The sequence below is a fragment of the Chenopodium album genome, chromosome 22 (assembly GCF_948465745.1).
Source record: "Chenopodium album chromosome 22, dcCheAlbu1.1, whole genome shotgun sequence".
NCBI lineage: Eukaryota > Viridiplantae > Streptophyta > Magnoliopsida > Caryophyllales > Amaranthaceae > Chenopodium > Chenopodium album.
Window position 1 is genome coordinate 31035073 of NC_137855.1, and position 72089 is coordinate 31107161.

General features: G+C 36.4%; 4 protein-coding genes, 1 long non-coding RNA gene and 2 pseudogenes across 6 annotated transcripts; 3 read left to right on the forward strand and 4 right to left on the reverse strand.

Moving 5' to 3' along the window:
- The first annotated feature begins 7096 nt into the window (after positions 1-7096).
- Positions 7097-8215, forward strand: LOC145604179 (uncharacterized). Its single transcript, XM_081660125.1, has one exon. It carries the CDS (start codon positions 7097-7099, stop codon positions 8213-8215), a length of 1119 nt encoding a protein of 372 aa, XP_081516251.1.
- A 9229-nt stretch (positions 8216-17444) lies between these two features.
- On the reverse strand, positions 17445-18792 carry LOC145603571 (uncharacterized). The gene is made up of 3 exons (XR_014104877.1): positions 18428-18792; positions 18041-18204; positions 17445-17783 (listed from the first exon to the last, which is right to left on the reverse strand). It is a non-coding gene; the product is annotated as an uncharacterized LOC145603571 (long non-coding RNA).
- A 9629-nt stretch (positions 18793-28421) lies between these two features.
- On the forward strand, positions 28422-29792 carry LOC145604180 (uncharacterized). Its single transcript, XM_081660126.1, has 2 exons — positions 28422-28931; positions 29739-29792. Exons 1-2 carry the CDS (start codon positions 28422-28424, stop codon positions 29790-29792), a joined length of 564 nt encoding a protein of 187 aa, XP_081516252.1.
- Positions 29793-31462: 1670 nt separating this feature from the next.
- LOC145604582 (bidirectional sugar transporter SWEET2-like) lies at positions 31463-34314 on the forward strand. Its single transcript, XM_081660467.1, has 7 exons — positions 31463-31742; positions 32614-32650; positions 32761-32977; positions 33074-33232; positions 33510-33629; positions 33738-33871; positions 33969-34314. Exons 1-6 carry the CDS (start codon positions 31682-31684, stop codon positions 33846-33848), a joined length of 705 nt encoding a protein of 234 aa, XP_081516593.1. The 5' UTR covers positions 31463-31681; the 3' UTR covers positions 33849-33871; positions 33969-34314.
- Positions 34315-37784: 3470 nt separating this feature from the next.
- LOC145605122 (3-isopropylmalate dehydratase large subunit, chloroplastic-like) lies at positions 37785-49121 on the reverse strand. 2 transcript variants are annotated; one of them, XM_081661144.1, is made up of 15 exons: positions 48971-49121; positions 48581-48736; positions 47719-47889; positions 43336-43488; positions 43194-43262; positions 42948-43064; positions 41742-41816; positions 41574-41651; positions 41341-41436; positions 40889-40938; positions 40596-40650; positions 40351-40482; positions 39610-39657; positions 39349-39507; positions 37785-38100 (listed from the first exon to the last, which is right to left on the reverse strand). In XM_081661144.1, the coding sequence occupies exons 2-15, from the start codon at positions 48725-48727 to the stop codon at positions 37963-37965; spliced, it is 1488 nt and encodes a 495-aa protein (XP_081517270.1). In that variant the 5' UTR covers positions 48728-48736; positions 48971-49121; the 3' UTR covers positions 37785-37962. The 2 variants fall into 2 exon arrangements, with proteins under 2 accessions (XP_081517270.1, XP_081517271.1); XM_081661145.1 differs by lacking the exon at positions 48971-49121 and adding an exon at positions 48887-48960.
- Positions 49122-49829: 708 nt separating this feature from the next.
- Positions 49830-50800, reverse strand: LOC145604182 (uncharacterized; annotated as a pseudogene).
- Positions 50801-62484: 11684 nt separating this feature from the next.
- On the reverse strand, positions 62485-62583 carry LOC145606373 (small nucleolar RNA R71; annotated as a pseudogene).
- Positions 62584-72089: the final 9506 nt, after the last annotated feature.

The window sequence follows — 72089 nt, forward strand, 5'->3', positions numbered from 1 at the left end:
CTTGTACTCTAGGATACACCTCCCACTGAACCGGTTATCTGTCAAGCCGATCCAAATAAAATATCTGCAACAACAATACATGTCATTGTACAAGTAACACTCTCGTATCCACTGCCTGGCAAATTTAAATTTGATAAGGATCTTACCACAGAAAAAAACGAACAGCCACCACAACCGTTAGCAAACCCACTAGCATAAAACCTCTTACCAAAATTTGCTACGCCATCCATTAATTTGTCAAGGACTAGAGCAAACTAATCATAGGAAGCACAATCCATAGCACAGCTCAATGCCGGGAGTAAATCAGATGCAAGTCTAGGTGATTGCGTAGGACACAACACCATTTGCAATGCAACTAGAAGGAAAAGGGACTTGAACTCTTCTTCCTCATCGGCTCCAATATGCATTCCAACCGCTCAAGCAACTCGGATGTCACTGGAATCCCAACAGAAGAATACACACGGCCAGATCTTCTCCAAGATTTCGTTAGCCAAGTACGCCCATATTTTAACAACATTTTCTCCACTTTTGATCACACTTCAGGAGTCATAGTTTTATTTGAAGGCACACTCCTTGACCCATTGGGAAGTCCAAATATCCACCTCACTTGGTTCTTTGAAAACCACAACACGCGACCATCCACACCAACAAAGCTTTTATTTAAAGGGTCAATCCTTGTCATTAACCAGTACGCAAGCTGCCTTGGTAGATGCATGTCACATGCTAAATGTAGAAGTCCATCGAATCCCATGTCCGTCAACCGACTCCTCCTTCTCTCATCAAATTTTTGGCAAATACGGCCAAAAGTCTCTATTCTACAACTCATGTTGGGGGGCTGCAAGGGATTAATTTAGTTCATACTCAAACACAACAACTGCTCCATCAATAAATTTTTACAGGAACACCACACTACATAACAAATACTCAAACACACTTGTATTTAAACTTGTTCACTAACACTCACCCGACCACACAACAACGCCTGTTGTTTAATTACTTCACCACTAGCCTTCACCATGCCACCTTCGCTTATGCTATCGTCCTACATCCACAATCATTATCTATATTATTCCAGATTTAGTTCATAAACCACAAACATTATAGATATTCATAACATCTACAAAATCAAATTATGGCTGCAAGATTTACTAAGATTCGGTACCAAATTCACTGTCATATTTGTCCCTACTCACTGCAGCATTTATATTGAAATTTTACCTTGAACAATGCTGGCTGTAAAGCAATTAGAGTCCGGGAACCCACTCCCATGGCAGCCTGCAAAGACTATTATAACTTAGTTCACAACAATTTTTAATATGTCAAATACATATTAACTACCTAAATTACCTGACTGTTGTTTGATTCGCACGCACCCTGTACTTCCTCCCCACTCTGCACAGTGTTTATTTCTAATCACTCCCAAATCACATATTATATTAATCAACCTTTCAAATCATATCCAATTACACTAATTGTTTACCTTCACATTGTCCGACTTTGTCCCTTTAACCATTACTCCCTCCATATGCACCAACCCTGTTACCATACAATGTTGAGGCCATCAATGTGTTTGACAATGACCATATTAATTTACTATATCCGTGCAATTAACTAATTAACCCATTCTGTCACATCTATACAATTATCTAATTCAGCAACCCATGTTCTACTTTAGCAAACTCACCAATTCACATGAAACCTACTTAGAAGTGACAGAGCATGTTAAAGATTCAGATTACCTGGAAGACGAAATCCTTCCTGGCCTCTTTGATTCGCGAAGTCGGAACACAAAGCCCTATGACAAAACCCGCACTGCCCTCTTCAATTCATGAAGCTGGAAGCTCGTTCTTCACTTCTAATTGCCCAAATTTCTAATTGCCCTAATTTATAATTGCCCCAATTTGTTTATTTTGAATGCCCTAACGTCGTCTACTTCTCCGTTATTTCGTCAAACATGTTGCCTTTATCTACGTAACGACCCCAGAACACCTCACTTAACAAACGTGTCTCACATTTCTGACACGTATCTGTTTTTTCCAACTCAGGCTGTCTGCTTTTACACATCTACCCCCACATTACTAATGGAAAGGACATAAACACCCCTATATAAACGCCAACCTCGTTTATCAACTATATAAACTTGTATTTTGCGTATTCATGACATCTAGTGCCACATTGAATGCAAAAACATCATCGACGTCGACTTGGTTTCGGTTCCATGTAATTCTAGACATGATATAATTTGTTGAAATTTCTTCATTGTCAGGCACCTGAATATCTTTTTCCATCAAGTCTAAGGTCTCTTTTGGAGATCCTTCAAAATTAATAGCTTCCTCAGTCTGGCTATTGTCAATTGTTCCTCATTTTCTCTTTCGAGGATTTTTATCGTTGGAACCGATGGGTCTACCACGCTTCAGGCGTGCTTTACAATCATTTGCAACTTGGGTTGTCCTTCAGGGACATCCATTTAAATCAGAGCATTTTCAGCTGGTATATGTGACTTTGTCACTTTCTTTGGGTCAGTAATTGAGTCTGGCAATTGGTTTGCTAAGTTTTGTAAATGAATTATCTTTTGGACTTCCCATTCACATTTGTTTAGTATGAGGATCTAGATGAGATCGATAATGATAATTCATTCCAACTAATTTCCTTTTCCAGATGTTTATTTTCTCCCTTTAATGTTGGAAAAACTGATTCATCAAAATGACAATCAGCATAACAAGCCGTAAAAAAATCTCCTGTAGTAGGCTCTAAGTGAAGGAATTGTGTCTTCGATAAGTGCAATTATATTACTAGATATATCAAGGATCACTGTTATGAAGATATTAAGTTTGTCCTTTTGGGTCGTAATCAGTTGCTAGACTATGAGCAATGATCTTTGGACTAGTCAAATAGTCCAAAGCCCACTAGAATGGATCCTATGAGGTCACACACAAGGGTATTGGGTTAAGCAAGTTAGAGGCCCATTAATGGGCCTCATGAGCAATTAACTAATCATGAAATGGATTGGGCTAGCATAGTTAGATTGGAATTAGGTTTTGGGCTTTTGAGATGGGCTCTTATTTAGGGACGAGATCTATAAATAAGATCCATGCCTATGGTTGCATGAAGAAGTCATAATAATTAACTTACAATGAATTTGACATCATTGAAACCAATCCTAAAAACCCTAATCTTCTCTTTTCTCGCTCACTACATTCTCTCTCCTCCCCTCATCCGTACGGCCAGCCATTCCTAGTGACGTGTGTGGTGGTTCGTGGTGGTTCATGGTTGGTTTGTTGCTCGCTCTTCTCCGTAGAAGGTCAACTGAAGGCTTCAATTGCAAGTAACTAGTATTAGTGGAGGTCTTAATCTGTGCCCGTGGAATAAGTAGAGGAATCACACTTGAGGTTCTTTATCTCCCATTCTTCTTGCTCGATCGCACGTGGAATCACGCTTCAAAGGTACAATTATATGTTCTTTATGTGTTATGCAATGTTCCTTGGGATTAGGTACTTTATGAATGTGATTATGTTTTTTCGCATTATAGTACCTATAAACTCCTACAGTGGTATTAGTTAGCCTATTGCATTTACGCATATTGACAATAAATCTTAGATGTCCACAAATATTAATTCAATTAGGAGGGAGAATAATTTAATTAAGGTTCAATCTTTATAAAGATTTAATTTTTCGAATTGTTTAAATATGATTTAAATTTCTCAATTGTTCTAGCGAAAATCTGAATAAGCCCTAGCTTTTCGAAAGTTTTCATTGAGACAAAGCCCTAAATTTTGATTTTAAGCTTAATTTTGACGATTTTCGAATATTTATGCTTCATAAATTTAATTGGATTGATTTGATACATAAAATATGATTTTTTGTATAATCAATAATTTGATTTAAGAGTTAGATTAAATTTGAATTAAATTTGTGAAGAACCTTACAATTGAGATTGAATTATGAATTTGATTTCAAAAATTGAATTATGCATAAATGTTATGTTTTAATTCAAAAGACCTAATTGAATTTAATTTTACAAAAGTTGTTTGCTTAAATTAAATCTCTCTCAAAAAAAAAGTAAAAGATTTGATTTTGGGAGGGGCAGCTGTGGCTGGGTGGACGAACCACCGTTAGGTGGCCACGGCAGCTGCCTAGGTGGTCAAAGGGAAGGGTGGGAGGGCGCAGATGGCGGCGGGATAGGGGCGCAACTATTGCGGCACTGTCACTGCACCCTACCGTTTTGCCACCAGAAGGGAGGGCAACACATGTGGCTGGGCTTTGCCTAGCCACAGCGGCGCGAAAACCTTCCAGATGAGGGAGATTACGGGAGGTCAGCTGAGCAGAGGAAACCGTCTTAGGTCTAATGGTGCTCTGGCAGTTCCGCGGTGGTTTCCTCGGCTGCGATCTTTGCGGGTGGGCTGAAATGCCTCCTGCAAACTGCTAAGTTAGCTGGGTTTTCCCCTTGCTGACGTGGCAGTTGGTGTTTCATCCAAAAAAAAATGTTTTTAATTAAAATTATTTTATTTTAAAGATTTTCAAAATAAAATCTGATTTCATTTTGGGGATAAAATCAAATTTCAAAAGTTGGTTTTTGATAATTATCCTTAATTAAAGTTGTTAATTTTGGATAGGATTTGTTAGAATATTTTGAGCATATTCCAAAAAGATAAAGATTGATTTAAATAATGTGATTATCCCATAATTATTTTAGGATATAATTGATTTAAAATTTTGTGATTGGCTAGTAATTAGGATAGAATTTCCTAATTTGTTAGGATAATCTTTTAGAATAAATATGATTTATCTTTTAAGATTAAAATAAGATTTGATTCTATCTCATGACTAATTTAAAATATATAATATTATATCAATGGTCATGAATAATATATGATGTTATCTAATTGCTTTAATTAAAATATGAGATATTTTGGTGCCATGTTTTCTTAATTGTGATCATTCGATGTTGTAGTTTAGGAAAGCATGATGAGTGATTTATTATATGACATTTATATATAATATATGATGTTATTTTTGCTATATAATGACTAGTATGACCTAGTAGATTGCTAAATACGATATGCGCATCGTGATGTATTTTTGTAATCTAAGTACGGTCTACGTATAAGCAAAAATGCTCTCTAAGGAAAATCAAGCGAATGCTCGTGCGACTGGAAATGGCAACTCTCAATCACCATAGGAGAGAGACCAATTGATTCGATCTAACAAGAAACCTAAAAGAAAAATTACTCATGAAATCTTTGGAACTAGGAATCCACAAAATCCTGCAATGGAGGATACAAATATGGTGGAAGCTGATAGAGATCATCAAATTCAAGGGGCTACTGCTACCATCAATAAGCCTGTCCAACTAGGTCCTGGACAATCCTTTAGAGACATGCTTAGAGGGTTATCGAATGGAAATGTGAATTCCCAATCGACAATCCCAATTGAGGAGGAGGAAGATGAGGATGTATCTGATGATGAGGAAATCCCTGAGGAAATTCTGATAGATGAGAGATGCTCTGTTATCCAATTGACCAAAGAAGAGAAAATATTGTTAAGGAAACCATGGAAGGATTCTTTAATAATTAAGATGTTCAGTGGTAAGTTGGGTTATATGGGTTTGATGAGGCGATTGAAGAAAAAATGGAACATCAAAGGGGATCTTGCTCTTACTGACATTGGATGTGATTTCTACATTGCTAGATTCACAAACTCAGCTGATTACAATTATGTTCTGACTCAAGGACCTTGGCTCCTTGATGATAATTATCTCACAATTAGGAAATGGGTTCCTAATTTCGTCCCAGACGAGCCTCCAATCAAAGTCCTAACAACCTGGATTCGCATACCAAATTTACCAGTTGAGTATTTTGATATCAAATTCCTGAATAAAATTGGTTCCAAGATAGGTAGAGTGCTAAGAGTTGACAGAACAACTGCTCAAGCAGAGAGAGGTCAGTTTACTCGACTTAGTGTTGAAATTGACTTATCGAAGCCTCTGTTATCCAAGTTCTGGCTCAAGGGACGCATATGGAGAATTCAGTATGAAGGCATCCGAATGGTATGCTTTAAGTGTGGAAAATTGGGGCATGTAGAAGATGACTGTCCTGTGTCATCTTTAGCAGGGGAAAATTCTACAATGATTGTCCATAACAACCCTTTACATGGTGCTACCAATAAGCCAGAAGAGACAGAAGATTTTGGCTCTTGGATGCTTGTCAAGAAACCAGTGAGAAAAAGAAACACCAAGTCTGATAAGGTGGCGACAGAGGTGGTCAAAGACAAATTGGGTGGTGCTAAGGTGGTTCAACAGCCAGCTACAGTGATGGCAGGGGCGGACTTTTTGGAAAAAATAAATCTCCCGTAACTAACGGAGATAATCAAGGAGGAGGGTCAAGATTCAATATTCTGCAAAATCAGGAAGAGGAAAACGTGGCTGAAGAAAAGGATAAGAATGATGAACTGGAAGATTGTGCGGAAATCTCTAAGGATAGTTTTGGAAATTTTTCGAATGCTATCAATTTAGGTGATATTTCACAAAAAGATATGCAAGGGGAGGATATTCCATTTATTTTTAATATCAATAATCCCACTCCAAAGCAACAGAATATTCACTCAAAAAATTTTCCCAAAAAAATCCACCAAGAGAAAAAGAAAGTAGCTGCTCAAGGAATTAATATTCCACTACTAGATAGCACCAACATAGCAAGCCCAAAATTTCCTATTGTGACCACACAAAAAAACCCCAGTGTGCAAGGAAAAGAAAATTTGGAGTCCAACTTCGAAACCCCAAAAAGCAACCCAGAAGCCACAGAAGACATCCCTATGCAAATTGAGGAAACAGAGAAGCAATTTCGAAGCCAACTTCAAGAGTCTCTAGCTAATTCTCATGTCTCGAACTCCCTCTCCAATCACACTAACAATACCTCCGGAGAAGGTATTATGTGTGGGTATGCCAATGGATCAACCGTACCTTGTCACTATGTGTCCAATACTCCATACATTGGAGATGCAAATGCAATCGATGTTACCACCAATCTCGAACCCCCCGGAGTTGGTGATAACAGCAAAGATTCCAGTTGAATTTCAGCGATTGCTGAATCTAATAAGGATGGCATATGTGTCAACTCTACCCTCTATACCTGTTGATATGGAAGATAGTATTCCCAATTTGAATCCGAATTCTTTACCAATAACTTGTATGGTGTGGAATGTGCAAGGAGCGGGGAGCAAAGATTTCATTGCTACTCTGAAAGATTTAATTAAAATTAACCAACCAAATGTGCTTACCTTATTTGAGACACATATGGGTGGGGATCAAGCAATAAAGATTGCGAACATTCTGGGCTATGATGGCCATACTAGAGTGGACGCAGCTGGTTTCAGTGGGGGAATTTGGGTTTATTGGAGAACTAATGTGGTCACTGTAAGCCCGATCTCGAAGCATCATCAACACATAACCATGGAATTCTCTCGTCCTGGAGCTATCCCTTGGTACTTTTTGGTTGTATACGCAAGCCCAGATCCCACCAAAAGAAAGGAGTTGTGGAGTGAATTGCAAAATTTTGCTACACTTCATAATAAACCGTGGTTGCTCGCGGGTGATTTTAATGATACGAGGTTTCCTTCTGAAAGAAATAAATCATGCCATGAAACCAATAGAAGATCTGCTCTTTTCAACGAATGGGTGGAGGATATGGATCTCCTGGAAGTTGAGTTTTCAAGAGCTTCTCACACTTGCTCTCGAGGGAAAAGCATCGAAACAAGACAAAGTGCAAGGTTAGATCGTGCCTTATGCAATGACCAATGGGCGGTGAGATTTGATAAGGCCTCGATGAGAAACTTAGCAGCAGTCCATTCAGACCATAGCCCTATTTTCATATCTCCTAATGGATTTTCACCTCTCCAGTTAGTACATCGCCCCTTTAGATTCCAAGCTACCTGGTTGACCCACGAAAATTTCAAAGATTTTGTTGCTGAAAAGTGGGATAACCAAGGTAATCTTATGGATTCTCTATCGAAGCTCTCTTCGGAGCTGCAATTATGGAATCGAGATGTGTTTGGGAATACTTTCAAGCAAAAGCGAAGACTGCTAGGTCGAATTGCGGGTGTGCAAGCAAAATTAGCAATCAAAGTGGATCGAGGGCTTATAAAACTTGAGGCTAAACTGAGGCGTGATCTGGATGAAATTCTTGAAAGAGAAGAACTCTTATGGTATCAAAAGTCTTGAATCGAATGGTTGAAAGATGGTGATCGCAACACAAGTTTTTTCCATCTAAGTACAATTGTCAAAAGATGAAAAAACAAAATTGATACCTTGAAGGGGGAGAATAATCAATGGCTGCAAGACAAAATTGAGATCAGAGATCATGTTGTAAAATATTTCTCGAAATTGTTTGAGGAAGAAGGTGAACCTGACCAAATCAATCTTCCACAAGACATCTTTCCTGAGCTTTCAACACAAGACTGGACAGCTCTTACTGCCCCGTACACTAAGCTTGAAATTGAAAGGGTAGTAAAGGAAATGGGAGCTTTAAATAAAAAGCTCTAGGAATCGACGGCTTTCAAGCCTTGTTTTATCAAAAAAACTGGGACGTTATTGCTGATACAGTTTATGGGTCGATCATGCCCATGCTAGAGGGAAAGGGGCTACCAGAGCAACTAAATAGCACTTTCATCACTTTGATTTCAAAGGTTGAAAACCCGGAGTCAGCCTCTCAATTCCGTCCAATTGGGCTATGTAATGTAGCTTACAAGATAATCACTAAGGTGATTGTGAACCGACTAAAACTTGTTCTTCCTCATGTAATCTCGAACACACAAGCTAGCTTTGTTACGGGGAGGCAAATAACAAACAACATTGTAATTGTTCAAGAAGTCATCCACACTATGAGAAAGAAGCAAGGTGATAAAGGTTATATGGCAATCAAAATCGACTTTGAGAAAGCATATGATCGATTACGTTGGTCCTTTATTCGAGATACAATGTTGCAGATGAACCTCCCCATATTCATGATTGAATTAATTATGGAGTGTATATCATCGGCTTCCCTACAAGTTCTATGGAATGGTGAGCCATCGCAAAGCTTCAAACCTTCAAGAGGAGTGAGACAAGGTGATCCCTTATCACCTTACCTTTTCGTAATGTGTATGGAAAGGTTTTACCGAACAATCGAGGAAGCTATTATTCTCAAAAAGTGGAAACCAATAAGAGCTAGCAGAGATGGTCCTTTGTTGTCTAACCTCTTCTTCGCGGATGACATCATTCTTTTTGCGGAGGCAAGTGTTGAGTAAGCGGAAGTAATTCATGATTTCCTAAGGAGATTCTATGAAGCATCGGGACAGAAAGTAAGTTTAGCTAAATCTAGAGTTTATTTTTCGAGAAATGTCGAGGCAGCAGCACAGTCAAACATTAGCAATGCCTTGCAAATGGAGCACACGGATGATCTTGGGATGTACTTGGTGATGCCAACCCTTACAAGCAGGGTCACGAAACAAACCTTTCAACATCTTTGTGAGAAGATTGATAGGCGATTATCTGGCTGGAAATCAAAATATTTATCCCTCGCTGGAAGAATAACTCTTGCTAATTCCACACTCTCGACAATGGCAATGTACTCAATGCAAACAACTAAAATTCCTAAATCGATTTGTGAGTCTATTGACAAAAAGACTCGACAATTTATTTGGGGTAGGAATGATGAACAAAGGAAGGTGCATTTGATAGCTTGGGAAACTCTTCAAAGGTCGAAAGATCAAGGAGGAATTGGCATCTATTCAGCTAAGCAAGCGAATGCTGCTTTCCTCACAAAATTAGGATGGCGTGTTCTATCCGAACCAAATGCGCTTTGGGCTAGAGTACTCCGTGCTAAATATTGCAAAGGGCGTTGTGATGTTGAGATGTTAAAGCCAAAGGTTGGAATGTCTAATGTTTGGAGCGGCATAACTGAAAATGCCAAGTTCATTGAAGAAGGGGTTCGAACTGCAATTGGGACTGGTATTAATACGCTGTTCTGGGAGCACATATGGTGTACTGACCAGCCATTAAAAGAGCTAGCCACGCAGCCAATTCCTGAAGAAATTGCCAAAGTCTCTGTTTGTGAAATGTGGGAAGAAGAAGTTGGATGGAGGTGGAGTATTTTATGCCCTTACCTTGATGATATCACTCTCAAAAAAACTCAGAATCATGAGGTAAGAAAAGACTCTAGTTTGGGTGATTTGGTGTATTAGAAAGATGGGAATAAGGGCAAATTCACCATTCGATCTGTTATGAGCATTATGCGCCACCAAACTGATGTTATTGATGATGAATGTTGGGATATTGTTTGGAAAGCACCTGTCCAACAACGCATCCGTGCATTCTTATGGCTAGCATGTCATGACAGGTTGCTTGGGAATTTGAATAGGTTCAAAAGAAAATTAACTGATGATCCTAAATGTTTTATCTGTGGTGCTCAAGAAGAAAGTACTCTCCACATCCTTAGAGATTGCCCAGCCGCAAAAGTTGTTTGGAGGAAGACACTCACCCCTGCAATAAGTGATAAATTCTATCGAGGGAATATCAAAGATTGGATTGTTCAAAATATGAAAAATCCATATCACGATGATGAAGAGAGCTGGGTCACATATTTTGGTGTAGCCCTTTGGTGGATTTGGAGGTGGAGGAACTGTTTCACCTTCAATAGAAGAAATGAGTTGCCTATCGATTTTGTTGCTTTCTTACAGGTTCGATATGAAGAAGCAAGAAGGGCATTAAGAGGTGTGATTGGGAAGCTCAAGGAGCTGCTATTAGAAAAGAGCAAGTCTTTGTGAATTGGCAAGCACCAGATTATGGATGGTACACACTAAACTGCGATGGAGCTGTTAAAGGATGCCCTGGACCAGCAGGAGGGGGAGCAATAATTCGAGATTACAATGGCACTTTTTACAGCCTTTCACTCGAATTTTGGTTATAGTACAGCATTTCGGGCTGAGATTATGGCCCTGACGAGAGGTCTGGAACTAGCACGAAACCTTCAGATTGAGAAGCTCGAAGTGCAGATGGATAATATTGCTTGCATCCAAGCCTTAAGCAAAAAAGAAGTGCCAAGAGGAGAGAACATCCATGACATCATCTATTGTCAGCAGCTACTTAATGATTCGAGATGGTCCGTGAAGGTGGCTCATGTGTTTAGAGAAGGAAATAGAGCGGCGGATTGGTTGGCCAACCGCGGAGTTATTCATGACTCTCCCTTAGAATACATTTTTAATATTCCGTTAGAACTTAGTAGAATTTTAGAGGAGGATTCTAGAGGCGTGGCCTTTCCACGTCTAGTACCTCCTTAGGTAGTTTTTTTTTTCTGTTTTTTAGTTTGTTTGCTTTGTTCTGTTTTCTTTGCTTTTGGCTTGTTCCTCCATTGAATCAAAAAAAAAAAGTACGGTCTACGTACCGATAAAGTATTTTTGTAATTTTAATTTATTTTATTTAAGTAGTATGAATAGAGTAGAATTACAGGTTGCAGTTTAGAAGCAAGGTGGATGAGATCCATGATGATTCAAGTGGGAGCATTTACTTTATTAGTTTTCTTAGGATTAGGGGTCATGTTAGTAGAAAAATTCAAAGAAGCACCGCTCTATGGCCACCGGTTTTCGAAAACCGGTAGCTTAAAAAATGGGCGGGATAGGCTAATTTAAATTGCCACCGGTTCAAACCGAACCCGTGGCAAAAATGGTAAAGGCCACCGGTTTGAACCCATGGCAATAATCAATTAAAAAAAAAACTGCCCCCCTTATAAACCCCAAACCCTACTCTCATTCCTCACATCAGCCGCTGCTCTCCCCTCTCCTCTTTCTCTCTCCTGCTCTCCCCTCTCTTCTTTCTCTTTCAATTCGTCCTCCTTTCTTTTTCAATCCGTCCTTCGTCCTCCGTCCTTCGAGCTCCTTCTTCTACCTCCTCCTTCTTCTATCTCCTCCTTCTCTTTCTCTTTCTTATCTCCTTCTTCGATCTCCTCCTTCTCTTGCTCGAAATCTTGAGAAAAAGAGTCTGAAAATCACCACCACCGCATCAACGAACTGATGTTTCTCGCTCATCTCGACCACCACCGCAACAATACACCACGAAGACATGCACGAGGTTTGTGTTTAATTAATCGATTTTTTGGGTTAATTAATCGGATTTTGTTGGGTTTAATTGATTGATTTTTAATTTCTGGGTTTAATTAATCATTTTTGGAATTGTTTGAGTTTCTTAATCAATTTTAATTTGATTTTAAATCAATTATAATCAATTTTAGTTCTGGGTTTTTGGGATTTTGTTTATTTTTTTTTTCTGGGTTTTTTCTGAGTTATTTTTCTGGGTTTCGATTTAATATTTGGGTTTTGTTTTAATTTTTGAGTATTTTTTTCTGGGTTTAAAATCGATTTTAATCGATTTGTTTAAATCTATTTTGGGATTTTCTGGGATGGTTTTAATCGATTTGAAGTCGAATTTGTTTATTTTAATCGATTTGATTTCGATTTAAAATCTGGTTTTTTTATCAGTTTTTGGTCATCAATTTCTGTTTTTTTTCTGGGTTTTTAACTTATATGTGGGTTTGATTTTATTGGATTAAAGGGTAGATGCAAATCATTCTTGTTTTTTTTTTGTTTTTATTTTTTTTTTTGTTTTTATTTTTTTTGCAGTTTATCAAGCTGATGAATCATGACAACAAACTTCTTGATGAATCTTCTTGGTTTTTATTAATTTTTTGCAGTTTATTAATTTTAAATCTTCTATTTTTTTTTTGCAGGGTAGATTTATTTTAATCAGAATCAAGCTGATGAATCAAGATGAAAGAAGTTTGATTTTGATGTTGTAAATTTTTTTTTTTTTATATTGTAAATTTTTTGACTAATATGTTGTAATTGTTCGATTTTTTTTGGTAGGAAATACTTTGGATTTCATTGATCTGTATATTGTAATTTTTTTTTATTATATATTATAAATTTTCAATCATATTTATCGTTATTGAGTTATTTGGATTTTGATGTTCTAATTTTTTTTTTGATTTAATTATTCTATTATTATGTTTCTTTTTGAAAAAGGAAAAAAAAAAAAAAAAAAAAAAAAAAAAAAAAACAGGTACATTGCCACCGGTTAACCGGTGGCATTTATCTTTAATACAAAAAAAAAATTAAAGCGCCAACTGTTTTTGCCACCGGTTAACCGATGGCAATACTTAATTTTGCCACCGGTTTTGAACCGGTGGCCTTTTGTTCTAGGATTTGCCACCCCCCCACTGGCCACCGGTTCAAAACCGGTGGCAAAGGGGGGTTTTGAACCGGTGGCCAATTAGGTTTTTCGCCTAGTGGTAAATGCCAACACATCTTCATTTTGAAAAGTGTTTCAAGGGATATAATGAAATAGGAGGAATAAATCCTCCAAAAGACAAGTATATAAGTCCAATAAAATCTCTTATCTTCACTATGATTGAATATAAAAGTCCAATAAAGTCTGGAAGCAAAACTTGCAACTTTACAAGTAGAACATGTATTTCACCATACCTTGTTATTGGCTAGAATTAAATAAGTGTTATTCATTCTTGCCATTATCAAAACACCATTCAATGTTAGTAATGACTTAGAATCGAAGGTTCAAAAACGTGGAATAAATGTTATTATATGCTTCATTGAGTCATAATGTGTTTTGAATTGCTAAATAGGTCTAAAGTTCTATATGATAGAAATAATTAAATTAATTCTATATATATAAATTTTCTCTAAAATGTTTGTTGCTCAAGTATGTGCCCTTATGGAAATTGTTCCAAAAGGTCAAGTGGGAGTAGTATAAATCTCGAAAGAGTTCGAGAAAAGCAACAAACAAACATGGCTCAAACCATGATAGGTTCACCCTATGCTAAATGTATCTCCTCAAAAGGCAAATGGGAGTATAAGAATCTTGAAAAGTTCGAGAGCCTTGAAAGAGTTCAAGAAAAGTGAATTCGAAAATCTTGAAGAAATTCGAGAAATAATGGAACAAAAGCAATAATATGAGCATGATTCACCTCATGTTACAAATGACAACGCGTGGTCTCGTTAAGTGTAATGGGAATAATAACCATGTATCGAAGGTAGTACATTCCAAGTGCAAATCCTCTATTGTCGTTTCTCATTAAAAACTAAACAAAGTTGTTGTATGAGTTTCAATTGTTGTATAAAAACCCACAATGATGACTAGCATACGTAACACTTAGCCAAAGAAATATGATTTCATATTGACTAAAAGTTCTAAAATATTCATTTTGGAACATGATGATTATGCAAGTAATGAAGGTGATTTGACAAGTTATGACTCCAAGTGGTTTAAAACCAGGAAATCTGAAATAGATTCTAAGTCTGTAAGCAAGCGTATGACACTTGAATAATTTGCCTAAATTGGGTGAAACCCATTATAAGCAAAACAGACAAGAAAGGAAAATGTTTTCTAACTAAAGCCAAGACTTGTTAAAGGATTCAACTAATTTATAGTATGACTATGATTACAATGAAACCTTTACATTAGTCATGTTGCAAAAATCTATTAAGATATTTTAGTAATTTCTACCTTATAAGATTTGGTAGATGGATTTCAAAACACTTTCTTGAAAATGTTCATGAAAGAAGATTTGTATGCGATGCAATCAGAATGGTTTTGAAAAACAATAATCCTAGGGATGCATAAAAGATCCTCAATGGATTGAAGTTAGCATCAGGGAGTTATTGTTCTTAATTTTGTGAGTTAATCAAATCGTTTGATGTTCTCGTAAAATGAGGAAAAGGTCTTGTATGTACAAGATGTTTAGTAGGAGCTATACAGTCTTCTTGGTCTAGTATAAAGAGCAAAATATTCATTGCTTGAAGGGTCAAGTGGTGGGTAATGCATTTTGTATGAAAAACCTTGAAGAGGATGATGAGTACATTTAGGATTCAAGATCTATATAGATAGGTCTCGAAGGATGTTTGAGTTTGGTTAAGAAACCTATATTGATAAGATTCTTACAAGGTTCAACATTATATTTAAAGGAGTTTCAATCTCATATAACATGACACATTGATTAATGATTCAATGCTTTGAGAAAGGCTAATGAAATTAAGGTTTTGAGTGATGCTCCTTATGCATTTTGCAAAGGATGCATCATGCATGTCATGGACTATACTCGTCTATTTGATTCACGTGTTTTAAAGAACAAGTGATGATAGATTACAATCAAAAGCCAATGTAACGTTTCAATCTTAAGTTGTGTATGTTTTAAGAAAACAAATTACATAAGTAATACATTAACTTGCAGAATTATATTTATCAATTGAAACAAAGTTTCAATCTTATTTAATTATGGTTTTTGAAATTAAACAAAATGTCCAAAATAATTATGAATTGATGGGCTCATTAGGTTGATGACCTGGTGAATGAAACCCCACAGGTGAACAAAATTCATATATTATTTAAATTCCTAGTTCAGAATCATTAAAATGGACATAAATGATTTCAATTAATGGACTAGCATGTTAAGATTGATTGGATAGCGCAGTTTCATGGGCTATAGGAGCGTAGTGATGCTCGGTGAATCACATGGATATGCATGAATGATGCATGATCGAACTATAGACCTAATTTGAAGTTCAAGTATAGACCTAATGATTACATGAGTGGAACATTGATTTCATTTAATGGATGTTATGACTGTGGTGCATTCAAAGGTCTACCCGTAACTGGAGATTATAAAGGGTGTTACTTGATTATTTCAGAAGTTGAGTGGGAGCTTTGACAAGATTGGATTGAGTCTACCTATTGATTAGGAATGTGTCTTGGCCTTTTGAAGAAGGAGAATTCAGAAAATGCATGGTCGTGCTCAAGTGGATTACATAATAATAATTTGTTTTGTAATTGTAACTCAGATTTTAAGAAAAGATTTGTAGATTAATATGATCATGACATGAGATGCAATCATATTATCAAATCGACACACATTGACTTAAGGAATTTGAATATGCGCACTTGTCTCAGACAAATGGGAGATTGAAGGAATTGTGTCTTCAATAAGTGCAATTACTAGATATATCAAGGATCACTGTTATAAACATGCATCTGGCAGCTTCCCTAAGATAGCAAGGGGCGTGCCAACTTTCCATGATAGCCTGTACACATTATCTTGTGTGTATCCGAACGCCCAATTAGCAAAATAGTTTGCCTTTTGTGGTGATAGGAAATTTTGTGCCCTGTTGTAACATTTTATGACTGCTACTTTCTGCAGCGCTGTTTCTACAGTAATCACTCTCTGGATGTGCAAGAGGCATAAATTTGGGTTAGCAAAGTATTGGAATTTCAAATCAGGGTGGTATAGGACCTCCATTTTCTATCATGATGAAATTAGTGTTCTCTTTGGACTTTGGTTATTGATTGTGTTTATGTTTGTTGATGTTCAGGTTTCATCATATCTGGTTACCGTAATTCCCAGCAATAATAAGCATCGCAAGTGGATTATGACATAAGTTTTTTTTTCGTGGTATAAATTTGACATTTCTACAATACAAGGGCTCTTTTCAATGCTTGGTTTAGTTTGGTTGTAAAGGAAAATCAGCAGGGAAGGATTTCAAAAACCATAATTTCCTATGCAATCAAATTTTTTAATCATATTGACAATACAGTATTGATTAAAAGGTATCCTTTTCCATCAATGGCCTGGTAATGAATGTAAGGTGAACAGTGACATCGGAAACAAATGTAAGTTTCATTTTACCAAATAATTGGGGTGTATACACATAGTCCATTGCCTTAGACAAAAGAAACCTGAAGCGAACAAAGATTAAACATCCAGGCCTAATAAGAAATTTTACTTGAATATCTATGTACATAATGTTCACAATGTAGTCATTTGAAGTCCCAGCTCCTTACTGCCTTCCCAGCAATGTCGCCTTCATGATATGTCTGCAATAGCCTCAAAGAACTATACCACCCCCATAGGAAGACAAAAAACGCTTCATCATGTAGCACCCGATTCCTGTCTAACATGATAGAACAAGCTAACACGATACAAACTAACCCACGATTTCCCTAATTGCTACTGTATGAAGTCCTGTATTAGTTGGTTGTACTCTACTGCAATGTATCCAGGAAAAATGTTTTGCCTTAAGACTAGTACCTGTCATAATTTCTCTAACAATAAGCTGATCGACGAGTCAGAAGAACTTCCCTTCAACCAGGAAGAATTTGTTAGAGCAATTGCTCTCTTGTGAGAGACAACACAACAAACAGCTGTTTTATTCAAGAAATCCTACATACTTCCATTTAGCTGCTCAGGCAAACAGTGAAACAGAAATAGCAATGGATCTAAAATTTTACAGATTTGCATACAAAATTCCAATTACAATTAAATTTCAGTAGAACTACAATATACTATTCCTGCAAATTGACTATATTTTGAACAAAGAATACAAGTAATTCTTACAATGAACTGACCTAAATGACTAAATATATGCAGCTGACTGTAAATGCTACAATATTATTTGCAATCTAAAATGAACTCGTAACAATGAACCAACCTAAATCTATGACTGAACAACTATCCAAAACCGAATATTCGTATATAATTTCTGAGGTACACGTAACTGGAAAGAACGATCCTCGAATAGTCCTCAGAGAATTTGGAAATTCAGACAAGCTTGTAACATTTACTGTCAGCTGCACAGAACAGAAATTGGAAATCAGAACCACATCCACATTTCAGCTTGATCATTGTCCAATCTCCTGATAACTTCTCTGTCTTCACCAATTGTTCTTGCTTTTTCTCCTTCTCATTATTTCCCTGAAACAATTTGATCATCTCACTTCAATGCAGTTTTATCATAGAAACAAAACAGCATACAAACTTGAAAAAAATGATTAAAAAGAACCCAAAAACAGAAAATTCATCATAAATCAGATAATTGAAAGATACTCAAAAACAGAAAACACAAAATAAATCAGATAATTGAAAAGTGCCTAACAACAGAAAATGTACAAGAATCAACAATATTGGATTTTTTTTTAAATTCAGAACAGAAAAATTATAACTGAGTAAACCTTTGAATTGGAGGAACCAGGGGAGAGTGTAACAGGGTCAGAAACAGTCCTTCTGAGAACGGAGACGGAGGCGGCGGAAGAGGCGGCAGCAATAAACCCATTGCATTCCGATGCACCGGCTGAGACGGCGAACCACCCAATTCTTGAAGTATCTTCTTCACTCTCTGCATTCAAAAAAATCACCATTAAACCAAATTCAATCACCCAATAAAAAAATGCAAGAAAACCCCCCGAAATCTACCTTATTACTGGAACTATCCTCATTGCAAGAAAACCCCAATAAAAAGAATGCAAGAAAACCAAATTCAATCACCCAATAAAAAATCATCATGAAACCAAATTCAACCACCCAATAAAAAAAAATGCAAGAAAACCCCAGAAAACTACCTTATTACTGGAACTCTCCTCATTGCTTGAATCAGAGCTGTAAATTGGTGGGTCAGAAACAGTTCTTCTCAAAAACAGAGGCTGATTATTCGCTTTCGTGTTCGTGTTCGTGCTGGTGCAGCGGAGAAGGGAGAATTGCGAAGACGGCGAAGGCGACGAAAGAGAGGAAGGAGAAATAGGCGGAGAAGAGGAAGAACAAGTGCCGTAAGTTGAAGAACTGAAACTAGCAGAAGATGAAGAACAGCAGTAGCCTCGTTTCTTGATTAAATGAGGTGGGGTTACTGTATTTTGATCGAATTTGAGTGAATTTGAGTTGGGATTTGTTGTTTGATGGAAAAGATGAAGGTGATTTGATGAAGGTTGGATTGTAGTGTTGGCCATTTTGAAACCCAGGAGAAGGTTTTCTGCAGATTTTTGGTTCTGTTTTTGAGGGATTTTTCTGCGTCTTCTTGTTTTTCTGTCAGTGATTTTTGGGGGTGCTTTCACCATTGTTGAAGATGAAGATGAAGATGATGATTTTCTTGGGTTTGTTGTTGTTGTTGTTGTTGTTGTTGTTGATTTAGTTTATGAGAGAGAAAGAGGATTTATCTCTTTTCTTGGGTAATTAATTGCTGATTTTGGCATTATAATTGTTCCCGCCTTTATAGAGGTGTCATCAGTCAAGGGTTAACCGCCTAAACGACTGCCCAAAAACGAGGACTGTAGTGTACTATACTTGAGGAGTTGTGGTTGGTAAAATGTAACCAATTCGAAATGTCGGGTTTGAGTTTGAACCCGAGTGGTTTTATTTGAAGTATCGTGTCTTGGTTTTTAATTCAAGCTAATATTTATACTCTATGTTATTTGGAGTTGGATACTTATGTTTAAGACGAGTACATGTTTAAGTGTTCAATTCTGTTATTGAGAAAATTTTAATTGACTTTGAGCTAAAATGAAGTGCCTAAGTGTCTTCTGCATGTCCGAGTGTTGAGAGTTCGACATGGGTATTTGAGGTGAAATGAGTAACATAGTCTATATTACTCGAGTAACTTGATAAGGAAAATTCGTCTGAAAGGTACTTTTAAATGGTGGACTTTGTAACAAGGGTCCTTATATATATATATATATATATATATATATATATATATATATATATATATATATATATATATATATATGTATATAAAGGTGGTAAAAAAAAGTCCTTGTACGTGATGTGAATCAAGTGGCTAATTCTTTTGAAGGATCTAAAACACTTTTAGAAGGTCTTAATAACTCCAATATAGGTTGCCCAAACAAGGAAAGAAACAAAGAAATTAAGGAAGATGAAATTAATAACTCCAATATAGCTTAATTGGGAAAGAAAATAGCTTGATTTCCAAGGAAGATGAAATGACTCATCTAGCTTCCGGCGGCGTTTGCAATGGCCATGCTCCACTCCAAGGGCCACATGCCACCCCCTTTGAACCACCTTGAAATTGGCAACACCATGGGCCGGCGCGTGTTACTAGTCTCGGCGCGTGTGATTAGTCTCGGCTCCCGAATGATATGGATGATTTCACCACCTTGAAATTGGCAACACCATGGGCTGGCGCGTGTGACTAGTCTCGGCTCCCGAATGATATGGATGATTTCTTGTTTTACTTAGTTTTTTCTAGATTTTTTGCTTGTGAGTTTTTACATTTCACTTGAAACGGTTTTTCTTGGTTTAAGCAATTAGGATGAGTTTTTATTATTTTCTGTTATTTAGTTGCCATAAACTTCCTAAGGTTGTTAAATTAGAATAGTTTTTAAAATAGAGTTTGTTTAGGATTTTCCTATTTTGATTAGAAGTGGGTATGCTATTCTAATTAGGATGCTTGGAGCATAATGCAAGGCTAGAGGTTAAGTTTGTCCTAAACCTTGTAGGGGTAGATTTACTTGCCTCTTATGCCTATAAATGGGGGGAAATTTCGTGGCTTTTAGAGACATGAAATTGAGATTAATAAAAACTTTTGGTTTAACATTGTTTAAACTCTTTCTTTGCTAGTTTTTTCAAGGAATTAATTAGAACGTTCAATTCTTAGTTCTCTGAGGTAGTCTAAGATTTGTTCATCAAAATACTTAGTTACAGGAGGTGGTATAGGTAGTTTGAGTAGACATTGAATTCGTTCCAGGAGGTCGTTGTTTTCAAAGTCATATCCGGTTACTTTATGTGTTTCGTTCGAATTTCTTATCAAGAACGGGGTGTTTATTCCACTTGTGTGATTTAGATTCTTTATTATAAGTTAAGGGCTGGGGTTTAAATCCACATTAATATGTTATATCCCATTTAGGTTGTAAGGATTAAGGAGGGGCCTTTGCACATATTACGGCGATTGACTTTATTTTCCGACCCTTGACCATCACGTGACATTTAAAACCACTTTTTTTTTCTTTCCTTTAAAACAAAAACCGTTGTTAGTGGTTTTACGGTGAACCAAAATAAAACCTCACATCAATCCTATGTGAACGGTACTTGGGGAATTTATTTTTTAAAAATCGATGTATAAAGGGAATTTGTTTTCGTTTTTACATTATTGTGGGAAATCAAGCCCTAAATTAAGTATAACAAAATTACAAAATTTTATTATAATAGAAATGGAGACAAATTTAACAGTATTTCATAGGAAAAATTGTTGGGAATAATATCACCTTTTGAGCTTCTGCGATGAATAATCCCACCTTTGTGATTTTTTTTTAAAATAATCCTACGACCTTTATACCCATGCCGCTCAAAATGGTTCCAACCGGTCAAATAACCTGTTATAAAAGTTACTTGACACGTGGTGACCTGTGATTAATAAAAATAAAACAAAATAAAATTATTTGAAAAGTTAAATTTTTTGATTAAGATATAAGTAAAATTTCAAAAAACAACCCACCTACCCCATCTCCCCGCCACCGTCGTCACCACACCGCTCCAACTAGCCAACCCTAACCCCATCTCTAGCACCAACATCGCGACCTACCCCCCCCCCCCGAACCAGATGGCGATGCAAGCTGCTTCCTCGATCTCGTCCTGATTTGGTTGGTTTTCTATTTGTCGAAGGTGGTTTTGGGTTTGGTGGGTTTTTTATTTTTCAAAGGTGGTTTTGGGGTTGGTTTGGTTGGGGTGGAATCCTGGTTGGTTCCACTAGTAGAATAAACTAAATGGGAAGCCCCAAATGGCAAGCGGTTTTTAAATTCCGCTTCTAAAAACCCATTTTTTTAAAAAAAAAAAAAAACTTCTGATATAGATTGGCAAGCGGTTTTGGGTTGAACCGCTTGCCATTATATGTAATGGCAAGCGGTTTGGGGTTGAACCGCCTGCCATTAGTTATAATGACAAGCGGTTCAACCCCAAACCGCTTGCCATTTAAAATAAACCCTAAAATTTTTACGGGCCTTCACTCCTCATTTACTTTCTCTCGCCTCCACCCCACTCTCATTCTCCCTTCACGCATTCCCTTTCTCTCTCCTCTACTCCTTCTCACGCATCACTTCTCCTTTCTCTCTCCTCCTCTCCATTCTCATCTCCTTCATCTCACCGACATCAAACCACCAAGCAACCCCCAGCAAAATCGACCAAAACTGACAAACTGAGCAACACCCACCATAACCGACTTACCGAGCAACCCCGCCACAGCAATCTACCGTGCAACACCGATTCACCGAGCAATTACCTTTTTTGGGTTTCCATTTTGTAGGTTTTGATTTTTGGGTTCAGATATTTGGGGTTTTGATAGGTTTCAATTTTTGGGGTTTTGATGGATTTCGATTTTGTGGGTTTCGAATTTTGGTGTTTTGATGCAGTTTTTTGGAGTTCAATTTTGTCGGTTAAGATTTTGGGTTTTGTGGTAGATTTTTTGAGTTCGATTTCATGGGTTTAGGTTCAAATTTCATGCATGAGGTTTTGGTTTTTGGAGCACCACCAACACCGAGCACCACCAACAACAACACCAACGAGCACCGACAACAACAACATTTTTAATTTTATTGAGATGTATTATAGTAATTTAGATCTAATTTTTTTTTTTAATCAAATATAATTGTAATTTTTAATTATATTGAGATGTATAATTTTTGCTGTTAGTTTTTTGTGCTTGTGATGCACTTGCAGATTTTTTTGTTAATTATTATTATTATTATTTTTTTATGAAAATGTAATATTATAAAAATTAATTAATGATAATAATTATGTTATTATGTATGTTAAGTGTTTATATTTCAATTTAAGTGAAAAAGCAAAAAAAAAAAAAAAAAAAATTATTTATAGCCATAATGGGCAGCGGTTTGGCGCCAAAACCGCTGCCCATTCACTACAAATGGCAAGCGGTTCAGAACCGTTTGCCATTTAAAAGGCTAATGGCAAGCCCCCTAAGAGCATGCGGTTCAAAACCGCTTGCCATTAGGGGGTTTGAACCGCTTGTCATTTAGTATTTTCTACTAGTGTTCTCTGGGTGATAGTGGGATCTCAATCAGTTGTTTTCTAGGTGGCGGTAGGATCTCGGTTTGTTTCTAGGTGGGATGGTGGTGGCTGTGGTGTGGCTTAGGTACGGTGGTGGTGGTTTTGTTTGGTTTCTTTTTACCTTTTTTTTTTATTTTAGGCAAGTCAAGTTGTGACACATGTAAATTAAATTTAATAAAAAAAAAAATTACCTTTTCAACCGGTTATTGGTCACTCAAGACCATTTTGAGCAAAATTGGTATAAAGGTGAGATTATTTAAAAAAATGCCAAATATGGGATTATTTATCATGGATGCTCAAAAGGTGGGATTATTTCCATCAGTTTTTCCTTTTTCACATGACTATATATATTCATGTAAACTTTTTGGCATGAGTGTGTGGAACAATATATGAAAGTATGTTAAAAATAAAAGAGTAATTTATATTTATGTAATATCTTGTTGGATTTGTCACGAGATATATTTTTATTTGTTATATATATACATATACAAGTATATATATTTAATTTTACAAATGTACAAATCTAGTCAAACTGCTTCACAAATCTAACAAAATTTTGCAATACTATATTGCTATATGTATTTTTCTCCATAAAATAGTGAGAATTTATGGTCAAATACTAGTGTTTATATTTTAACCCACAAAAATGCATAAGAGCAACTATAATGGTTGGGTAATTTATTTAATAGCTTGGCATGCCACAACATCTTCTTAAGCTACAACAATTCAAGCTATTTGTTGCTCCAATGGTTAAGCTAGTTATTAATTAATTTTTTTTAAATTAATAATATTCTTTATCTAATAAATATTTGCCAAGCTAATTTGTTTTCCAAAGCTAATCAACAAGATGTGCAACAATGGTGTAGCTACTAGCTTAAGATTTTTAATATTTGCAAGCTAGTCCCTTTAGTAATCTTCAATTGATTAAGCAAATATTTATGAGAAATAGTTATTTAGACGAAAAAAAATATATATTTGAAATTGGTTAGGTAAAGTTTGAGACGAAAAGTGGGGTTAAGTTAGGTTAAGCTAAGGATTTCTTGTTACATTTTATAAAAAATAAAAAATAAAAATAAAAAAATATAGGGAAATAATATAAGAAATCGATCTACAAATTTAAGGTACACAAACATATAATGGTCAATAAATGTGTATATGTACATAAAACGTATATGTGTATTATTGATGTGGATTAAGAGGTTAATTCTTTTGAAGGGTTTAATACGCTTTTAGAAGGTCCAAACAACTCCATTATTGGCTACCCAAACAAGGAAATAGACAAGGAAAGGTTCAATACCTTAAAAGGAAAAGAAGGAAGCATGCTAATTTGCAAGGAAGGCAAAATGACACATCTTACTTCCGACGAGGATTCCGGCTGCCCACGTGCCGGCTTCCTAGCTCCGTCTTGGACCCACCTTGACGGTGGTCAGGCACGTGCCCCTCCTTGATGGCGCGTGCAACGAGCTTCGGGTCTGGGAAGAAAATAATGATTTTTCATATACTTAGTTTTTTTCTAGAGTTTTTATCTTTCACTTGAAAGGGTTTTTCTTGGTTTAAGCACTTAGGATTCCTTTTAATTTCTGTTATTTTAGCTTAATAAGTTTCCTTAGTTGGTTAAGATTTGTTTTTTGGGAATTATAGACTAAGTTAAATTTGTCTTACTACTAGGTTCCTAATCTAAGTAGAACTAGTTTTCCTATTCTATTTAGGTTACTTGGAGCTAAAGACTAGGAGCTTGTCCTAGCTCTATTAAATTTAGAATAAGTTAGTTTTAGTCTGATCTATAAATAGGGGATTTTCATGGCTTTATAAGACACAAGACAACAAATACACAAAAATTTCAGTTGAATAAAAGTTTATTATTTAGGGTTTGTTTGGCATCATTTTTTGTTTTCAGTTTTCTATTTTTTCGAAAACTAAAAACCAAAAACATGAAACTAGAAAAATGTGTTTTTACTTTTCTGTTGTCAGTTTTCAAAATTATCATAATTTTAATAAGTCTAAATAATTTTTGATTCATTATGTGACATATATAATATACTATTTAAAAACCAAAAATCAAAAAATAGAAAATCATAGCGATGCCAAACGAACCCTTAGCTTTTTGCTTAATCTTTTTGCTAGTTTTCAATTCAAGGAATTGGTTGAAGATTAGAACATTAAATACTTAAATTAGTGTTTAGGAGTAGGCTAAAAGTTTAATCTCAAAATAATTAGTGTCCAGGAGTGGGTTAATTAATTTGGGGATTCAAATCATAAGTTTAAGGAGTGATCTTGTGAAGAGAAATATCGGTTCATTTATATTAATCTTATAGAAATCCTTCAAGATTGGATCTTCATTTCAAGATTGTGGGTTTTCTTAAAACTTGACTAAACAAGGGGTTAGAATCCACATCAATTATGTTAGTGTATGAAACATATATGTAATATACATGTGCAATATATGTACATAAATTATATTAAATATAAATACATACTATACAATAATGTAGTATTATTTTGGAATAAAGCGTAAGGTTATTAATTCATATTGATTTGTAAATAAAAATGCTTGTAAAATTTCTTTTTTTTTTTTTTTTAAAAAAAAAAAAAAAAAAAAAAAAAAAAAAAAAAAAAACCCTTGTAAATTTGGGTTTTATTGATTTTCGTTTCTCCATAAATTGGAGCTAAATGTATCTAAGAGTTGTAACTTTCTAAGTTGCATCATATCAGGTTTTTTGTTACAATTGCGTTAAACCCTACCATTATTGCTGCTCCTACGCCCCCTTCTCTAGTATCTCCTCCTCCTCTCCGCCCCCCCTCCATCCGATTTTGTGCTTTACTTTCTACAATAGCCTAAGATTTGTGACTGACAATGCAATGTGTAAATGCCCCGAGCACTAACCAAGGGTTCTCCTTACATAGAGGGTGGCCCATGGATGCCACTTGGAACATGAAGCCTCCGGCAGTAGGAAATAGCTCATCACAAATCTTCAATGCAAGTTTATTATCCCAGGTATTTAGATATGTTACATTTATTTTATGTGTTCTAAAATGCATGTATGATAATATTATATTCATTCTCATCTACTCCATCTCATCTATTAATTAGCTGAATTAGAGTGTGCCTGTGTTAATGCATGGTTATAATTAAGGATGATAAGATTAAAAAAAAAATACGTAATCTATATATATGTAGATAGTGTTTAATAAAACCAAAAAAGTACAACACAAAAAAAAAAAAAAAAAAAAAAAAAAAAAAAAAAGATTGATTACAAATAATAAATTAAGTCTTGATTCCAAAATAGCACTAAAAGAATTAAGTCTTTAATTTGATTGTCCCCGCATCTCTCGTCTGAAGTAGTAGATTTCTTCCTCTCATATCACTTGTAAACAAATGCAACTATGATATCATCATTTTCTATTTCAGTAACATGTAGTATGAAAGTGAATAAAAAGAGAGAAATACATATAATTTGAATATTGGGGATTTGGAAAATTGTGGTGAAGTGTTGCAAAATTAACTCTACAATTATAGCCCCTTTGATTCTTTTCCCCGTTTTTCTCCTTCTCGAAATCATATAATAACACTACAAGATATTATATCAAAGAGGGCAATTTAAATCGCCCTCTTTTTAGGTTCAAATTTCGCCCTATTAGGCAAAGAGGGCGATTTTAAAATCGCCCTCAAGTCGCCCTATTACCTTCGTCCTATTAGCTTCAAAGGGCATACAAATTTTTCGCCCTCTTTGCTAAATATCAAAGAAGGCAAAAAATTTCGCCCTCTTTGATCAAAATCAAATATGGCAAAATTTTCGCCCTCTTTGATTGAATCAAGCAAGACGAAATTTGTTTTTGCCCTCTATAAACAACTCAAACAAGTCAATTCATATTACCCTCCTTGCTCAAAATTCGCCCTGTTTGATCAAATTTTAAAGGGCAAAATCAAAATCGCCCTCTTTGTTCAATTTTTTATTTTATTTTTAAAAAAATAAATTCTAGGACATTGGAAAAAAAAAAGTTTTAATAGGCGTAAATTCTAATTTTGTCATTATATATACAAAAGTATTAATAAAGTTATCCTAAATAGCAAATATTTAATAATGTTTTTTCTAGGACATTATCAAGCAATCTTCTCATCCTTGCACCTTCTAGCATCCCCTTTTACCAAAATATGCCAAAATTTTGAGCCAAAATTTACCAAAATTTTGAGACACCTGAACGACTTACAATCTGACCGACTTCGAGCAATGATTTGGAGCGAAATCTGACTTGCAATCTGACCGATTTCGAGCAATGAATCAGAGCGAAGAATCTGAACATCTATTAGGAGTGAAGAATTATAGCAAAGAATTAGGTCGAAGAACTAGAGCGAAGAATCTGAACGAAGATTTAGGGTTATACATTTTTGGGGGAAAATGTTCAGAGAAAAAACGTTTAATTTTTTATGTCCTTTTGTTTTGATAGAGAAAACCTTTGTTTTATTTTATTAAAATGTTTATTGACCAACGAGGGCAAAAAAGGAATTCGCCCTTTTTACTATTGACCAACGACGGTGAAAATGGAATTCGCCCTGTTTGTTTCTTTTTTGTTTTGTAAAATAGAAAAAACGTTTACTCTGTAATGTTTACCTTTGATTTATTTTATTGAACAACGAGGGCGAAAATGGAATTCACCCTCTTTGCTCTATAGAGGACGATTTTGTAAACTCGCTCTCTCTGCTCTATTATAGAGGACGAAAAATAAATTCGCCCTGTTTGCTTTGAAGTACAAAGACGAAAGTAATATTCGCCCTCTTTGCTCTGTAATAAAAGGGCAATTATAATTTCGCACTCCTTGATAGAAACTAACAAGGCAAAATCAAACTCGCCCTCCTTGATCAATGTATATCGCCCTCTTTGATCTATTTTCTTGTAGTGTAATAGGAGAAGCATAATTGTATGTAAAGTATTTCTCTTTTACTTGTAAGCTCCCTTTAATTTAATTTGTTATGTAATGTACATATCATAAACTACAATGGAGTACAATGTAATTTTCGCAATCACTTTCTAGCTTGTTATTTTTAAAATCTCTAACAAACCCTTTTTTTTTTTTTTTTTTTTAACTTTTACAAAACAAACCTCATTTTAAAAATAGGAGTGTTCTTTATAACTATTTCGTAGCTTTTTTAAAGGTTCATACAAACACTGAAACACACTTTGCCGCTTAAAAAAACAAAGGGAGTACATAATTATCGTGGGATGGAAGTCGGAAATAATTATAATGTATCAATGTGTTTTCAATACTTGTACATCCTCCATAGAGCTCAACATTTTTTCCCTTTTGATTCCGTGGGTTACCCGTGAACTACATTTAAAACATTTAACATTTATACACATTGCGGTAGCTCTGATTAAATTGCCAAATGTTTCATGTGAAACTCCACCGTTGTACGTCAGCCCCTTATACTTTAATTACTAACCAATTTTCCACTTTCATGCAATTCATTTCATAGCTAGCTAAATTCAATCACTTCATTACCCACCAAAAAAAAAATTAAAAAAAAAAGAAGAAAGGATTACGTAATACATGGATGCGTTGTGGAAATTAGAGGATAAATTGAAGATATCAACACAAAAAGCCATAGTACTACTTATTTGTACGTCAATTTTAGTGATACTTGTTTGCTTAACCATAATATTTGTAGTCCTTAAGAAGAAGGCCGCTCAAAGGAACAAGGTCGTGTGCTATGATGACTCCGATGAAGAGACCGAGTCTATGATAGTGTACGAAAGATCTCGTTCCAAGTGTGGATTGATGGACGTAAGGAAGGCATTGTTGGGGTCGGCGTGTTGGAGCTTGGCACACAAGTGGAACGACGAGAGTGTTGTGCTAGGGAAACAAAGGATGAACGTTGTGTCGAGTTGTTTAAAGTGTGTAGGTTGTGTTGGCCGGTCGAAGATGCCGGTTTGGCAAAGGCCAATTCTAATGGGTGAGAGGTGTGAACTTCCTAGATTTAGTGGTTTGATTTTGTATGATGAAAGAGGTAGGCCGATTCCTCATCACTATGATCATCATCACCATCAATATTACCAACAGGTGAGCAATACAATTACCTCCTTCTATTCGTTTCAGTTTGATTGTCTCATTTGAAATATTTGAATATTCAATTGTAAATGATATATATACTCTCCAAAAGTAATATAAGAAAAAATTAAATTATATAGAATCTTATTTGATTTGGCGTGTAGTTTATTATTATATTTTTCTTTTCATAATTTTTTTTATACTTTTTAATTCAAGATATTTATTTTTGAAATAGGAAAGTAACAAAAGAAAGAAGGGCACTTCGTTTCTTTTTTGTGATTTTCAAGTTTTGCAAAGATATCAATATTAATTTGTTGGGTAGATAAACCATTAAGGTCTTGATTTAGTGATCAAGACTTAGGACTTGTGTGCGTTAAGAATTTAAGATACATGTTCAAATCCCCCTTGTCGATAAATTTGTAGTTTTTAGTTTTACTAGGGCAGCTAATGCGCGCGATGCGCGCGCATAGCTAGTCATATCTAATTACTCTTTCGGCTTAATCTTAAAAACACAAATTTTTAGTGACAAAAAAATATGTACACAACTATGTTTATGAGTATAAATACCCAAGACAACTAACATTAATGCATGAAAGCAAATAAGTACGTAATTAAATATTTTAGAGGGTATAATTGTCCAAACACTATTCATTAAAAAAACTTGTACATATTAATGAGGGTATATATGTAAATGCACATTTTAAAGGGTATAATTGGCATTACACTATTCATAAGAGTAAGTTTCTACTTTTTATAAGGTAGGAAAGTGCTAGGCTAAGGCAAAAGTTATGTGACTTAGTGTTACCATGATTCACACAGGAAGAAGCAGAGTTTGCTGGAACAACGGCGGGTATGCTTATGGACTTACTATGATTGTTCAAGATCTCACGAGAGTGTTATTCATTCACCATGCATGCATGCTTCCTTTTGTATTTCACCATATGCAATATCAAAAAAGAGATGTACATAAATTACATCAGTTTGCTCTCAGCCTCTCTTTTCTTATTGTAATGTAATACAAGCATTGTATAAATTAATTAAAGATCAGCTTCTCTTCATATGAAAGAAAAAGAAAGATAAAATGATCAAATTTTGATTCTACAAATGGCCTATTCTCTTCAGCTTAATTTCATTTCAATTCAGTTCAGTTCGATTCAATAATTCAGTTCAGTTTAGATTGGTTTAGTTTAGTTCAGTTTAGTTCAATTCATCTCAGTTCAATAAATGAGAACAGACCCAAACCTGTGAATGTCTAGTGCATTGCTCCGGATTGTTCCTCGTAAATTTTTATCAATAATCATATATGTAAGAACCTTGTGCATCATGAGGATCGAGGGAGAATTAATCACATCGGGATAGATGTGCATTTGCTCGAGATAATGAGGTGTTAAGAGGGGTTCTTTTAAGCTCTCAATTCCCCTAGTTATTGTGCAAGCAAAGAATGATTGTACTAAAAATAAACTTTGTATTGTAGCAAAATCTTTGAAATTCTTATTCTTTCATTTTTCTCCCTTTATGAGCTCAAATGCTCTCCCATGGATTCTTGAAAAGATATGTTAATTTTTCAGTAATTCTAGTGTGTAAAAGTCATTACACTACTATAAAGATTGTTACTCCGTTTGTTCCTTTTTATTCTGTACGTGATGACACTTGTAGTTTTTATCAAATGTATAAAAGGATATGATGGGTATTTGGTTGTGTAAATATGATAAAAGTTTATGGAAACATACCATAAAGGGATATGGTGTAATTAATACTTTGTATGCAACTTCTCAAAAAGAAAAATAGTGCAATTAAATGAAAAACAGGGAAAGTATGTGAGATTAAAAAGAGACAATTCTTCTATTGGTAAACGTCTTTGTCAAATGCTGACACCTATATAAAAAAATAATAATAAAAAAATATATGAAAACTGTACAATTTTCCACAACGACCATAAATTTTCTGCAAAAAAAAATCAGCATATTTTGTGTGCGATTGGCCACATCATGTAGTCATTTGTAAAAGGTCAAAATAACCAATATAACACTAAGCAAGTAACCTCTGTAATACAAATCGAGTAACTCAAATAACACCGACAAAGTAACCCTTGTAACATGGACCGAGCAACCCATATAACAGTAATAACGCTAATAAAGTAACCCTTCTAACACTAACGAATTAATCCCTATAACCCTAACCGAGTAATCTCTATAACAATAATTGAATAACCCATGACGAGGTGAGCGTATAATGTGACCTTTTAATTTTCAAGTCGAATCACCATCGATTCAATTTTATTAGGGCCGGTTATGTTTGAATTATTGGTCAACATTCTATCCTCGGGCCCAATCAAGCATATTGTTGGGTTGTTTCACCTAGTCATCATAATATCCAACGTGATACTGTTATCCTTGAATGGATATTATTGGATAATGACCAAAACCAGCAATTGCAATTGCAATTGCAATATTAAGGAATAAGACTACCATTACCTCCGTATCCGTATAAAACTCTGAAGAATCATTTCTCGACCATAACAATTGTTTTCAAACAACAACGTGACAATTTTCCCCTTATAAAAATGTCACATCTTTTTTGACAGACTGTAATACAATACCTCATTGATGAGCTTACATACAAAAAATACAAATATAACAATTCAACAATTTAGATTTTAGAGGAGAGAGAAAAGTTAGTCTGAAAACACCACACACAAAAAAAAAAAAAAAAAAAAAAAAAAAAGGAATTTTATTTTTATTTTTCATATCCAAATTAAATTCATGGTTTCTTCTCTTTCAGTTGTTGCATATTCTGTTCTCAAAGATGCAGCTGGGGTTGCTGGTAATTTCCCATTTCTCTCTCTCTTTTTTTTTTTTTTTTTTTTTTTTTGAATTATTGGAAAAAATGGGGATTTTATATTGCAATTTTTATTCTTTTTAATAGTTGAATGCAATTGATGATTAGTTCAGATGTTATTCTCTCTTTTTGTGTTAGTTTTTATGATTTGACTTTTTTTTTTTTTCTCGATTAAAATTGATCTTTGTTTGAGGTCAATCATTGAAGTTTGTTGACTATATTGTTGGAATACATCAAGAAGATTTTGTGATTTCTGGGAATTTATGATTTGAGCAAATGAGCTAAACATTTAAATGCAGATATTAAATTGTGTTATTTAAATGTAATTGGTTTCAAGATTGCATAATTTAGTAATTATTTCATATAGTCTTTGTCTCTTTGATTACTTGCTGTGATCAGTCATCCTAGAAGTTGTAGAAAAGGATAATATTAACAATCTACTCCCTCCGGCTCTAAAAGTTTTTCCTGATAGGATGTGTAGTCGCGATATAGAAGTCAAAGCAGGAAGAATTTTTAAAACAATGGGAGTAATGTAGTTCTGAATAACAGTATGGAAGTTAACAGTTGTTCATTTTGCTGATGTTGGTCTATTGGAAGCACTTCATGGGGGCCTGTTTGTTATTGTTGCGAGTTTTGAATATTTTCGGTTTATTTGAAAACTAAGTACACAAATTTGAGATGGGAAAAGTACTTTTCAGCTGTTTGTTGTCAAATTTGAAATTGAACATTCGAAAGCTATCAGTGATACTGATTTAATGACCAAAGTACGGAGTAGTTGTTATCATAGATATTATTTGTAGGATTCTATTATGTCATGAGTTTTGACTCACAAACTTTCATCTGCATTGTATTACAGGGAACATCTTTGCTTTTGGGCTGTTTGTGTCACCAATGTGAGTTTTACCACTCGATTTCGTGTGAATTTTGCAAATTTCATTGATCTATGTTCAAGTTTTTCTGAGTATTTTATCTCTAAATATCCTGTAACTTGTGCAATAAACAGACCGACATTTAGGAGGATTATCAGAAATGGGTCAACAGAAGAATTCTCAGGATTGCCGTATATATACACCCTCCTGAACTGTATGATATGCGCCTGGTATGGGTCACCCTTCGTATCAGTTGATAATATATTGATTACAACAGTCAATTCGACAGGGGCTATCTTCCAATTAGTCTACATATCCCTCTTCATAGCATATGCTGAGCGAGTGAGAAAGGTATTATATCATTTCTGATTTACCTCTGGCTACTGATTTAGAAAATCTTTTGAATGGTTTATTAGTTGATTGCTTTCCTTTTATGTTATATAACAGATGAAGATGCTTGGTTTGCTATCTGCCGTGGTTGTCTCGTTTGCCATTTTGGTCACTTTGAGCTTAAGAGTCTTTGACTTTAATTCAAGGCAGATTTTTGTTGGGTTCTTGAGCTGCGCGTCTCTAATTTCAATGTTTGCTTCACCACTCTTTATAATCGTATGTTTGTCCAAGTTTGCAATGCTAATATTTTATTTCTTGCACTATATTGAATCCTTCTTGGGCCATGACCATGACATATTTTGATAAGACAGACTAATTGCATAATTTTTAGGCAATTAACCAAGGACGACATAAATGGTGCCCTTATCTGACTACAGTTTGCTCAATAAGGGTGCTGAAGACATGTCGTCCATAATAGTTGCTTAACTAATTATGCAAATACAGAGTACAGACTATGCCTTCTCATTTCTGACAGACCGTATTGACTTTGCAGAGATTGGTTATAAGGACAAAAAGTGTTGAATACATGCCTTTCTACCTTTCACTCTCTTCTTTCTTGATGAGCATGTCTTTCTTTACGTACGGGATGCTTAACTGGGATGCATTTATCTACGTAAGCAGTCTTATATCTTCGTTTATCAAGTATATAGCTTTTTGTTTTTTTTTTTTTTTCCCTTCATATACTGAATACAGTTTTTATGCTTTCGTTATTGAACTCCAGGTTCCAAATGGGATAGGAGGCCTTCTCGCAATCATACAACTGGGATTGTATGCCTATTATAATAACAAAGCTAATGAGGAGCAAGAACCCTTGATTGTTTCCTACTCATGATATTCTTTGCTGAAATTCACAAGGTAAAGCTTCATTGAAGCTTCTCATTTTGACCTTCGTAAATATATTTCAACATCATGGAATGAACGAATTCACGTGCATCTATTTGCACCCTTGCAGGAGAGCTGATAAAATGGTTGTTCAGAAGTGCAACGCTGCTGTTCTTCCGCATTGGAAGAATCCTATAAGATCTGTGTTCTTTCTTCTCCAGCTATTTCTTCCAGTCACATTGGCTGGTGCCTTTTTCATGGGAATTCTTTGTCATTTTGCATCGAGCAATTCTTTGTCACAGGTGATGTCCACCTGATACATATTCCGATTGATTCATCCATTCATGAATGGAATATTTCCTTCTTCCTGCTTGAGGAATGTTTCCATTCTTTGCTTTGTATTTGGAAAAATTCTTCATCAAATTTTGTAATTTTTTGGGTGCAAATGTTATAAAGTATGATTTATTTGGTTACTACCTGCAAAAATTATCACAATGGAAAACTTGAAGGGTTGCTTTTTCTTACAAGTTAAAGTTTCAGTATTATGGTCTTTGTCGAACCTGTAGTTGGAAACAGATAACCTCAAGTGGAATCCATAACACCAACTCACCAAGCACAAGTTGGTGTTTGTCCCACATTTCTACCAAGATGGAGGAAGAAAAGGTTATCTATGTGTTCTCTTATTTTCTATAATTTTAGTTTAATGCGGATACTCAACTTTAATGATCATATTGGTATTTTATTAGTTATAGACTACGGAGTACATTAGTAAGATAACTTTGATGATTAATGTTTTACAAGTAGAAAAATTTTAATTTTATGTACTATATGAGATTCTGGGTCAACTTGTCAATTATGGATCCTTAGGTCATGTTCGAGTTAGGCCACGTGGGTCATACTTCATACTTGGATTGGTTCCTATCAGGTTAATATGGCCTCTAGGTTGGGTTCGGGTTTGGTTCAAGTCAGGTTTGGTTTAGGTTGTGTTGGACTGTTGATTCATTTCATTTATCCTTTCGTGAGTAGTTTAGGTTCAGTTTGAGTCGGGTTTAATTTTGGATTCGGGTAATTGGGTATGATTAGGTTAGGTTTGGGGCAGTTTATGGAAAATGAACTCAAGTCTCGATCCTGTCAGGCTTATTGTTAACAGGTCAATAAACTATTAACAATGGTGGGTTGGAAACGCACACATCAGCAAAGGAGAAAGAAATTGTGGAATTGCTAGCATTTGAGGCGATTTTCTGGTTTGCATTAACAAAGAAAAGGAGTATGCACTGTTACCAGAGAGTTCAGTGTGGAGACCATCGATGAACTGAAATACAGAAGAAAGAAGGAATTCAACCTTTCATGCAAGGAAATTCGAAATTTTCAACTTAATTTAACACTTCATTTCATGCAACATAATTTCAGTACAACAAAATTAAGGTTAAGATAACAAGGTCTTAGTAAAGAAAAGAGGAAAGAGGAAAGAAAAAGGGGATGGAAGGTGAAATTAATCGAACCCTATGTTTTAAGTAACGGTTTAGACTTAATAAGGTTACGGTTGCAACTTTTAAAAAAGTAGAAGGCTACCATTGAGAATGCAAAAAAAAAAAAAAAAAAAAAAAAAAAAAAAAAAAAAATTGGCTACCATTGGAAAAAAGCAAAAGTAGAAGGCTACCATTGAGAATTTCCCTATTTTTTCCAATACATTACTTTCTTTTGTGGGCATCTTTTATTTTTAAATTAAACCCCCCCCACTCCAACTTTTTATTACTTATTTTTTAATCTCACATCCTTTTTTTAATACACTTAAGGGAACGTTCTCATTGACTGAACTCAGCTCAGCTGAATTGAACTTACTGAACTGAAATGAATATTTTATAAGAGAAGGAAATTAGGAACTGAACTAAACTGAACTGAACTTAATTGAATTTGAACGTATGAGAACAGACCCTTAGTGTCATAATTTTTTTTTTTTTTCTAATACTATGGAATGAAAAATTTGACATCATAACGTGATACGTAATTGTGAGCTTTTTAAAAGTTTTGGAATAAAAAATAATTTATATTAATATCATTTCTGTAATGAATTGAGTTATAGAATTGTTTATTAGAAAGAATTTAGTGTTATAACAACAAAAACATCGAAGATATAACTTTTCATTTAACACTTTTAAAGAAATTAGGGATGGTTAATGTATGCCATCGCTAATCACGTCTAGAGAGCTCTTTTAGTTTGACCTTATGTCACAATTTTGGTCGTTGACAACATTAATGAAGGAAAATATGTATAAATAAAATTAACATTAATTTAACAGTTTACAATATAAAAATCCATGTATAGAATCTCTCATAACTAGCACTGTCAAAACGGTTTGACAGTTCGGTTTCGGTTCGGTTTGAAATCGGTTCGGTATTTAATCGGGTCGGTTTGGAATCGGTTTAATTGTCTCACGGGTCGGTTTTGGTTCGGTTTAAATAGTTATCGGTTCGATTCGGTTTCGGTTTATTCTTAAGCGGTTTTAATTCGGTTCGGGTTGTAAACAGTCCGGGTTATAAACGGTTCGGTGCAGACGGGTTGCGGTTTGTTAACGGTGCGGTGTAAACGGTTTTTATCCCGGTTCAAACAGTTTCGGGTTCGAAACGATTTTGGGTTAGAAACAATTCGGTTCTTTTTTGGCTCAGTTTATAACTGGTTCGGTTCTTTTCGATTCAGCTTTTAACTGGTTCGGTTCTTTTTCGGTTCAGTTTATAACTGGTTCGGTTCTTCAATGGTTTAACCACTTTAACGTTATTCATATCGGTTCCATTTCAAGTTTACTAAATTACGGTTCGGGTCGGTTTTCGGTTTCATAAAATAAATTGTTTATCGAGTTGTTTGGATTCGGGCAGTTAAATGGTTTTGGTTTGAAATTTGATAGTACTTGCTAACCTTTTGCGTTCACAAGTTTTATATAAAGTCGCGAATCATTTCATATTTAGGCATCATATTATAAACAAATTCTCATTGATTTTATAAATACATATTATGTTCTGTTTCAAGTTTAGTCATACTGATCTACTAGTTATATTCCCGTCAAAACAAAAAAGTTTGTAAACAGTTCGATTTAATTATATTCCCGTAAAAAAAAAACATCCATTTAATTATATAAAAAAGTTTGTAGACGGTTCGATTTAGAAGCGGTTTGGTTCATAAACGGTTTGGTTTATAACCAGTTCGGTTTACAATCAGTTCGGTTTTTAAATGGTTCGGTGCAAACGGGTAGCACTTTGCTAACAGTTCGGTGTAAGCGGTTTTTTTGCCAGTTTAAACGGTTTCGGGCTGGAACCGGTTTCGGGTTAGATACGGTTCGGTTCTTTTTCGATTCGGTTTTCTTTCAGTTCGGTTTATATTTGGTTCGGTTTGTTAACGGGTTCGGTTCTTATACGGTTTAACATTATTCGGGTCGATTCGGTTTCGGGTTTACTATAATACGGTTCGGGTCGGTTTTCGGTTTCAAAAAATTCGGTTTTTAATCGGTTCAGTTCTCATTTGGGTCGGTCGGTTTCAGACAGTTAAACGGTTTCGGTTTGAAATTTGACAGCACTACTCATAACAAATAAAAGGCCAACTTTCTCCTCCTAATAGAAGGTGGTTTAGAGGGGAAAGTAATATTAAAAGCAAGTACAAATAATAATGTAAAGGAATGGACAAATAACTAAAAAGCTTCACAAATCTTGCTATTATGGGTAGTTGTTCAACGGATTTGAACTTAATCAACCTTTTGACAATTAATATTGCAGCTTTGGGAAGGAATTTAAAGAGTTTCTTATTACGAAGTATTTACCATTTTACAGAGTTTCTTATTGCTTATATTATAATGAAAATGGCACCAAATTGGTCAATTTGCTCCTTCATGGTAGTCCAAAGGAAATAAAAGAATAACCCATAACCTATAAGATGATTAATAACACACTACCAACATAACTAACCTCCAAAATAATTTTTAGGAGTGCAAAATTTTAACATAATATTAATGTCATTAGTAATGCATAGCGGTACATGACACTTATTACATTAGGGGTACATAACGATGCATATTATAGATTTTTCGACAAATAAAATCAACATAAGGTGTAGGAATGATGAAACAAAAGACACACTACAGGAACTCTCTTGGATCAGTAACAAAACCAGTCAATGCAGATGCAGCTGCAGTGTAAGGAGACGCTAGATAAATTTGCCCTTCTTTGTTTCCCATTCGCCCAGGGAAGTTCCTATTTGTTGTTGACACGCACACCTGCATTCAATATACTTTTAGTCAAAGGTAGGTCGAATGGGGAAACATCTGTTCTATCTCATAGATATGCATATCATTCACTTAAATTTACTCAAACTTCCTAAAATACCTTTAACAATACAACAGGATCCCGTGAATTATTGAGTAATATGCACATAATGAATTAATAAGATCCCCAAATGTAGGAGAATAGTATGCAGCTGTGACGTGCGATGATAGGTTAGCACGTAGGAGAATTGTCTATCATGCAGTAATGAATAAAGAAAACAGGTCAAAATCAGACAAGGACAGTGGTTTTTGTCAAATAAGCACATGATTAATGGCAATTACAGTTGTCTTTATCAGCTAAAATTATGATTATAGCTATAAAGCATGTGGTGATGATAATACAAGTTGCTTAATTAGTGACCTACCGGTTCATCACATTGTATATAAACCACGACTGAATAAAACATGTTTATTGATATCATCTCGAACTTTGAAGTTTGAACCATATTCACACAATATTCCATATCTATTTAGGGAATTTTTTACGTAGTAAAACGACCTACGCCTCAAGGTTAATTAAATAATCACCTATACAGTGGAATCTTTAATGTAGAAACCCACCCCTATTATGTGATAATTAAATAAAAATTAATAAAAAATTAATGAATATTGGTGGTTGACTGGATGTGTATCTAAGAGTTTTGGCCGGTTTTAATCAAATATATAGTTACATGTGGCTTTTAAAATAATGCCAAGGATGGTTTTGCATTAGTTTTTAGTTTTTCTGCACTTAATTTCTAATTTCAAAAAGCACTGACAGTGGTATGAACGAGCTAAATGGAAAGCTATTTTTGGAGGCCGAAAAGTAGATTCAAGACTGGTAAGTGGTATCTGAAAAGAGATAGATGACACAAAATGAATGTAGGAGTATAACTCAATCCCATAATCCATGTACATAGGCTTGTTTCAGCTTATTTTTGCATAGATCAAGTTATTTGTGCTAGCTTAATTTAATTTTGCAGACTTTTAAAATAAACTGAGAACAGAGTCTTAAGCAAGCAAGATGCAAGTATTTCCCTAGCGTATTTCCCTTGTTCACCTGCATGCCTCTCATTTTCTAGTTCCTTGTCTTACCTCCAATTTCAGCTCATGTTATTTTAAAGATCCTATACAATGATCTCTTCTTAATTGCACTCAACTACTAGTATTCAACCTGAAGTGAACAAGGATACAAGAATTGGACAGCATTGATTAAGTTACCTGCGCCTCATTCATTCGTGCATAAGTGTCTCTAGGGCCACCAAGGCAAGCTCCACAACCTGGACTGCCTGGTGTATCACACCCAGCTTCTTCAAATATCTGAGCACAGGTCTTACCACCGGAACCAGGCACAGGAAGAGTGTATACATCAACCCAGACCTGAATGAGTTATCAAAGAGAAAGATCACTAGTCTATAAAATTTCACCTTTAAAACATTCAAATCCCTATGTGCACATAGTAAATAGAGGACAGAAACAAACCTTCTGGGTGGCAGGTACCAGGAAAGTCGGGACTTTGACCTTCTTACCCTGTAGAAAAATCATAACACAGACACAAAAATGAACTTTAGAATACAATTGACTGAAAAAGCAGCCACACTCCAGATCCAAACCTTTACAACCTGATCTTATCACCCCAAGGAACAAAAACGTACACAAACAATTATATAGCACAGGTAACTCTCTATCTTCAGGTCAAGAGACACAGAAGATAGAAATTAGAATGCTAGTCCTACTGGCCAAGTTCTTATGCAACATAAATTCCAAGAGGATAGAAATTTGGGTGTTAGTCCAAGTGATCAAGTGCTATGTACTCGTCTTTCTTTAGAAAATTGTTACTAAATTCTTATTAAAATCAGACCATTTAGCCCTGATCGGAATAATTCAAACCAGAACAGATTAGACTTCTTTGTTCTGTTATCTCAATTTGAAGTCTCTAATTCCATATTAATAAAAATTATGAAAATTAGATATTCGAAATTTGTACATTAAGATGAATCTAATAAGATCACACTATGAGATCAGATCAGATCAGACCAGAAAAATTCAGACCAGACCTTGGGAATTGAGATCATAACACTTTATTTCAAGTGAACAAAACATGAGCGACTGAGACGAAGATCCATATGAGCTCAGGGAAATGAGATCCCACAAAATAAGTCATTAAAACAAGGATATCAGAGTTTCAAATTAATCAGCAAATCAGAATCCATGAAGACTTACAGAGGCCATAAAGACTTTGGCTGCAGCTAGAAAATCTTCTGTCTTTCCACCGGTACAAGAACCAATGTATACTCTGTCAATTTTGACATCTTTACACTCTCTTGCTAAAGCACGGTTGTCTGGAGAGTGAGGCTGCAAATAATTAATAAGGATGTCAGTTGACATTAATTCAACCCCTTAACAAAGACTGGTCAACAAATCAGACAGACAAAACATCTTAAATTATCATTCAATATATTATTTACCTTCGCAACAAGAGGTTCTAGCTTTGAGACGTCAAACCGGTACTCAGACATAAATCTAAAATCCAAAGAAATAGAAAACATCAGAACGCTTAAGGTAAACATAGGCATGCATCAGTAATACTCATTGATCAGTTGCATAAGAAAGCTGCAATAGCATTTTTAAATTTTAAATAAGTAAATAAAGAAGTTAAAAAATAAAATAAATTAAAAAAATAATAAAAAAAAACCAACTTAAGGCATGATCTTATTAAGTACAAAGCTAAATTGCTAAAATGTAAAAGCAATAAAAGTACCTTGCTTGATCATCACTATAAAGAGGGTCGTAAGGAATAGAAGTCTTGCCCTGTACAAAATCCAAACACTCATATGTAAGCAAGCAACTCTGTCCAAATAGTTTGATGTAGAAACATTACCTAATTCTCTCTAGCTTACTATTGACAGTTTTAGATCTATCATGATACCAACATATGTCAATTCAAAGCAAATGCTTAAATGATCACTCTGAGAAAGAACAGTCAAAGATATAGCATACTACAGGAGATGGAAAAAAAATGTGTTATAATCTATATGGCTAATTTAACAGCATGCAGAACAGGTTGCCGGGCAATGGAGGATAGAAAAGAGTAAATGAGCATATAAGACTTCTCAATATGCACCAAGCCATAGTTAAGGTCCATAAAATTCCTTGAAAACAGGGTGAAAAACTAGGTTTTCGGGAAGACCAAAAACCAAATAATGCACAAACCTCAAGATATTTGCGAGTAGTATCATCAAAAGGAACAACCCCATTCTTTCCTCCTGCTTCAACAACCATATTGCAAAGGGTCATTCTTTCCTCCATCTGGGAGCACACAGATACAAATGCGATATCAGGAAGTATAAAACATCAAACAAAAAATACATACAAGATTACAAAATAATTAGTCAACATTTTTTTAAAAATAAACTAATTTTAAAGAGTAACAACAGATAGCTTACACTCAAACTTTCAACAGTGGATCCAACAAATTCCATTGATTTGTAAGTTGCACCAGCCACTGATATTTCACCAATAATCTGCAAAATCAATCAAAAGTGGGAAAGAGGAATCAATATGCGATTATGGGGCTGAAATTACAGAGTCAATCAAGAACATGCTACACTTACTTGCAGGATCAAATCCTTTGCAAGCAGATAATCAGGCATTTCTCCATCCATTACAAATCTAAGAGTTGGTGGAACCTGCAACAATTATAAGAACAAAAGATATTTAATCCGTAAAGTGGTGATGTATGAGGATGATAACTGAACTTGAATTTTAGAGTTTAATTCAACTTTATACACAGCGTCCAAAAAATTAATTTGTTACTTGCATATAGATAAAATATCAGAACTTGGAAAAAAAAAAACAAATGAACAAAGCAAGAATAAGTGTCCTAATAGAACAGACATTTATGAAAAGAAAATAAAACTTAAAAAGAAATCCCAATTCTACTGAATTAAAAATAGACCCAGGAAAGCCACAGATACTCTAACCCAAATCAAATATCAACTAGTAATTTCATCCAAAGCCTGTCAAATGAAAGAGCAGCTTCAGGAAGGTGAGTAAACCAATTCTCAATTAATACAACACAGCATTTAGCAGCACACGGCAGTAATTTTTCTACTTGGTCACCCAAACCCCCACAACAGGCAGTTGCAACAACGTTGCATTAAGAAGAAAAAAGAAAAAAAAAAAAAAAGCTTGTGAATCTCCAGCAAGGAAAACAACTCACCCAAATATATTAAGCAACTAGGCAATTGTAAAGGCATGGGCACAAGCCACACAACATTCAATAAAGGCATGGCAGAATTCTAACCTCAAGTATGATTTTAGAGCCTAAAGTATCAAAGTCTGAAGCAAGAAAAACATGTGGCTAGAAATTTCAGGTAATTATAGGATATTGACATCAGATTCAATCATAGCAATATAAGACAACTGACCAGCTTTATTTATATGGATGTATTAATGATAGTATAACAAAGACTCTGGTAGCAAAGTGCATAGAAACTAGAAACTCCAAATATAGGAAATAATTAATGCTCCTTCACTGCATTTGCGGTCAAATTAGTTATGACAAACTTTATAATGACAAATCGAGCATGAGATGAGACTATTTCCTGAAACAGAAAAATTGAGACGGAATATTTTCACAGTCCAGGATTCCAAGCATGGCAAGCGAAGGTAAACCAAACATAAAGCAATTCAAAAGAGAGTTCAAGGTAAACCAAATATAAATCAATTCAAGAATTAACAACCAGATTAAGTTGTGAATACATCAATGAACAGATATACTTGCTTAAGGACCTACAGTAAGGACGCGAGTTTCAAACCTTTAATAGTATTTTACCAGTGCCCAAAACAAAACCTGCATCAGTATTGCCTATTCCAGTGGCAAATTGACCAAATGCTCCAGCATTACATGTATGAGAGTCGGTCCCTAACAAGACCTAAATTAATAAGTATATGAGATGTTGCACCAAAAAACATATATATAAATAAATAAACTATGTGAGACTTGTGGCCTCGGAGCAATTAATTGGAAAATAGCTAGTAGCAAAGTTGCCAGGGCTAAATACCTCTCCAGGTCTGCAATGACCCTCTTGTGCAAGAGCCACATGGCATACACCTTTGTAGTCAGGATTAACCTGTACAGGTGACAGAATCATTAAAAATATAATCATGATTAGGAACCATTAATACTATCAGCATACAACGTACCTTAAAGTCTGAAAGATCAGTTATATCATAAAAATATTTGATATTTTGCTCCTTCACAAAGTCTCTCAAGATATCAACATTCCGGTTGGCCCGTTCATCGCTTGTAAAAATATAGTGGTCGGGAATAATTACAACCTTTTCACGGTCCCATACCTTCAAATAACAAAGTACACGGAACAATTTAAGGCTTGAGAGGAGAATAAAAGAAGCCATAGGTACATGCAGACATATGCAAACAACAATAGAAAAAAATTCACTCAAATAAAATTTTGAACTAGCAAAGGACTGTAGTCCGATTCAACGTGCATTGTATAGTATAATACTTCCTCCGTTTTCTTTTAGATGCAACGCACCCTTTAGTGCGGTAACTAAGAAAGGTGGGGTTTACATGATATAATAAACTTTAAAATAGGATGAGTGGTTGTTAGGAGTGTAATTTAGTGGGCCATGTGCTTTAAATAAGGGATATAGTATAGTTTTTCCCTAAAGTAACTTTCCTTTTATAGTGTGTTGCAAGTATTATGACATTTCCTTTTTAGGGAAGTGTTGCAAGTATAAGAAAACGAAGTATCTTTCATTACCCCCCCCCCCCCCATTCTCCTCTTTTCTAAATATTTACTTAATGATTATTTTTTAAATGCATAGAGATCAAAGAGAGAAACTTGAAACTAACGACATCAAGATGATTATAATTTAGGCAGAAAACAGTGCATTTGGTGTACTGAAAGGAGCATGCATGAACTCAAAATCACTTCTAACTCAAGGCATACGCAAGTGCTAGTACATATAAAGAAATATTAAAAGTACAGGTGACCATTGACTTAGGCTGGCTCAGGCAAAAATTTGTGCTACTAAAAATAACCCAGGGATGCCTAATTGTGGATCAATCTCAAAAAACTAACCAGAAATATCTGACCATTCTAATCCAAAGTTTTTTTCCAACAAAACAAAATATAGTATGGATTGGCCCATAAATCGGCCCATAGCTAATCCTCCCCAAATTCTTGAGCACTTCATTCGTGTTTCTTTAAATCTTATCTCAGCTTGGTCAGGCCTGCTAGCCAGCACATTAGAAAAAATTTGTCACAGATATTAATCTCCTTCAGTGTTTTCTCAACTTATCACCCTTTGGCATGCAGAAAATAATAAAACAAATCCCTCCTCTTTACCTCCATCATTCGAATGTCCAGAAAAACCTCTAACTAGAATGCTATATTCAAGAAACTAATTCATTTCTACAAAAAATATTCAGAAATATTAGCACTAAAATTGATAGGCATAATCCGCTGCATTGACTCAATAAAAGCATTGGAACATGGTGATTTTGTGGTAGGTTAAAGCATTTTAGGATGACATTGGTGATAGTGTGCATTACCCTGCTACACCAACCAAGAGAGACAAGGAAAGAGTTGGTTGAACACTTTAGAGTATTTGAACTTGGGAAGTACAATGGAGAACAGAATCAACAAGTCTCAGAACAAATTAGGTACATAGCCAAGGGTTTAAACTTAATGGGAATTAATAACATGAAATAGTATATATCCTAGGATAAATGATAGCATATGGATTGTTTCTATTTGTTGTGGTTGTAAGTGTACAGAGGTGTCAAGCGTTCACAAGGTAAGAGAAAGATTAGAAACTTATTCAGCTTTCATAGGAATGAATGATGACACATATAAAACAATCAAACAGGAGATTTTGATGATCAACTTGCTTTGCATTGGATAAGCCTTTTACCATGTTCAAGAGGAAAATTAAAGAGAATTTTTAAGTCATGCACCTCCAAATAGGAGTTAGATAGTGTTGATGAGAGAATGCTGCAGTTGATAGCAATCTGAGCATTGATCAACAAAAATTATACAATAATAGTGAAGAGATTGCAATCAACAATTAAACTACAGAAACTGTGTGAAGTCTTAGCTAATGATGTACTCAACATACACAGCCTAATCATTGTCATAATTCAGACACCTGGTCTTGATCTCACGGTAGGTAATTCTTGTTGCTTCTCCCTACTAAAAATCATAATAAAATACTAGACAGCAGTGCATCGGAGCACAAATCACCTTATTCACATCAAATGCCTTGCACAACTACCATTGCAAGTTACATCAAGGTATCGATGCCTCAATGGAGCATACAGACACTGCAAGGTTTACACCTGCCATTCTTCTATATGCTTCTGCGCCATAATTAGTGTGTGTCGCCTAAGTACCATAATGAGCAGTTAGCAAAATCCTACTTCCTCCTCCCGAATTAATCGAGTCACTATAATTATAAAGCCGTCGAAAATTACTTCAGACTCTTTTATAAAATTAATAAACCCTCAATTTCTTTCATGTTTCTCACTCACTTTAGGACCACTTTACTTGCTATATAAAACATTAAAAATCGGTGTATAAAAAGGCGCTCCTACGCGCTTAGGGTAGAGCGCCTTTTTTTCTCTAGGCAAGGCACATTCAAAAAGGAGCACTTGAGGCGCACATAGGCAAACTTCTTTAACTACTTTATGTTGTGTGCCTCACTTCAAAGATGTGCACTGAGGCAGCAGGTGCAGCAGACTTTCATCACCTCAGTGCACCTTGAGCCTTTTTATATATATATTGACTAAGCATTGGGTTTAATTAGGGACAAAGCGAGTATAACAATTTGTAAGAAGCAATGAATTCCACTAGTAAATCAGCACTAATGACTATCCAAAAGCATCTTGGAAGCTTTTGTTGCCTCACAATACGCACACTGCATTAGTCTATTTTGAAGCCATTTGTTGCTTCATGGGGAACCTCATTCAAATTCATATTATATTGTAAGTTTTAATAACAAAGATGAGTTTTCCGATCTGCTACCAAAAAAATCAATGATAAAATGAAAACCCATCAAATGTCTGAGTATATAACAGAAAATTCTCGGCCAAATGTTGTTACAGGAAATTAGAAGAAACGGCGATAAGCATACTACAAGCTTATATGTCAATTCATAATTAGGAAAATTTGGTTTTAATTGCTATACCTTCATATGAACAATACTTTGCTCCTGCCTTTAAAAGAAACGTGTTTAAAATTCAAGAAAGATATTTCTTGAGTTAGGGTTAGTAACATTTGTCAAATATATAAAGTGATAAGCTGCCAATTACTGGAAGCTTTGTTAATGAGTAACTATCATACAAAATTTTCTAACTTCCACAATTGCATGCAATTAATGCCTATAAGTTGCAAAGCCATTAATAGACTATAATATTTCCAAAGGCTGAGAAAATTTATTTAGTAAGGTTCAATACAGGCTGAATATAAGGGAGTTTAGGGTATGCAGTTCAATATCTTAAAGCAGGCAGTCTTACCTTTGTGCCACAGATTAATAATTAGCACTGCACAAATCTTAGTGACTTGGTGCAAAGGATGAAATGTGAATGCTGTGTTGAAGCATCTGCTATCAAGCCTCTGATCAGTTTCTCCTTACGATGCTCAAACTCTTCATTTCAGCTCAACTATCCGTGTCAGATAACACCCTAAATGGGTTATGGGCATATGGGTATGGACATTTAGAGACACAGTTTTGGCCCAAACAGGAAATTTGATACTACTACTTTTCTCTGAATATACGAAATTACCAAAGGAAAATTTTCTTTTACATGTGTCCCAATCATAACTTTAGAAACTTGTAATCACAGACATGCACGTTCTAGCTTCAGAAATTTCCACATCAATCTCTTGGATCATACCCAAGTCTTAGACTCATATTCAATTCCAAGTATCTAATGTTATCCTATAACACGGGATTACTTTTCTGTAAGTAAGTTGAAAATGAGATCAGTGGAACACAAAGTTAATAATTTTACAGAATCAAAAGTGATATATTCCATTGGTTTTATTCAGCCTGGTGCATGGGATAATTTAGCCCTCTAGGATCAAATCATTGCTTTCTATTGTCCTATAATACAATGTGGTGAGGGTCATAGTGTCTGACCTATGTTTCTATTGTCCTATAATACAAAAACTCTTGACGAATTTAAGACATCAAATTGCAGAGCTTGTCCAAGGTATGTACAAGAGAGGCTTGCCAGATGACAACTAACCTTGTAAAGGTTTTCTGCCAGAACCCAGAGATGTATTGGATTTTAAGTCTCCAGCTAAGTTGGTTATTGTAATTGTTATTGTTTTAAACTTGTACTTGACATATTCAAACACATCTCTCATTCTCTAGGAACAAAGAAAAATCGACTCTTTTGATACTCTAGGCAAGGCTGATAGAAACAATTTGATAACTTGGTTGAGTCTTTACCTTATGAATGCACATTTTCACATTAAAACACACTCAATAATGATAGAAAACAGGATTAATAAACAAATCACCAAAAATTAACACTTCTATGATTAAAAGTAATACCTTGGCATTCTTTCCAAACTCCTTCTTGAAGATACCAAAGGAGCCAGGTCCACAAACATCATGGGTCATCAAAATATCAACATTAACCCACACATTATCACCAGGGGTTAGCTGAGATCTCTCAGAAGACCTAGCCAATATCTTCTCAGTCATTGTCATCCCATGTTTCACCTAAATAACCAAATTAAAACCAATAATCAACTCAGCCCTCCACTTTAATAAAGAATAGTCAAATAAAAATGAACTAACAACACAAATAAACTACATAAAATCAATATGGATGCTGACAAACTTAGTTGGTTAAAGTCGGGTGGTACCCAAGACATAAGATTAAAACCAATACAACTCAATACTCCACTCTATTAAAGAAGAGTCAAACAAAAATGAACAACAACACAAATAAACAATTAAAATCAATATGGATGCTAACGAGCTTTGTTGGTTAAAGTCGGGTGGTACCCAAGACATAAGATTAAAACCAATAATCAACTCAATCCTCCACTCTAGTAAAGAAAAGTCAATTAAAAATCAACAACAACACAAATAAACAATATTAAAATCAATATGGATGCTAACGAGCTTAGTTGGTTAAAGTCAAGTGGTACCAAAGACATAAGATTAAAACCAATAATCAACTCAATCCTCCACTCTAGTAAAGAAAAGTCAAATAAAAATTAACAACAACACAAATAAACAATATTAAATCAATATAGAGGCTGACGAGCTTAGTTGGTTAAAATCGGGTGGTACCCAAGACATAAGATTAAATCTCATCTACGTCATTGCGCCCACGCACAATAACAAAACATCCAAACCAAAAATAAATAAATAAAAAAAATGGGGTTTTTGATATGAAACCAACCGAGCCAGTTTCAGAAGGATTTCTCTGAGTCTGTTGAGGAGCCATGACTGAAACTATCTTCTTTGATTTCACCATTTCAGACCCGTCTTTGAGCCAGGGCAACAAGGGCGGCGGCGCTGAGCGCAGAGAGAAAACATCCATTTTCATACTTTATTCCTAACAATTCAAGGGTTTTGCAACACATTAGCAATCAAATTAGACTCAATCATCAAATTGAATTCTTCTCGCTTAAGAATATGAATGAAGAAACAAAAATATAATTTTTCCAAAATTAAATTATACCCAATTGTTCAATAATCAATTCACCTTCTAAAATCCCTTAATAATTGAATTAAGGGTTAATCCTAGATTGTGAAAATGATAATCGATGATTAAGAAAAACCATCTTACCTGAGCTTTAATGGAAGAGAAAAAAGCTTCAATGGAGAATGCAGAGTAGCCGCCTCAATGGAGAATGAGACAAGACAAGAAGAGGAAGGGCACGTGATAAGCTTCAATATCTTTCTAACTTAGTTTAAGCTAGGGCTATTGACCAACCAACCCAGACCGTACACTACATAATTAATATACTACTCGTACGTAGTATGTAATCCCTTCGTTTTTAAGAGCATCTTTAATGGTAAGTTATAAAGGCTTGTAGCTTGCTTTGTCATATCTATATCTATATCTATATCTATATTTATATTTATATTTATACTTAGTATTTAAAAAGCGAAACCACAATCACCTATATGACACATGTCATCATAATTCACCCATATGTCACATAACACAACAATTAATATTTCCTCTTTATACTCCCTTTTAATGTAAAAGATAAAATAAAATGATATTGAATGCTAAAGTCTTTATGCATTCCTAACTTGCAAATTTGAGTAAGAAATGGAGTGTTCCATTAGTGTTCCATTTTCACTATAAAAAATAGTTGTACTCCTCTTTATACCCCTTTTAATGTAAAAGTTAAAATAACAAATTATTTAATGTTAAAATCTTTATGTATTCCTAACTTGCAAATTATAAGTAAGAAAATTAAGCAAATTATTATAAAAAAATCACCGACACATATAACACAAATAAGTAACACATTTCAAGAAAAATAAAATGAGCTTCAACCCGTTCGTTGAACGGGCCAAAATGCTAGTTAACTTTTAAGGCTACAACCTATTTAAGCTACAAAGTATTTCAATGGCAAGCTACAAGAAGTTGTTGCTTGATTTGCCACATCATTATTCAAGCTACAAAGTAAAAAACTTAGCCTTTAAGAAAAAAAAAAAACTAAAAAAAAACTTAAGATCAATTCAAGTTATAGCTACCAAAACGTGACCAAATATGCTCAACTAAATCAACCTTTAGCTGATGATGCATTTGTCTATCTCGGATTGTTGCATCTCTTTCAAGATATGACTCAAAATTCTCATGTCCTTGACGCACATCATCAACAACACTTGGTGAAAATTCATCATGAGGAAAGTTTTTGTTATAAGTGTGACGCTCGTCTTCAACAATCATATTGTGTAATATAATACACGCATCCATAATATTGTGGATATTGCGTTTATGCCAACAACGTGCAGGCCCACGAACTATTGCAAAACGAGATTGGAGTACCCCAAATGCCCTCTCAACATCTTTCCTTGCATTCTCTTGCTTTTCCTTAAACAAAAGCCTCTTCGGGTCTCGAAGATGTGTAAAATTTTTAACAAATGCAGCCCACTCAGGATATATATATATACCATCAACTAGTTAATATTCCGTTTCATACTCGGTGCCATTAATGGTAAAATTAACCTCCGGAGCTCGTCCTTGCAATTTCTCTTGAAACAAATTTAATCTACATAGCACATTAAGGTCGTTGTTGGATCCAGCAACACCGAAATATGCGTGCCAAATCCATAGATCTATTGAGGCCACAGCTTCAAGCATTATTGTTGGATATCCATAATCACCTCGAGTGTATTGTCCTTTCCATCCAGTAGGCCAATTTTTCCATGCCCAATGCATACAATCAAGACTTCCAAGCATGCCCAAAAAGCCATGGTATTCCTCATGCATGCATTTTAAGCAATCGTGGACATCATTAGCATTGGGACTTTTCATGTACACCTCTCCAAATATTTCAATAACACCACGATTTTTCCAATAATCCACCTTACTTTGATGGATGCCTTTGATAGAATCAGTTGTGAAATCTATCCAACTATTACATAAATCTCCATCCATGTATTGAGTCCAAGAAAGCTTATCTATCAACTTACTAGTAGCTTGTGTATTTACCTCCTCTTGTATATTAACACTTTAAGGAGTGTTTGACTCCATTTGAGACCTTTGGAGTGATATTACTTGGTGCATATTAGAGGCCCCTACACATTCTCTTCTTGTAGCATCATGAACCACATTAGATTCACTTGAAAATGGAGGTTGAGGATGGTAGCTTGACATGTTGTCACTAGTAGAAAAATACATTAAGGCACCGCTCAATGGCCACCGGTTTTTGGAAACCAGTGGCTTAAAAATGGGCGAGATTAAGCACATGTACATTGCCACCAGTTCAAACCGAACCGGTGGCATAAATGATAAAGGCCACCGGTTTTGAACCGGTGGCATAAATGATAAAGGCCACCGGTTTTGAACCGGTGGCAATAATCAAATAATAATAATAAAAAGCCCACCATTCTCTTTCCCCTTCCTTTATATACCCTAACACTAATCTTCTCTCTCCTCTATCGCCTCTCCTCCTTCTCTCTATCTCGGATCTCCTTTGTTCTTACTCCCCCCCCCCCTCTTTCCTTCTCTCCCTCTTTGTTCTCTTTCTCTCTCTCTCTCTCTCTTGCTCTCCCTCTCTGAATCTCTCTTGTCGCCCTCCTTCTCTGAATCTCCATCTCTGAAGCTTCGTCGCCCTCCCTCTCTGAATCTCTCGTCGCTCTCCCTCTCTAAGTCTCCCTCAAAGGCCACTACCACCACCGCCACTGACCACCGCAGCCACCAAGACCGACATCAACAAGTTTTTAAACAGTTTTCAGTTTTTCACACCGTCGCCACTGACCACCGCAGCCACCAACACCGTCGCACTTTCTCTCTCCTCGTGATGAAACCATAGGTTTTCAGGTTAAATTCGACCATAAAAACTCTAGATCTAGAGTTTTTATGGTCGAATTTGGCCTCGTAAACCTAATTCAAAGTATGGAGAGTCATCGAATGAAGATTTGTGTTTTTTTTCAATTTTTTTTCATTTTTTATGTTTTTGGGTGGTGGGTGATTGGATGGTTTATCGTGGCTGGTGGGTGGTTTTTGGTAGGTGATTAGGTGGTTTTCGTGGGTGTTTGGGTGGTTTTTCGTGGCTGGCAGGTGGTTTTAGTTGGTTCGGCGGTGGGTTGTGGGTCGTGGGTTGTAGGTGGGGCGTTGGGTAGAGTGTTGAATTTGTTATAGGTTCGGTCAGGGTTTGGGTGATGGTTTTACAGTGGGTGGATCTGGGTAAGAGGCTGGGCTGGGGTTGGAGCTGGTGGTGTGGGATGACGGTTGGTGGTGGTATGGGGTGGTGGGTCGTGGTATAATTTTGTAGATTTATGTATATTTATGTAATTTTGTAGATTTATGTATATTTATGTAATTTATGTATGTAATTTTGTAGATTTATGTGATTTATGTATGTAAGTTTGCAAATTTATGTATGTGATCTATGTAATTTTTGCATATTTGATTTATGTATGTAATTTTTGCAGATTTGATTTATGTATGCAATTTTCCAAATTTGATTTATGTATATTACATAATTTATGTATATTATGATTATATTTTAATGTATCTTGGTTTCAAAGTAAAATAATAATAATAATAAAAAATAAATAAAAAAAAAATTAGGACAGTATTGCCACCGGTTAACCGGTGGCAAAAATATTTAATATCCAAATAAAAAAAAACCGCGAAATAATATTGCCACTTATTATACTTGTTTTTGCCACCGGTTTTGAACCAATGGCTTTGCATCAGACTATTGCCACCCCCCAAATGCCCAACAGTTCAAAACCGGTGGCATAGGGGGGTTTTGAACCGATGGCCAAATGCTTTTTTCTACTAGTGTGTCTTGCAAAAATTAGGCATTGTAGTATTGGGATAATAGTAGCCATGGTGGTAGTGTGTTTGAGGGTAGGAATTTTTGGAGGTGAAATTTCCACTATTTAATGAAATTCCCAAACCAAAATATTGGCGAAATGGATTATCCGTATCATCCATCTAAACTTTTTACGAGGAATTAATTGTAGATATGAAAGTTGATGAGTGACATTTTTGGCACTCATTTGGTTCCTTTTTGGATGATTTTTATTTCATTTTATCTCTCTTTTCTTTAGTTTTCCTTAGTTTTATTCTTGTTTTCTTCATTTTATGCTTTTTGTAGTTAGTTTCTCTTTTTCATGTCTTTTTCTAGTTTACTTGTTATTTTTCTCTTTTACTTGTTTTTTTTTATCTTTTGCTTGTAGGTGGTAATTGATTGTCCAAGAATTCCCGAGCCTCCTCTCTACGAGTTTTCATTGCTTTTATGCCTAAAGAAGGTGCAAGAAGTTCCAAGTCAAAGGTGGATCCAAGGGGCAAGCTTCAAGGCTTTGTTTATGCCTTACTCATGGCTTTTATTCTTCAAGAAATTCAAGAAAGTTTCTGCCCACTTTGTCTACCATCATCATCATCCTGGATGCGTGCACCACTTGAGCTAGGACGAAGAGAAGAAGGGGGGAAACCCAGCAATGTGCGGGCGCACTAAGGGAGTGTGCGGCCGCACATTGGTCGTGTACAGGTGGTTCCTAAGAAGGTTGAATCCTAATATGCAAGAGGTAGTCAAGAAGGAGGTTATGAAGTTACTTGATGCAGGTATCATCTATCCTATTTCTGACTCCAAATGGGTAAATCCTGTACAGGTGGTTCCTAAGAAGGGTGGGATGACTGTTGTTAAAAACGATAAAAATGAATTAATTCCCACTAGAACTGTTACAGGGTGGCGTATGTGCATTGATTATCGTAGATTAAATGTTGCCACTAAAAAGGACCACTTCCCTCTCCCCTTCATTGATCAAATGCTTGAGAGGTTAGCGAATCATAAGTTCTTTTGCTATTTAGATGGGTATTCGGGATTTTTCCAAATTCCGATCCACCCTGAAGATCAGGAAAAGACAACATTTACATGCCCTTATGGCACTTTTGCATATCGTAGAATGCCTTTTGGTTTATGTAATGCACTTGCTACTTTTCAACGTTGCATGATGAGTATCTTTTCTGAGTTCATAGAGTCTATCATGGAAGTCTTTATGGATGATTTTAGTGCTTATGGTTCTTCATTTGATGCATGTCTAATTAACCTCGCTAAAATCCTGAAAAGATGTGAAGAATGCAATTTGGTTCTAAATTGGGAGAAATGTCACTTTATGGTGACAGAGGGAGTAGTCTTGGGTCACATTGTATCTGATAAGGGCATACAGGTTGACAGAGCAAAAATTTCAGTGATTGAGCAATTACCTCCCCTAGTTAATGTTAAGGGAGTTAGGAGTTTCTTGGGTCATGCGGGGTTTTATCGCCGTTTTATCAAAGATTTTTCTAAAATTGCCAAACCACTGACTCAGCTTTTACTTAAGGATGCCCCTTTTGTTTTTACTGACGAGTGTCTTGAGTCTTTTAACAGGATCAAGCAGGCTTTAATATCGGCGCCCATCATATGTGCTCCCGATTGGAATCTTCCCTTCGAGATCATGTGCGATGCAAGCGATTTTGCTCTAGGAGCCGTGCTTGGACAGAGGAAGGACAAAGTTTTACATGCTATCTACTATGCTAGTAAAACTTTGGATGAGGCTCAAATCAATTATGCCACTACGGAGAAGGAGTTTTTAGCTGTCATTTATGCTTTAGAAAAATTTAGATCACATCTAGTTGGTTCTAAAATTATTGTTTTTACTGACCATGCAGCTTTAAAGTACTTGATAGCCAAGGCGGAATCAAAGCCTAGGCTACTCCGGTGGGTTCTCTTGCTCCAGGATTTCAACATTGAAATTAGAGACAAAAAGGGTGCAGAGAACGTTGTGGCAGATCACTTGTCACGAATCAGGTATGATGAGGGTAAGGATTTTCTCCCTATAGATGATTCTTTCCCTGATGACAACCTGTATGCAGTGGTAGAGTAACACCCCTGGTACGCCGATTTTGCAAATTATTTAGTGGGTGGTACTCTACCTCTTGACTTGTCCTACCAACAAAAGAAGAAATTCCTGTATGATGTTAAACATTATTTTTGGGATGATCCTTTTTTGTTTCGTGAGTGTGCAGATGGATTATTTCGCAGGTGTGTTCCCGAATGGGAGGTACATGGTATTCTTACTAGCTGCCACACTTCACCTTATGGAGGACATCATGGTCCCTCTAAAACAGTGGCCAAGATAAACGAATCAGAATTCTATTGGCCCACCATGTTCAAGGATGCTAACATATTTGTGCAGGCTTGTGACTCTTGCCAGAGGACTGGCAACATCTCGCGGCGGCATGAGATGCCTCAAACTGGGATTTTGGAAGTTGAAATTTTTGATGTTTGGGGTGTTGATTACATGGGACCGTTCCCTTCCTCTAGAGGGAACCGTTATATACTCGCCGTAGATTATGTATCCAAGTGGGTAGAAGCCATCGCCACTCCTACCAATGATGCCAAGGTGGTCCATAGGCTTTTCAAGAAAACCCTTTTTCCTAGATTCGGAGTGCCTAGAGCCATAATTAGTGATGGAGGATCCCACTTTCATGAGCGGAAGTTAGATACCCTCCTAAAGAAGTATGGTGTTTACCATAGGACAGGGCTAGCCTACCATCCCCAAACTAGTGGCCAAGTCGAAGTGTCTAATCGCGAGATTAAGGTCATTTTAGAGAAGGTGGTAGCAAAATCTAGGAAAGATTGGAGCGATAAGTTAGATGACACCCTATGGGCATATAGAACCGCATTTAAGACCCCTATAGGTACCACTCCCTATAGACTTGTGTACGGCAAAGCATGTCATCTTCTGGTGGAGTTAGAGTACAAGGCATATTGGGCTATTAAGGAGCTCAATTTGGACGCTAAGCTAGCGGGAAAGAAGAGGCTTCTACAACTTAACCAACTTGATGAGTTTAGGTTGATGGCCTATGATAGTGCGCGAGTCTACAAGGAGAAGACTAAGAGATGGCACGACAAGATGATCCTTCCGAGAGAATTCAAAGAGGGTGATAAGGTGTTGTTGTTCAACTCTAGGCTTAAACTTTTCCCAGGAAAGTTGAAGTCAAGGTGGTCGGGTCCTTTCACAGTAAAAAGGGCCAACAAGTTCGGTTCTGTAGAGTTGTTTGATGAGAATGGTAATGAATTCAAGGTAAATGGTCAGAGGCTTAAGATTTATCATGACGGAGCTACGATTGGTGCAGTTGAACTTCTACACCTGACTAGTTCCAGCTCACCTTGAGAAATCTATGGTAAGTAGGTCGTGCGGGACCTAGATAAACCAGCGCTTTGCGGGAGGCAACCCGTATTTTACTTGCTTTTATTTTTGTTTTTCTACTTTTTCTTATGAGAGGAGAGAGGAGGAAATTTAATAAGCTTTATGAGTTTTTGGTACAATTTACAGGAAAAGAGTTAGCCAAATTTGAAGGAAGAAAAAAAAAATCGTCAAAACTTGTTCTCGGGCCCGGCCGGGCGGATCTCCGCCCGACCGGGCACGAGAGTTGACGTATACGGACTTAAAATTGGCCCGGCTGGGCGGGATTTCGCCCGACCGGGCGCGAGAAAGAGATCAAAAGTTGAGGAAAATCGCCCGACCAGGCGGTGAGGCGCCCGACTATTAGGTTGAGTGTATGTCTTTTTAAACACACGAATGTTGTGAGTTTGGGAGGGCATTGTTCACATTAAAGGGGTTGGGATGGAGAGCGATCGAGTACATCTTTTACTCGCCACATAAATGAGAGTTGAGTGTGTGAGCACTAGTCTTGAATTCTATATGCTCTTGTGGTTTGCTCTACTTGACAATTGTTGGGGATGAAGGGTGATTAGATGGATAGGATTGGTTAATTTTGAAGCATGTTCACTTGATTTGCCTTGAATCGTTTGTGCTTGATTTTTATATTGGGGTGAGGCATGTTTTATTTGTTCATTGAGGAGCTCTTTGCTTAGGGACAAGCAAAGGTTTGGCTTGGGGGAGTTTGATGTGTTCAGGGGTTTATGGGGATCTAATAAATAATATGAAAGGGTTAATTTTATGATTGTTAATTATTAATGCTTAATTGATTTCCTATTGATTGTTTACATGCTATGCAATTAGATTTGGCCAGGTTTAATTGTATGAGTTTAGCAATGTTGATTCGAGATTCGAGAGATGAGAATTGATGTTTAGGCTTAGTTTCAATAGGCAGATTAATTTATAAATGGTTAGGTCGAGATTCGAGAGATGAGATTTAATACCGGTAAATTAATTCTGTGATTGTAATACGTAGCGAAAGCCCTTTACGATCTGATTAGTTAATGCATTGATGATTGATTATTATGTTTTACCCTGGAATATTGTTTATTAGTGAACCTATGCCCTAGACTTTATTATTATTGACTTCTTCCCTAATTATTCCCCTTACTCATAATCTTCGTAGTTTAGTTAATAATCACAACAATTATTGATTACCTTAATAATTTGGATTATAATAATCAATTAGGAATAGAAAGACCAGTTTCCCTGTGGATTCGACCCTACTTCCCTATCTGCATAAGTTAGTGGACTTAGGTAATTATTTTTTATTAGGTGATACGACTTTATCCTGTCAAAATTAATTTAGGAGGTGATTTATTTTGTAACAATGCACTACACTCCTCAGTAAAAGCTACAGTTTCTACTTCATTAAAGGCCCTCTTCCTAGTCAAAATATCTTTCATAAATATAGCGTATGCAGGAACCTGTGTAATAAGTTTAGTAAAAGGAACCGTTACCTGCAAATTTTTAACAACCTCCAGAAACTTACCAAACTGCTTGTCCAACTTAGTCTTTAGTTGGCGATTAGGGAATGGTAATTTGATAACTGGTGGTGCTTCCCTACTCTTCTCCTGGGGTGCATCCTTCCCTGGGGATGTACCCTGCAAAGAATCATAAAAAATATTAGCATCAGGAATTTTACCCTGCAGCCCTGCAGGGGAAATTGGTACAACGGAATCAGGATTAGCAATATTAGATAAATCAGATTCATCCTCTTTGGGCATTTGGGGCCCATCGTAGTGTGAACCACTCCTTAGGGTAATTGCATTTGCATGATCCGTAGGTTGCATTCCCTGCGCTGGTAAAGCTCCCTGCTGACGAGATTGAAGGGTAGAGGACAATTGGGCAATTTGGGTGTCCATGACTTTATTATGGGCTATAATAGAGTCAATCTGTTGGTCTCTACTCTCCATATGTTTTTGCATATTAGTCAGCATTGCCCTAATTTCTGATAAAGCAGGGTCAGAAGATGTAGTAGGGGGTTGTGATGGGGGTTTCTGATTAGCATGAGGATGGTAATATTTCTGCTGTGGAGGGGGTGCTTGTTGTGGTTGTTGTGGAGGTGGCGGATTTTGAACATTAGTGCTACGGTAAGATAGGTAGGGATGGTTCCGGTAGCCAAGATTGTAGGAATTGGAGTATGGGTTATTTTGCTTGTAAGTTTGGAAAGCATTAACTTGCTCCATTGAACTCCTGCAATCTTGTTCATAATGACCTACACTTCCACAATTTTCACAAAAAGCATCGTTAGCATTATTAGCAACAGCAGAAACATTAGCAACAGAATTAGAATTGTTAGTGGTAAGATTATCTAGTTTCTGACAAATAGAAGTAAGCTGGGCTTGCAATAGAGTGACTGAATCAACATGATGCTTGCCCTTGTTAGCAAAACCTCTAGCATTCCCATATTGGGAATTATGGATTGCCATATCTTCAATAACCTGACCTGCATCATCAACATTTAAATTCATAAATCTACCGCTAGCTGCGGAATCTAAAATTGTCCTAGATGCATTTCCTAATCCATTGTAAAAAGCTTGAATCAGTTGCCACTTCGCCAAATTGTGGTGGGGACACTCCCTCTGCAGATCTTTGAATCTTTCCCAAGCTTCATATACTGCTTCATCTGTCTCCTGGGCAAAGTTCTGGATGGCGCTTCTTAATAAAGCTGTTTTCTCTGCAGGGTAATATTTATTATAAAAATTCAACGTAAGAGTCTCCTAGTTAGTAATACCAAGTGCAGCTCTATTCAAACCATTAAACCATAATTTAGCTTTTCCACATAAAGAAAAGGGAAAAAGAATCTCCCTGATTTGATCCTGCGTTACCCCATTCTGCCTAATAGTATTGCAGTATTGACAGAAATCTGCAATGTGAAGGTTTGGATCTTCACCCTTCGCTCCACTGAATTGCTTTCTTTCTATCATCGTTATGAACTGGGGCTTGATCTCGAACTGGACTCCCTCGAGATCGGGCGTAGGAGAAAGATGCGGAAAATCTGTCAGCGATGATTGCGAATAATCGCTAAGCTTACGAGGCGGAGGTGGTGTACCCATCTCTAGTTCTGAATCAGAAGAATGCTCTGAATCACTAGAAGTAGGTAATGGATTTCCAGAAATAAAACTACTCCCGGAACCTGCTAAGATCTGCCTGTAAAAATTCTTTTGTCTATGGAACGAGCGTTCGATCTCAGGATCGAATGGAATGTAACCTGATCTGGAACACCTGGGCATAAACAAAGAACTAAAAAGACAGAAATTAGTACTACCTCAAAGAACTAATGTCCCTTGAGGCAAAAGAGAAAAATAATCTAAACTATAGAAACAATTAGAAATAAAAATAAAACCGTTTCCCCGGCAACGGCGCCAAATTTTGACAGGATAAAGTCGTATCACCTAATAAAAAATAATTACCTAAGTCCACTAACTTATGCAGATAGGGAAGTAGGGTCGAATCCACAGGGAAACTGGTCTTTCTATTCCTAATTGATTATTATAATCCAAATTATTAAGGTAATCAATAATTGTTGTGATTATTAACTAAACTACGAAGATTATGAGTAAGGGGAATAATTAGGGAAGAAGTCAATAATAATAAAGTCTAGGGCATAGGTTCACTAATAAACAATATTCCAGGGTAAAACATAATAATCAATCATCAATGCATTAACTAATCAGATCGTAAAGGGCTTTCGCTACGTATTACAATCACAGAATTAATTTACCGGTATTAAATCTCATCTCTCGAATCTCGACCTAACCATTTATAAATTAATCTGCCTATTGAAACTAAGCCTAAACATCAATTCTCATCTCTCGAATCTCGAATCAACATTGCTAAACTCATACAATTAAACCTGGCCAAATCTAATTGCATAGCATGTAAACAATCAATAGGAAATCAATTAAGCATTAATAATTAACAATCATAAAATTAACCCTTTCATATTATTTATTAGATCCCCATAAACCCCTGAAGAAAACTACTCAGACATAATCAAAACTAAACAAAACATGATAATTAAACAAGACATGAAAGAAATTGGAAAGAATAAAATACTGGGATTAATTAAGGAAGAAATCGTACCAAGACGGCGGAATTACAAAAGTGTTGAGGAACAAGAAGGAAAATAAAATCTAGAGAGAGAAAGTTGAGTAGAGAGAAGGAAGAGAAAATAAAACTAGAGTAATAAAAATAATGAAGAGATAGTTTAATCTTGCCTAATAGAATTACATTAATACTAAGCAAGAGTTAACGCTAAAACAAAACAAAACGGAAACAAAACGTCTCTAAGGAACGACACGCGCCCGGCCGGGCAAGGGGCCGCCCGACCGGGCCCGCTTTCTTCTCCCCAAAGGCTTTCTCGCGCCCAGCCGGGCGCGAGCACCGGGCCCCTGCTGCTTTGGCCCGCCCGGCCGGGCGCGCCTCCGGGCGGAGAGAGTGGCCTTGGCTTGGCTTTTAGACGAAGCTTTGGGCCTCGAATCTTCAACTCTTGGGCCTCTGAACTTGGATCTTCATAGCCGAGCCCTTAATCACCGATTTGATCCCTCCAATCGGCCTTGGGCTATCGGACGCGGTCGCGGTCTTCCAATACTTGTAGATGCTCCTCGAAAAACCCGGGAAAATGCTCCAAGTACACAAATTCCTACAAAACTCAAGCAAAACTACCAAAGCACTGGAAAACACAACTTAGTAATAAAAGTGGCTCGTAGGAGACAAAAACACTACTAATTACGACCAAGGGACGGGGATAAAAATATATATAAAATGAACACATCAGTTAGTTTTTGGGAGAATTTTAGAGAGAGAAACTCAAGAACTAGAGAGAGAAACTCATGATCTTTGGTGTTTGTTCAAGAATTCATCATTGTATTTGATCTTTTGATCAAAGTTTTGTAAGGATCTTCTTCTTAATCTCAATACAAGTTTTGATTTTAGTTGATTTCATTAGTTTTTCATGTTGTTGATGATTGATTTGGTTATTGATTGAATTTTGATTGATTTTGATTGATTGTTGGTTTAATCTTTGAATTCAAGCATGTTGATGATGAATTTGATGAATGTTGTAGTTTTGATCTCCATTCCTATGGCTAGTGAGTAGTTTCCTAGCTAGGGAGATGGTGAAGCATGTATGAATGATGGAATAGTGTAATTTGGGGATAATTGATGGAGTTGATGATATGATTAAATTTGGTTGATCTTTCATGTGCATGTGTGTGATTAATTGAGGTTTGGCCATCTTTGATTAATACACTAGATTGCATTGTAAGCTTGCTATGATACGGACCATTGATTAGTGAACTTGCGATTTCACGATTGAGGTGCTTTGTGACGTTCCCTAGTTAGTGTTTAGCGTAGTTGACGCTAGTTAGACCTCTAGGTGAACCACCTTAAAATGCTCTTTTGGATACATGATGATTTTCCTTCATATCGCTTGACTTAGTCGGTTTGACCTCCTAAATTATCGTTTCCATTATGATTGCATGTGGATCCATTGCCCTAGTGTCTTAGATTGATTTAATACAAGTTTGCATTACCTAGTTTAGCCTTAGTTCTACCTCAAACCCCTTCTAGACTTCGAAATAGCTTGATCTAGGCATCGTGCACTTGATATCCATTCCCTTGGGTTCGACCTTGACTTACCACTACGCTAAATAGGGGTTAGTTAAGTTACAAATATTATTTGATAGGGTGGGGTGGTAGCCCAACGACCTACCATTCTCCGCCACATCAAAATGGCGCCGTTGCCGGGGAATGGTGCTTGAGTGTATGTTGTTTTTGAGTCTATTTCATTTTGATAAACTACAAAAAGATTTTGTTTCTCTAGGCTACATTTGTAGCCGTGCTACTAACATTTTTGTGTGAGTTTTGCATGCATAGAACCCGTGATCGTCCCCTTGTTCCCCTTGATCCGGAGATAGAGAGGACTCTTTCAAGAAGAAGAGTGGACAATAGATCTTTGGCTTATAGCTCTTCGAGTGAAGAAGAAATTCAAGAAGAACAAGGAATGGGTGAACATCCTAGAATAGCCTTGAAGGAGCTTGGAGTGCCCGGGGCATATAGATTTGAGAGTGGAATAGCTCCACCAACTACCCCGGCAAATGACTTCGAAATCCGTCCGGCAATGATCACCTTGATTGAGAGAAGGCAATATAGTGGGGCTAAGAATGAGAGCCCATTGAACCATTTGAAAGAATTTGAAAAATATTGCAACACTATCAAAGTCAATGGGGTCTCTCAAGAATTCATCCGCCTCAAGTTGTTCCCTTTCTCTCTAATAGGAAGATCTTTGGAGTGGCTAGACAAGGAGGTGAATCCCAACTCCTTGAGAACTTGGGATGATGTTACAAAGGCTTTCTTGTCCCGTTTCTATCCCCAAAAGAAGACGGCGGAGGCAAGAGCCTTGATTCAAGGGTTCAAGCAAAGGCCGAGTGAAAGTCTTTATGAAGCATGGGAGAGATTTAAAGAGTATCAAAGGGAGTGCCCTCATCACGGAATCCCCACATACCAAGTGATCCAAATCTTCTATGGAGGTTTAAGTCCCCAAGGCAAGTCATGCCTTGATGGAGGGGCCGGGGGCCCTATCATGAACAAAACCGAAGAAGAAGTTGTGGACATCATTGAGGATGTGGTGACATATTATAGGGATTGGCAAGATGGGGAGAGAGACTCTTCAAGCAAACAATCTTCATTGTATTCGGTGGACCATCTCAATGCAATCAACAACCTTTCCTCTCAAATGACAAATTTAGGAAAGGAGGTCACCGCAATCAAAGCTAAGTTGGAGAGCACTTCTTCCTCTTCTCAAGCTTCCAATCTTCCCTCCCAATTTAAGGGGAGAGGTACTCTTTCTAACTCTCAACCCCCTCTCTCTTCACATAATATGCCTTTAGGTTGCTTGTTTTGTGATGCATGTGGATCGTATGATCATGACTCTAATGCTTGTCCTAATGAATGTGTTGATGAGTTTGACAATGAATGTGAACATGTCAATTTTGTGTCAAACAACAATGTTCAAAGGTTTGATAATCAAAAAGGCCAATGGAATAGGAATTACCAAAACCAAGGCAATTTTGACAACTATAATCATAATGGTGGTTATAGGAACCAAGGGAATCAAGGTTCTCGTGGTAACCATAACCAAGGTTATAGTAGCCAAAATCAAGGCCAAAACTATGGTAATCAAAATCATAATTATGGTAATCAAAACCAAGGTTATGTAAATCATAACCAAGGTAATGGAAACCATAATCATGGTGGTGGTAACCATAATCAAGGTTATGGTTCAAGTCAAAATAGGAGTAATTGGAACAATCAAGGAAGGGGAAATTTTCAAAATAATGCTCAAAGAGGTCCCCCACCCGATTTTGTTCCAAAGACTCAAAATGAAAATTCCTATTCACAACCTTCTTCTCCTAGGACAACCTTGGAAGAGTTGATTGATAATCAAACCAAGATCATTAACACCTATATGGCGGTTAGTGATAAGAAATTCAATGAGATGATGACCCACAATAAGATGCTTGAGACTCAAATTACTCAATTAGCAAGCACTATTAAGGATTTTGCTAGTCCTTCATCTTTGCCTTCCCAAGGTGTTGAACCAAAGAAACCCGTGTACTCTATTGCCACTAGTGGTGGAGATGATTTTGATGAGGGAGTTTCTTGGTCAAAAGAGGGAAGAGATGAGTGTGGTGCTAAGGAGAATGAAGAGGAAAGAGTTGAGTCTAAGGAATTCTATTGTGAGGTTGACAAAAGAGAAGAGTGTGTTGATGAAGAGATGAGTGAGATAGAGAGATTTCCCGATCTTCCATATCCCCAAAAATATTTGAGATTCAAGATGGATGAGCAATTTGGGAAATTCCTTGAAGTTCTAAAGGATGTTCATGATTCTACACCCCCTACCGAACCAATTCCCGACATGCCTAAGTACTCCAAGTTTGTTAAGGAGATCTTAGAAGAGAGAGAGGATTTTGATGAGGGTAGTTCGGTGGAAGGAGGGAAGTGCTTTAGTGCTCTTATCCATGGTGAACTCCCAAGGAATATGGAAGATCCGGGGAATTTTACAATCCCTTGTCAAATTAAGAAAATGGTTTTTGAAAATGCTTTGTGTGATCTTGGTGCTAGTGTTAGCATAATGCCTTTCTCGGTTTTCAAGCGGCTTGATCTAGGTGAGCTTCAACCATCTAAGATAACACTTCAATTGGCCGACCATTCTATTAAGCTTCCTAAGGGAAAAATTGATGATGTCCCCTTAAGGATTGGAGAGTTTGTTTTTCCGGTGGATTTTGTTGTTCTAGAGATTGAGGAGGATGAACATATTCCAATCATGTTAGGGAGGCCTTTTTTAGCTACCTCGGGAGCTTTAATAGATGTCAAAGGAGGTCAAATTACTTTGAGGTGTGGGAAATTAGAAGAGAGTTTTAAGTTGAAACCAATGCATGAGTCTTTATCTTGTGTCCAAGATATCGCATGTGCTAGTCTTTCTCGTTCCATTGATGGTATGTGCATGATTGATTCTTCTACTAACAATGTTTTTGAGATTGTTGATGATGTTTGTTCAAGTATTGATGATGTTAGTGAAGAGGAATTTGTGATTCAAAAGCCAAGGGATGAGAAAGATATTGGTTTTCCAAATTGGTTCAAGCTTAATTCTCATGAGGAAGAGAAAGCTTCCATGACAAAGGATGTTGAAGTCAAGCCGAAGAAAAAGGCTCGTGACTTAAAGAAGGCAAGGAAAAGGAAGAAGTTGAAAAGTGAAAAAAAAGAGTTTGAAAAGAAGTTTGTGAGAGTTTCATCAAGCAACAATGAGAAGTTGCCAAAGGTTGAAGAAAAATTTGCTTTATCAACCACCTTGAAGAAGGTGGTGTTCTTTGATCCTCCGTGATTAGGAGGAAGGGTCGAGCTTAGGACCTTAAGCAAGCGCTTCACGGGAGGCAACCCGGAGTTTCTAACCTTTCTCTTTGATTTTTGAATTTTCTCATTTTTGTTTCTTTTATTACTTTGTCTTTTCTTTTACTTTTCTCCTTATTTGGATTTTTAGGATGTCCGTTTGTGGGATTGGAATTCAACATGTATGCATGATGGATGGAAGGTGTTCATGGCACAAATCATATTTTGTTCGATTCTAGTCGAAATTTGAGGTAAAAGGGTAAGAATTTTAGAGAGGTGAGATAGGAAATTCATTATTTTGAAAAATGGAGGAAATTGATACTTAGTGAATTTTTGAGGTGTGCACATGAATTTTCAACTTTGAGGACTTTGAAAATGATTTTAGCTACTACCTATGTTGTTCCTCATCACCATCATGATTCATGTGCGCACCCAAATAGGCAGTAAGTATCAAATTTTTGAGAAAAAAAGGAAGGAAGAAGCACGCACAGGGATGTGCGGCCGCACACGAGGCATGTGCGGGCGCACAGCCTGCGTGTGCGGGCGCACATCAGCTCTGTGCGGCCGCACAGATGCTGGACGTGCCATTTATCTTCTTCTTCCTCTTTCTTTCCCTTCATTTCCTTCATTCACCATCTCCTCACTCACGAACACCATTCAAACCCTCCTCCTTGTGCGCACCTCCAACCCTCTCATTCATCATCTAAAATCACTCAAATCCTCACCAAAATCACTCCATTCTCACTCAAAATCATTCACAAATCTTTCTACACTACAAATTCCTCACAATTTAACCCAAATTTCACTCACTCTCTCTCCTACTCTTGGTGGCCGAAAATTGGGGGTTTTGTGTGGAGTTGAAATTGCTTGCTCAAATTTGGTTTATCTTGCTTCTTTTATGGTATAATCACTAATCCTTGCTTTAATTTTGCCAATTATATCATAAATTTGCATGAATTACAAATTTGTATGAGCATGAATAGTGTAGTATTGATTTTGTGATTTTTGATGCTTGTTCTTGATTTTGGTTGTGATTTGGTGATATTTGTTGATTGATTTTGCATGACATTGTGTTGTTTGTTGATTTTGTAGCGATTTTCATCAATTTTGGTTGAATTCTTGTGAGTTGAAATTTTGGAGCGTTGGAAGTATGTGGTGATTTCGGTATTGGTCTTGTGTTTGCTCTTGGATTGATTGAAAAGGAATTTTTCTTGGTACATTGGTATTGTTGATTGGTTTGGATTTGGTTTGGTTGAAAAGAATTGTGAAATTGGAGTTTGGTGATTTTGGTAGTAAGTGGTGAATTTGGGTGTGGTGCTCTTGGTTCTTTGGTTTGCTACTTGATTGGTTGTTGGTAATCTTCTATACCTCTCACAATGTCTAAATACCTCAAGAAACTCACCAAAAAGCGAAAAACCGATGTTAAATTAGCATCGAGGAACCTCCCTGCCCAATTACCTCCTCTAGGCCTAGTACATCTTCTAGGCCTAGTACTTCCAACCCATCTTCCACTCAAACACGACCTCCAACCTCTCTTCCAAAAAAGAAAAATTTCACCGATAAAAAAAAAGCGCTTTTACCAAAATCTGAAAGATGAAAGAACCCTCAAACAAACCCGCCACTACTTTCAACCTGATATGCTGAAGTTGGGGATTGATAATGATGTGCGGTCATTGCTTTTGAATTTGAGATTGGGGACTTTCATCTCCGATGCCTACCGCACCTACAAGGAGCCTACCTTGGAGTTCTTGGCTACCTTGGAGCTTGTACCCATTGGAGGGGTATATAGGGTGCGGTTCCAATTGTTCAACCACATTTTTGACCAATCTTTGGAGGAGTTCAACGCTGCTTTGGATTTTGATCCCCATGGGGATATTGTTAACGTTGAACACTTCATCTTCCCGGAATATAATCAAGATTCTTGGTGGGAAGACATCTCCGGTGGTAGTGAGTTCATCACCAACAGGGCTAAGATCTCGGACGTGTACCAACCTTGTTTTAGGGTTGTACACCGTCTATTGGGCTATGTCTTGTTCCCCAAGCAAGAAATGGGGAAATTGAGTAAATTGGAGCTCAAGGTCCTTTGGTTATCTACTCGCCCGGAGTTTGTGGGCCGGTTGAACTTGGGCTACATCTTTGCCCAATATTGCTTGGACCTTCGCAAAAGGAGGACGGGAGAGATCCCTTGTGGGGGTATGGTAACTAGGCTTGTGACTCGCCTTCGCCTCAATGATTATCTCCCATTTTGTAAGGAGATCGGGGATGCGGCTTCCATCTATCTTGATATGCAACAATTGGGCCAAATCCAATTTATCTCCAAGGGTTTTAGTGAAGGGAGATATGAGTGGCTAAGGGGCAACGAGCATTGGTGCTACTTGCCTAACCCTAGCTTAACTTCTTTGGCTAGGATTGCCGACAATGTTTGGCATGTTCCCAGGTCCTTCCGGCATCCCAACTTTGATTCCGAGGAGGATGAAGAAGAAGATGATGAGGAAGAGCAACAAAATCAACAACAACAACATCAACAACAACAACATTTTTCTCCACAACAACAAGCTTCTCATGAGCAAGAGCAAGAGCAAGGGCAACATGCTTTTGCCAATGATGATTTGAGGGCTCATAGTGAGCAAATGAGTGGATTGAAAATCCACATTGATGGCATGTATGATCAAGACTTTGGGGCACTCTATGACCAAATAAGAGGTATTCAAGAAGTGCAACAAGGTATGTTTTCACAACAACAACAAATCTATGATGCGGAAGTTAACCGTGGGAACATTATTCCCCCGGTTAACTATCCGTATTTCCCGCCCCAACAAGGTCCTCACCTTCGTTTGGGCATCCTTATTGGTCGGGGCCTTCTAACCCCGACACCGAGCGTCACTATTACCCGGACGAGCATGACAACTATGATTACAAGGCTCCGGGTGGTAGTGACTATAGGGGGGATCCTAACTACCCCCATGTCCATCCCAACCACCCTTTTGAACTCACTTTGCCCGATAACTTCACCCTTCTTGCTCCTTGGCAACAAGATCTTTTCAAGGGGCATTATGGGTGGCCCGATGGGTACACCGGAGGATGGGAGCCTTACCCTCATCCCTTCGATGACCCCGAGCGCAACAGATACCCCGATGGGGCCGGGCCTAGTGGGAGTGGTTGTGGTGATGGTAGTAGTTATTAGTTCCCTTTTAGCTTCTCATGCTTTTTACCTCCATCCCTTATATTTTTTATTCTTGCTTTGTTTTGTTTGGGATGTTGAGATGTATTTTCTATCTAGCTTAGGGGAACTAGTAACTTGCTCGGTGATCATGTTGTTGTTGTGTACATATTTTAGTTGCTTGCATGTTCATTTTCTTTCCTCTTTTCGGTTTCCTCATTTTCTTGATCTCTAGGCTACTTTCCTTGTAGCTAGCTTGTTTGCCTTATTCGCTTGGATGTTTGTTGTTTGTGGAGATGTTTTGCTTGGCATGTTGTTGTTGATGATCCCTTAAATTCAAATCCCTCAATCCAAATCCCTTAAATCCAAATCTTGTAGTTTAGAGTAGTTCTTTAGTTAGTCTAGATTTTATTTCTTTTATTCTTTATTTTCTTTGGTTAGTTTAGCTTTTCTTTCCTTTAGTTGTATATACTTCTTGCTTTGTTTATTTTCTTTTATTTGTTGTTTTCTTTTATTTGTTTTGAAGTTACTAACCATTTTCTTTGTTCATAGTTTCTTTTATTTCTTTTTCTCACTTGGTTCCTTGAAGAGCTTATGGATATGAAATGCTACGAGGTGGTTTCTTATTGCTTCGTTTATTTTTGCTATGCTTGGAATCCCGGTGAGACCTTTCTTATTTTTCTATTTATTTTCCTTGGTTGCATAGGATAGGATTAGTTTAGGAGAAGTTGAATGGTTCGAGGATGGATGCTTGTTAACACGTAATGTGTTTGGGATCGGTGACTTTGTTGTCTATCGATCACTTGTTTGTCGATTGGGATTTTTATGTGTTGCTTTCTAGACCTTTGCATTCTTTTCTCCTATGTTTTCCTTTTCTATGTCTCCGTTTCTTTTCTTTTACTCTCTTTTATTTTACCTTTTTTTTTCTCTTACTTTCTTTTATTTTTCTTTTTTATTTTAGATGTGATTTTGAGGCATTGTTTTTCATTTCTTTTCTTTTGAGATGAACATTGTACATTGGACTTGTCTTTTGCATGACTTTCTTCCTAGGTTGTAAAGGTATGCACGGTTTGAGATTATGTTCGGTTGACTCTAGGATAGTGTATGCTAGGGTAGTTGGTTTGAACTAGGAGGATCATGAAGCCGGATTCTACTTGTTTGTGGTATGTTGGTAGTTGCTTCCTATAGTTGATTTGACACCTTTGGTGAGTTTTTGCCACAACCTTGTGAGGTTACTTGTTTTTCTAGCTTTCAACATTCCTTGTATGAGCGGCGTGGATCCTAGACTATGCAAACCTAATCTAATAAAGCTTGATGTATGATTCTCAAACACGAGACCGAACTATCTAGGAAGGACAAAGGCACATTTTTCGGGGTGGTATTTTTCATTTTTGCTATATTTTGTTATTTTCTTTTATTTTGGGTTTACATTTGCCTTCTTGCAACCATTTGAGCCTTATCCCTTCTTTTCAAGCCACATCTTTAGTTATTTGACCTTTTGTTTCATTTTCTACCTTTCTTGATTTTTGTGAAGCAATATGATCATTTGAGATGAAGTTTGTGGTGGTTAAGTTGGAATTTTGGTTTTTATGAAAGCAAGTTTGTGATTTCATTTTCTTTGTGAATAATGGCAATTGAGTATGAGTAAAAGCCGTCCTATATTATAAAAGGCATGGACAAATAAGTGCAAAAGTTGTAAAAGCCGTCCAAAGTTGAAAAAGGCAAGGACTTTGCAATTACAATATAAAAATGAAAAAAAATAAAAAGTGAAAAATTCAAAAATATTTTGATGTATTCTTTTCTCCTACTAAGCATTGAGGACAATGCTCCATTTTAGCTTGGGGGAGAAGCGTGTACGCTTTTTGTATATATTTTTGTGAGTATAGCTTCAAGTAAGCTTGGGGGTGTTGTTTTTGTTTGGTAATTTCTTGATTGTGGTGTTAAGGATTGATCACCCTTTTGCTTCACTTTTTAGGAAAATCACCAAATTTTTAAATTTTAGCCTACCTTCACCCTTTATGCCTTACGTTACAACCTTGGGGAAAGACCTTTCGACCTAGATAGTTGAGTCACTATTCAGGGGAAGGCATCATGGGTCATTGCCTAAGGAAAGGGGATGCATAGTCAAGATGTCGAGTAGCCTTAAAAATAATTCTTTTCCGGTTCCTTCGAGGAATCATTGGGACACTCACTAAGGGGAGATTTGAGACTAGTGGGAAGAACGCGGTAAGATTGTTTGGGATGAAAGTGAATTGTGATAACTAGTTCCTATGCCTAGCATACCCTATGTTTCAATCAACCTTGGATATCTTGAAACGTGCATACCTTAACTACTTGAGAAAGATTGTCATTCATTTGCTTTATAGTCTTTATGTTGATTCATTTCGTAAAGGTTTGTTTTTATTTCATTTTTGGCACTCATTTGGTTCCTTTTTGGATGATTTTTATTTCATTTTATCTCTCTTTTCTTTAGTTTTCCTTAGTTTTATTCTTGTTTTCTTCATTTTATGCTTTTTGTAGTTAGTTTCTCTTTTTCATGTCTTTTTCTAGTTTACTTGTTATTTTTCTCTTTTACTTGTTTTTTTTTATCTTTTGCTTGTAGGTGGTAATTGATTGTCCAAGAATTCCCGAGCCTCCTCTCTACGAGTTTTCATTGCTTTTATGCCTAAAGAAGGTGCAAGAAGTTCCAAGTCAAAGGTGGATCCAAGGGGCAAGCTTCAAGGCTTTGTTTATGCCTTACTCATGGCTTTTATTCTTCAAGAAATTCAAGAAAGTTTCTGCCCACTTTGTCCTCCATCATCATCATCCTGGATGCGTGCACCACTTGAGCTAGGACGAAGAGAAGAAGGGGGGAAACCCAGCAATGTGCGGGCGCACTAAGGGAGTGTGCGGCCGCACATTGGTCGTGTGCGGCCGCACACCAGGTGCGTGCGGGCGCACCTGCCTGGGTGTGTCCCGTGCGCGCCATTCTCCCTCCTCCGAGCGCCCGCACTTACATGGGTCTATTTTTGGGCGTCTTTACCGACCTCCTCCTTGTATATATAGTTATTTCTACCTATTTTTAGAAGGTAAGTTTTTAGTTTTAGTTTTGGATTGGATTTGATAGTTAGTTTTTGGGAGAATTTTAGAGAGAGAAACTCAAGAACTAGAGAGAGAAACTCATGATCTTTGGTGTTTGTTCAAGAATTCATCATTGTATTTGATCTTTTGATCAAAGTTTTGTAAGGATCTTCTTCTTAATCTCAATACAAGTTTTGATTTTAGTTGATTTCATTAGTTTTTCATGTTGTTGATGATTGATTTGGTTATTGATTGAATTTTGATTGATTTTGATTGATTGTTGGTTTAATCTTTGAATTCAAGCATGTTGATGATGAATTTGATGAATGTTGTAGTTTTGATCTCCATTCCTATGGCTAGTGAGTAGTTTCCTAGCTAGGGAGATGGTGAAGCATGTATGAATGATGGAATAGTGTAATTTGGGGATAATTGATGGAGTTGATGATATGATTAAATTTGGTTGATCTTTCATGTGCATGTGTGTGATTAATTGAGGTTTGGCCATCTTTGATTAATACACTAGATTGCATTGTAAGCTTGCTATGATACGGACCATTGATTAGTGAACTTGCAATTTCACGATTGAGGTGCTTTGTGACGTTCCCTAGTTAGTGTTTAGCGTAGTTGACGCTAGTTAGACCTCTAGGTGAACCACCTTAAAATGCTCTTTTGGATACATGATGATTTTCCTTCATATCGCTTGACTTAGTCGGTTTGACCTCCTAAATTATCGTTTCCATTATGATTGCATGTGGATCCATTGCCCTAGTGTCTTAGATTGATTTAATACAAGTTTGCATTACCTAGTTTAGCCTTAGTTCTACCTCAAACCCCTTCTAGACTTCGAAATAGTTTGATCTAGGCATCGTGCACTTGATATCCATTCCCTTGG

Excerpts from the sequence above, each read along its gene's own strand:
- LOC145604179 (XM_081660125.1), top strand. The coding sequence starts at position 7,097 with ATGGCATATGTGTCAACTCTACCCTCTATACCTGTTGATATGGAAGAT.
- LOC145604180 (XM_081660126.1), top strand. The coding sequence starts at position 28,422 with ATGGATGCGTTGTGGAAATTAGAGGATAAATTGAAGATATCAACACAA. Across the intron at positions 28,932-29,738 it reads ACCATCAATATTACCAACAG|GAAGAAGCAGAGTTTGCTGG; the intron begins GTGAGCAATACA and ends TGATTCACACAG.
- LOC145604582 (XM_081660467.1), top strand. The coding sequence starts at position 31,682 with ATGGTTTCTTCTCTTTCAGTTGTTGCATATTCTGTTCTCAAAGATGCA. Across the intron at positions 32,651-32,760 it reads GGGCTGTTTGTGTCACCAAT|ACCGACATTTAGGAGGATTA; the intron begins GTGAGTTTTACC and ends TGCAATAAACAG. Across the intron at positions 33,233-33,509 it reads CTTCACCACTCTTTATAATC|AGATTGGTTATAAGGACAAA; the intron begins GTATGTTTGTCC and ends TTGACTTTGCAG.
- LOC145605122 (XM_081661144.1), bottom strand. The coding sequence starts at position 48,727 with ATGAAAATGGATGTTTTCTCTCTGCGCTCAGCGCCGCCGCCCTTGTTG. Across the intron at positions 43,065-43,193 it reads GTCATTGCAGACCTGGAGAG|GTCTTGTTAGGGACCGACTC; the intron begins GTATTTAGCCCT and ends TTATTAATTTAG. Across the intron at positions 41,817-42,947 it reads CTGGTAAAATACTATTAAAG|GTTCCACCAACTCTTAGATT; the intron begins GTTTGAAACTCG and ends TAATTGTTGCAG.